This window comes from Eleutherodactylus coqui, chromosome 1 (genome assembly GCF_035609145.1).
Source record: "Eleutherodactylus coqui strain aEleCoq1 chromosome 1, aEleCoq1.hap1, whole genome shotgun sequence".
NCBI classification, from domain to species: Eukaryota; Metazoa; Chordata; class Amphibia; order Anura; family Eleutherodactylidae; genus Eleutherodactylus; species Eleutherodactylus coqui.
Window position 1 is genome coordinate 536,005,120 of NC_089837.1, and position 60,948 is coordinate 536,066,067.

At 47.7% G+C, this 60,948-nt stretch overlaps 2 protein-coding genes across 2 annotated transcripts; one reads left to right on the forward strand and one right to left on the reverse strand.

The window, feature by feature from the left end:
* Positions 1-9,136: 9,136 nt before the first annotated feature.
* On the forward strand, positions 9,137-10,272 carry LOC136607588 (uncharacterized). The gene has a single exon (XM_066589049.1). It carries the CDS (start codon positions 9,145-9,147, stop codon positions 10,270-10,272), a length of 1,128 nt encoding a protein of 375 aa, XP_066445146.1. The 5' UTR covers positions 9,137-9,144.
* Positions 10,273-14,261: 3,989 nt separating this feature from the next.
* On the reverse strand, positions 14,262-60,567 carry LOC136591953 (hemopexin-like). Its single transcript, XM_066588561.1, has 10 exons — positions 60,475-60,567; positions 58,368-58,438; positions 39,990-40,067; positions 39,755-39,897; positions 37,132-37,285; positions 36,793-37,008; positions 32,852-32,968; positions 32,579-32,709; positions 25,767-25,920; positions 14,262-16,244 (listed from the first exon to the last, which is right to left on the reverse strand). The coding sequence occupies exons 1-10, from the start codon at positions 60,540-60,542 to the stop codon at positions 16,027-16,029; spliced, it is 1,350 nt and encodes a 449-aa protein (XP_066444658.1). The 5' UTR covers positions 60,543-60,567; the 3' UTR covers positions 14,262-16,026.
* Between the last annotated feature and the right edge of the window lie 381 nt (positions 60,568-60,948).

A 60,948-nucleotide genomic window follows, 5' to 3' on the forward strand; every position in this document is an offset into this window, starting at 1 on the left:
AGGTGTAGTCTATATAGACAGGTGAGATGTGACATATAGGAAGACCAATGTGTTATACTTGTATAGGTGTAGTCTATATAGACAGGTGAGATGTGAGTTATAGGAAGACCAATGTGATATACTTGTATAGGTGTAGTCTATATAGACAGGTGAGATGTGAGTTATAGGAAGACCAATGTGATATACTTGTATAGGTGTAGTCTATATAGACAGGTGAGATGTGAGTTATAGGAAGACCAATGTGTTATAATTGTATAGGTGTAGTCTATATGGACAGGTGAGATGTGAGTTATAGGAAGACCAATGTGATATACTTGTATAGGTGTAGTCTATATAGACAGGTGAGATGTGAGTTACAGGAAGACCAATGTGATATACTTATATAGGTGTAGTTTATATAGACAGGTGAGATGTGACATATAGGAAGACCAATGTGATATACTTGTATAGGTGTAGTCTATATAGACAGGTGAGATGTGACTTATAGGAAGACCAATGTGATATACTTGTATAGGTGTAGTCTATATAGACAGGTGAGATGTGACTTATAGGAAGACCAATGTGTTATACTTGTATAGGTGTAGTCTATATAGACAGGTGAGATGTGAGTTATAGGAAGACCAATGTGTTATACTTGTATAGGTGTAGTCTATATAGACAGGTGAGATGTGACTTATAGGAAGACCAATGTGATATACTTGTATAGGTGTAGTCTATATAGACAGGTGAGATGTGAGTTACAGGAAGACCAATGTGATATACTTATATAGGTGTAGTTTATATAGACAGGTGAGATGTGACATATAGGAAGACCAATGTGATATACCTATATAGGTGTAGTCTATATAGACAGGTGAGATGTGACTTATAGGAAGACCAATGTGATATACTTGTATAGGTGTAGTCTATATAGACAGGTGAGATGTGACTTATAGGAAGACCAATGTGTTATACTTGTATAGGTGTAGTCTATATAGACAGGTGAGATGTGAGTTATAGGAAGACCAATGTGTTATACTTGTATAGGTGTAGTCTATATAGACAGGTGAGATGTGACTTATAGGAAGACCAATGTGATATACTTGTATAGGTGTAGTCTATATAGACAGGTGAGATGTGAGTTATAGGAAGACCAATGTGTTATACTTGTATAGGTGTAGTCTATATAGACAGGTGAGATGTGAGTTATAGGAAGACCAATGTGTTATACGTGTATAGGTGTAGTCTATATGGACAGGTGAGATGAGACTTATAGGAAGACCAATGTGATATACTTGTATAGGTGTAGTCTATATGGACAGGTGAGATGAGACTTATAGGAAGACCAATGTGTTATACTTGTATAGGTGTAGTCTATATAGACAGGTGAGATGTGAGTTATAGGAAGACCAATGTGATATACTTGTATAGGTGTAGTCTATATAGACAGGTGAGATGTGAGTTATGGGAAGACCAATGTGATATACGTGTATAGGTGTAGTCTATAAAGACAGGTGAGATGTGACTTATAGGAAGACCAATGTGATATACTTGTATAGGTGTAGTCTATATAGACAGGTGAGATGTGAGTTATAGGAAGACCAATGTGATATACTTGTATAGGTGTAGTCTATATAGACAGGTGAGATGTGACATATAGGAAGACCAATGTGTTATACTTGTATAGGTGTAGTCTATATAGACAGGTGAGATGTGAGTTATAGGAAGACCAATGCGATATACTTGTATAGGTGTAGTCTATTTAGACAGGTGAGATGTGAGTTATAGGAAGACCAATGTGATATACTTGTATAGGTGTAGTCTATATAGACAGGTGAGATGTGACATATAGGAATACCAATGTGTTATACTTGTATAGGTGTAGTCTATATAGACAGGTGAGATGTGACATATAGGAAGACCAATGTGATATACTTGTATAGGTGTAGTCTATTTAGACAGGTGAGATGTGAGTTATAGGAAGACCAATGTGATATACTTGTATAGGTGTAGTCTATATAGACAGGTGAGATGTGACATATAGGAAGACCAATGTGTTATACTTGTATAGGTGTAGTCTATATAGACAGGTGAGATGTGAGTTATAGGAAGACCAATGTGATATACTTGTATAGGTGTAGTCTATATAGACAGGTGAGATGTGAGTTATAGGAAGACCAATGTGATATACTTGTATAGGTGTAGTCTATATAGACAGGTGAGATGTGAGTTATAGGAAGACCAATGTGTTATAATTGTATAGGTGTAGTCTATATGGACAGGTGAGATGTGAGTTATAGGAAGACCAATGTGATATACTTGTATAGGTGTAGTCTATATAGACAGGTGAGATGTGAGTTATAGGAAGACCAATGTGTTATACGTGTATAGGTGTAGTCTATATGGACAGGTGAGATGTGAGTTATAGGAAGACCAATGTGATATACTTGTATAGGTGTAGTCTATATAGACAGGTGAGATGTGAGTTACAGGAAGACCAATGTGATATACTTATATAGGTGTAGTTTATATAGACAGGTGAGATGTGACATATAGGAAGACCAATGTGATATACCTATATAGGTGTAGTCTATATAGACAGGTGAGATGTGACTTATAGGAAGACCAATGTGATATACTTGTATAGGTGTAGTCTATATAGACAGGTGAGATGTGACTTATAGGAAGACCAATGTGTTATACTTGTATAGGTGTAGTCTATATAGACAGGTGAGATGTGAGTTATAGGAAGACCAATGTGTTATACTTGTATAGGTGTAGTCTATATAGACAGGTGAGATGTGACTTATAGGAAGACCAATGTGATATACTTGTATAGGTGTAGTCTATATAGACAGGTGAGATGTGAGTTATAGGAAGACCAATGTGTTATACTTGTATAGGTGTAGTCTATATAGACAGGTGAGATGTGAGTTATAGGAAGACCAATGTGTTATACGTGTATAGGTGTAGTCTATATAGACAGGTGAGATGTGAGTTATAGGAAGACCAATGTGTTATACGTGTATAGGTGTAGTCTATATGGACAGGTGAGATGAGACTTATAGGAAGACCAATGTGATATACTTGTATAGGTGTAGTCTATATGGACAGGTGAGATGAGACTTATAGGAAGACCAATGTGTTATACTTGTATAGGTGTAGTCTATATAGACAGGTGAGATGTGAGTTATAGGAAGACCAATGTGATATACTTGTATAGGTGTAGTCTATATAGACAGGTGAGATGTGAGTTATGGGAAGACCAATGTGATATACGTGTATAGGTGTAGTCTATAAAGACAGGTGAGATGTGACTTATAGGAAGACCAATGTGATATACTTGTATAGGTGTAGTCTATATAGACAGGTGAGATGTGAGTTATAGGAAGACCAATGTGATATACTTGTATAGGTGTAGTCTATATAGACAGGTGAGATGTGACATATAGGAAGACCAATGTGTTATACTTGTATAGGTGTAGTCTATATAGACAGGTGAGATGTGAGTTATAGGAAGACCAATGCGATATACTTGTATAGGTGTAGTCTATTTAGACAGGTGAGATGTGAGTTATAGGAAGACCAATGTGATATACTTGTATAGGTGTAGTCTATATAGACAGGTGAGATGTGACATATAGGAATACCAATGTGTTATACTTGTATAGGTGTAGTCTATATAGACAGGTGAGATGTGACATATAGGAAGACCAATGTGATATACTTGTATAGGTGTAGTCTATTTAGACAGGTGAGATGTGAGTTATAGGAAGACCAATGTGATATACTTGTATAGGTGTAGTCTATATAGACAGGTGAGATGTGACATATAGGAAGACCAATGTGTTATACTTGTATAGGTGTAGTCTATATAGACAGGTGAGATGTGAGTTATAGGAAGACCAATGTGATATACTTGTATAGGTGTAGTCTATATAGACAGGTGAGATGTGAGTTATAGGAAGACCAATGTGATATACTTGTATAGGTGTAGTCTATATAGACAGGTGAGATGTGAGTTATAGGAAGACCAATGTGTTATAATTGTATAGGTGTAGTCTATATGGACAGGTGAGATGTGAGTTATAGGAAGACCAATGTGATATACTTGTATAGGTGTAGTCTATATAGACAGGTGAGATGTGAGTTATAGGAAGACCAATGTGTTATACGTGTATAGGTGTAGTCTATATGGACAGGTGAGATGTGAGTTATAGGAAGACCAATGTGTTATACTTGTATAGGTGTAGTCTATATAGACAGGTGAGATGTGAGTTATAGGAAGACCAATGTGTTATACTTGTATAGGTGTAGTCTATATAGACAGGTGAGATGTGAGTTATAGGAAGACCAATGTGTTATACGTGTATAGGTGTAGTCTATATGGACAGGTGAGATGTGAGTTATAGGAAGACCAATGTGATATACTTGTATAGGTGTAGTCTATATAGACAGGTGAGATGTGAGTTACAGGAAGACCAATGTGATATACTTATATAGGTGTAGTTTATATAGACAGGTGAGATGTGACATATAGGAAGACCAATGTGATATACCTATATAGGTGTAGTCTATATAGACAGGTGAGATGTGACTTATAGGAAGACCAATGTGATATACTTGTATAGGTGTAGTCTATATAGACAGGTGAGATGTGACTTATAGGAAGACCAATGTGTTATACTTGTATAGGTGTAGTCTATATAGACAGGTGAGATGTGAGTTATAGGAAGACCAATGTGTTATACTTGTATAGGTGTAGTCTATATAGACAGGTGAGATGTGACTTATAGGAAGACCAATGTGATATACTTGTATAGGTGTAGTCTATATAGACAGGTGAGATGTGAGTTATAGGAAGACCAATGTGTTATACTTGTATAGGTGTAGTCTATATAGACAGGTGAGATGTGAGTTATAGGAAGACCAATGTGTTATACGTGTATAGGTGTAGTCTATATGGACAGGTGAGATGAGACTTATAGGAAGACCAATGTGATATACTTGTATAGGTGTAGTCTATATGGACAGGTGAGATGAGACTTATTGGAAGACCAATGTGTTATACTTGTATAGGTGTAGTCTATATAGACAGGTGAGATGTGAGTTATAGGAAGACCAATGTGATATACTTGTATAGGTGTAGTCTATATAGACAGGTGAGATGTGAGTTATGGGAAGACCAATGTGATATACGTGTATAGGTGTAGTCTATAAAGACAGGTGAGATGTGACTTATAGGAAGACCAATGTGATATACTTGTATAGGTGTAGTCTATATAGACAGGTGAGATGTGAGTTATAGGAAGACCAATGTGATATACTTGTATAGGTGTAGTCTATATAGACAGGTGAGATGTGAGTTATGGGAAGACCAATGTGATATACTTGTATAGGTGTAGTCTATATAGACAGGTGAGATGTGAGTTATAGGAAGACCAATGTGATATACTTGTATAGGTGTAGTCTATATAGACAGGTGAGATGTGTGTTATAGGAAGACCAATGTGATATACTTGTATAGGTGTAGTCTATATGGACAGGTGAGATGTGACTTATAGGAAGACCAATGTGTTATACTTGTATAGGTGTAGTCTGTATAGACAGGTGAGATGTGTGTTCTATATGAACGAGAACAAACCAGTGTGTAGAACTTGTACAACTGTAGCCCATGCACACAGGTGAGGTGCATAGTCTGGTTATATAGGTGTAGTCCACAGAGACAGGTGAGATGTGACTTATAGGAAGACCAATGTGATATACTTGTATAGGTGTAGTCTATATAGACAAGTGAGCTGTGACTTATAGGAAGACCAATGTGTTATACTTGTATAGGTGTAGTGTATATAGACAGGTGAGATGTGACTTATAGGAAGACCAATATGTTATACTTGTATAGGTGTAGTCTATATGGACAGGTGAGATGTGACTTATAGGAAGACCAATGTGATATACTTGTATAGGTGTAGTCTATGTAGACCGGTGAGATGTGACTTATAGGAAGACCAATGTGATATAATTGTATAGGTGTAGTCTATATAGACAGGTGAGATGTGAGTTATGGGAAGAGCAATGTGATATACTTGTATAGGTGTAGTCTATATGGACAGGTGAGATGTGACTTATAGGAAGACCAATGTGATATACGTGTATAGGTGTAGTCTATATAGACAGGTGAGATGTGTGTTCTATATGAACGAGAACAAACCAGTGTGTACAACTTGTACAACTGTAGCCCATGCACACAGGTGAGGTGCATAGTCTGGTTATATAGGTGTAGTCCACAGAGACAGGTGAGATGTGACTTATAGGAAGACCAATGTGTTATACTTGTATAGGTGTAGTCTATATAGACAGGTGAGATATGACTTATAGGAAGACCAATGTGTTATAATTGTATAGGTGTAGTCTATATAGACAGGTGAGCTGTGAGTTATAGGAAGACCAATGTGTTATAATTGTATAGGTGTAGTCTATATGGACAGGTGAGATGTGAGTTATAGGAAGACCAATGTGATATACTTGTATAGGTGTAGTCTAAATAGACAGGTGAGATGTGAGTTATAGGAAGACCAATGTGATATACGTGTATAGGTGTAGTCTATTTAGACAGGTGAGATGTGACTTATAGGAAGACCAATGCGATATATTTGTGTAGGTGTAGTCTATATAGACAGGTGAGATGTGTGTTCTATATGAACGAGAACAAACCAGTGTGTAGAACTTGTACAGGTGTAGCCCATACACACAGGTGAGGTGCATAGTCTGGTTATATAGGTGTAGTCCACAGAGACAGGTGAGATGTGGATGTAGTCTGTGGACAGGTGAGGTGTATATATAGCATGGTGGTATAGGTCTTGTCCTTGTACACATTGTTGCTGAGATGTGGATAACCTCTTGTAGGTCGGTGGGGTGTATAGTATGGTTATACAGGTGTAGTCTATATAGACGGAGGAGGTGGATGAGGTCTGTGGACAGGTACGGTATATACAGCATGGTTATATAGGTCTTGTCCTTTATACACATTTTAGCTGAGATGTGGATAACCTCTTGTAGGTCGGTGGGGTGCATAGTATTGTTATATACTATAGGTTTAGTCCATACTGACAGGTGAGAGGTGGATGAGATTGGTAGACAGGTGAAGTACATAGCATGCTTATATAGATCTAGACCATAAAGACAGGTGAAATGTACACAAATGAGGCATATACCATGACTATACATGGCCAGCCTATACAGGCAGAATATATGTATAATATGGTTATAGATGAGGTCTGTGGGCAGGTGAGGTGACTAGTATGGTTATACAGGTGTAGTCTATGCAGACAGGTGAGCTGTGATGAGGTCTGTGGACAAGGGAGGGGCACTGTGAGGTTAGTGCGAGCCGCGGTGAGGTTAGTGCGAGCCGCTGTGAGGTTAGTGTGAGCTGAGTGATGAGGGGCCCCTGGGCCCCTGATACGTCTCGTCTAGGTAATACTTGTACGCTCTGTGAGTTGACACGCCTGAAGCATCTTTTCTTATAGCTCTGTGTCCCTCTATTAGGCCCGTCTCACATGACCGGGCTTGAATTGCGGGATCCACGATGGTCACCCGCACGGATGATCCGCGGTATTCTGCCCACATTCCAACAATAGTACCGTCACATCTCCGCTCACGTCAGCCGGCAGCCATTGCGATTTCCAGTTGTGGAAAATAAAATCACCGCATGTTCTATTTTAGTGTGGCCACAATTGAAGTCCATGGGAGCCGTCCGATCCGCGGCCCAGCCGCAATTGACCTTTTGGATAGGTCGTAGGTACCCGCGTCATCGCCTAGAGATGGCGGGGGAAAAAGAAAGATCTGCACAGCGCGTGTCCGACAGCGAGCCACCACCGCCATCCGCAAAGCGGGATATACTACATATGCGTGGTCGGGGCTCCTGCATGCGGAATCCGAGCCATCCGTGTGAGAGCGGGCGCATTCCTCCTGGGAGTTTCTGACTGCATCCTACATTGTTGCCATTCCTCCTGTGAATCTGGCGATTGGCTACATGGTCTGCAGTGGTCTGCTGTGATTGGACGGTGCAGGGACACACCCCCAACTGGTGACAGATTTCAATGTAATCCTATATATTCAGAAGGACGACACAAAGCAGAGAACGGATAGTCACTCCATGGGGAGTACCAGTATGTACTAAGTCAGCCCGTCCAGAGGGGCAGCAAGTCCTCTTTAACCCCTTCACCCCCCCAGTTAACTATTTAAATGCTGCTGTCCATACTGATAACGTCTTTTAAATGGCCTGATCAGTATTTCGGGGTCCCAAATCACCGCGTGATGAAATCACAAGGCGCTGTTTGGTTGCCATGGCAGTCGGGGGCCTATCGAAGGCTTCCAGGGCTGTCATGGCTAATGGACTAGCAAGCCATGCCTGTAATACGCCTCGATAGACTGCGGTATAATGAAGACTGCGGTACCACATTATAATCTATGAGCAATCGATGGATCGCAAGTTCAATGTAAAAATGAGCAAAAAAAGTTATTATTTATTAGAAAAAATGAAATGAATGAAAGTTTAAGAATCCCGCTTCACGTATTTATTATAAAAGAAAACAACCCGCCCAAATATATTTTTCATTGCTGTGTCCATAAGTCTGTTTTCACAAACTGCCGCGTTATTTATCCCGGACGGGGAATTTAGTCAGAAAAAAATGCACAATTCCAGAACTGCAATTTTTTGGGTCACATTTGATTACATTTTTTAAAAAGCGATGAAAAGCCATCTGTCCTCCAAAATGGGAGCGGTAGAAACTACGGGACGTCACGCAAAAAACATGCAGCCCCCGCACAGCTGTAAGTTTGGTATTGTCGTGACCCGTAGAATAAGGCCATCCTGTCATTGCTGCCGTAGAAACAAGACCCCCCCCCCCCAAGATGGTGGAACCTTGTACATTATGTGGTAGATCACATGGTACTGCTGAAAACTACAAGTCCTCAGACAGCGATGACGATGGGTAAATGAGAGGAGAAACCAAAAAAAGGACCACAGCATTAATTATGTATCTCATGGGGAAACCACCAGATGAGTCTGTAGCCGTAGTGTAGTGTGATACATATGTCATGGGTGCTGTGGTCTCATCTGTGTTTCTTTCTCTTTGAAGGCTAACCAGATCATAGGACGACATCATGGCTCTATTCACCAAGGCGTGGGAATCGGTGGGATTTCTGCAAACGATCAACTCCGTGGTTTTGGGACTTGTCGCTCAGATCAATGACTCCGCAACGACAGAAGAAATCGAATTCGTCAAGAAGACCTTGGAGTCTACTGACCGTCAATTGGCCGTTGGAAAGGGCTTGATGAGAGATTGTGATGTCACCAGATGTGAAGATGACATCATCATTGTGTACCAGCAGCTGGCTGCTGTTGTCCGGGCCGGAAAGTCATACAAAGCCAAAGAGAAGGAGGTGTTCATCCAATACGTGTACGACTACAAGATTGATAGACAGCTGAATGCTCTGTACAACCGGCTCCTCGGCATCTCTGTCATGGCAGACCATATCACTCTCCTACAGCAGGTCATCAGAGACCACCACCCACGCCGCTGGGAGATGATCGCTTTCTGCCAGCAGGCCAACTTTGTACTGGCCACTGGCTTGCTTTGCCTTTTTGTCCATGGATCTCTAACAGGAAGAGACACCCAACTCATGATGAGCCGCTGGACAGACAAAATGTCTGCTCTGTATAAGAGAATGGAGGACACCTCTCGAGACTGTGCTGCATACTTCAAGGAGCAAGCCCAGGAGGATGTGGAGAAGTATCTGCCCCGCAATGAGTCACTAACGGATGAGGAAAAAGCAATGGGCATATTAAAGGTGCTGGAGAAGAATTATGACTGGCTGCGCTGGGCGGTGATGGTCTCTCACTCTGCGCCGGGGAAGGAAAGAGACGTCTTAGTGAACGGGAGCTACATCTCCGTTAGGGGGGATTGTGGTACTCAGGTGGTGCTGAGTTATAGTGAGAACCCCGTGTCCCTGGACAAGGGAAAGATTAACCAACTGATAGGAGAGCTGGAGTGGAAAATCCCAAACCCACCGCCCGATGTCTATGCCAACATTGAGGCCGATCCCGGATATGCCAAGAGATACCTTGCCCAGCGTATGCTCCAAAAGTTGTCAGAAGGCCTCAGCAAGGGAGTCACCATACACACCGTGCCAGGCAAACTGGAGATGAGCGGCAATTTCCCCCCGGCCTCCTGTGTCTTGTACGAGTATAAGCATCGCATGGCAGCCGGCACAGTCTGCATCTTTGGCTGAAGCATTTTTCAACATGTCACCGAAACTAAACGGCCCCTCCTTACTGCCCCCTGCCCTTTATTAGATCCATCGGCCATCCCACGATTGGCACTTCCCTTTATGGGAATGACCGTAGAGTGCGGCATAAAATCACACGGCATAAAAGTTTTCTGCGGATCAGTCTCAGTGTGAATCTACATTAGATGGAAGATCCAGCGATCGGAGCGACTTCCAGCGAGGCCGGTCATCGGTGTTGGATGAGTCTGTTTTTATTAGGAATTGATCCAGTGTATAATAGACATGCCCCACTCCTCCGCAAAGAGAACACACCAGAGCTACTGAGGAAGGGGCGCAACGGCCCCGAAACGCGTCTATTACCCTGTTTCCCTGAAAATAAGACATAGCACGATTTTCCAGAATTTTTGAGGATGCAAAATGACTTTTCAGGCCTTTTAGGATGCTTGAAATATAAGCCCTTCTCCAAAATTAAGCCCTGCTAACAGTTAATTAAAAAAGTCAATTTAAATAGTGTCCAGGCAGCTCTACATGTAAAAAAGGTAAACCTTTTTGAACACTGTCTTATTTTTGGGGAAACACGGTATTACATACTGGATTAATTCTTAATAAAATCAGAGGCATCGAGCTCAGAAATACGTCTCATGCCTCTTTAAGAAAAGGGACTGCGCCTGCAGCCACATTTTCCCTACATTTATTCCATGCATCTGTACGTCCTCCTGGGAGGATGTGACATTTCGTGGTCCGTCCGAACCTCTCCGACTCGTCAAGAATCAATCAATCTCATTATATAGAAGGGAGAAGAAAATAAAACAAAGTTCCCAAACCACAGCATCGGTTTTTAGACACGCTCCGCTCCCTCTTTTTTTCTTCTCATCTTTCATCAGTGCTAGACTAGCCGGGGTCTCACTGCCAACCGCGGGGGGTTACTCATGTAACGGTGTAGAGAGTATACAGAGAATGGCGCGATTGAGGAAAACATCCAGCGGAAGGGGATCCTGCGGACGGAAACAACTCATCACTGAAAGGGGTCGGAGGAGGATGTCAGGAATCGTTCTGACCAACAGGCTGCCAATCAGCTGAATACAACGCAGGAGCTCCAACTAACGTGTCCGAACGCACAACTCACCGTTCCTCCGCACGGATGGTATAACAGCGGGCGACCAGTTCCAGCGCCATTGTGTGTAAGAGACACAGAAAGACTCCAGCGGGCAAAAGAGCGCAAAACTTGTATCACTGAGCAGCGGAAGAACATCCCCTGGTCAGATGGAGCCAGATTTATGTGCTGATGGAAGGTCAGAATTTGGCACAAGCAGCATGAATCGCTGACCCCTTCCTGTCAGCTGGTCAGAACATGTCAGCACCGCCATCTAATCTGCAGAGACTACAAGAAGCTTCCTGTCCGCAGGGGCCGAGATTCATGCAGAACCGTTTCATCACTGAGTGGGATCTACACCGCTGTGGGTCCTACACTACTAGATGGGGGGTAATAACGGGGCCGTCGGTGTAGACATCTTATGGTAGTAGATGAATAATTGTACCGTCCAACTTCATTCTGATCTTTCCAATAAACCGACATCATTTACCGTCTCCTCTGATTTTCCTTTATTAGTTTCAAGATCCGAAAGGAACGGATGGATTCCTTGTGGCCACAACGGCGCGGAGACCAGTAAACGTGTAATGGTACTAGCCTGCAGGGCACGTGGAAGCCATCCGCACCAACTGGCCAGACCACCATGTCCCTTTCTGGGAATGACCCCGCAGTGCGGCATAAAATCAGGTGACCAGTTTCAGAGAAGATCCTGTTTTCCGGACTAACGACACATGCGTTGTCCGGCTCTAGCCACATAACCTCCCGCGAATACATAAGAATGCGAGTAAAGGACACATTAACTGCTTCTGCAGCACTAAGAAAGGCGCAGGGAATCAGCTGTGTCTCCTGCTGGTGATAGGTAAACTGTACACACAGCTCATGTCTGCCGGGTGTGGCAGGGCTCAAACCCACAACCTCCCAGCAGCGGGTGTTCCAGTCAGCAGCTCTCTCCGCTAGGCTATTGAGGATGTTGACAGTTCCCTTGCTGAAATCTAGCCTTGTTCTGTATTTCTCAGTTACCTACTGTCTGCCTCCTGGTCCTGACCCCGCCCCTGTTCCTGATTGCACTTCCCATATAAGCCTAGCCCTACCACTCCTTCAGTGTGTGATTGTTGTGTTCCACCACCTTGATCAGGCCTCTTTTCCTCCAGCTCCTCTACAAGCATACTGGTACCTCCTGCTGCTGACCTTTGGCTTCCATTGACTATGCTTCCTTTTCATCTATTTGTACTGCACACATGACTTCCCGATAACAACTCCCGGCTATTCTGACTACTCTCCAGTGACCTGCTCGGCTACTACACCTGCAGCTGCAATCCAGCATCAGTAAGACGCAACAAGGTGTCTCTTGCAGGTGATAGGTAACCCATATAGATAGGTATTGTCTGCCTGGTGTATCCTGCAGGTGATAGGTTACTTGTACATACAGCTCATGTCTGCCTGGTACCCCCTGCTGGTGATAGGTAACCTGTACATACAGCTCATGTCTGCCTGGTGCCCCCTGCTGGTGATAGGTAACCTGTACATACAGCACATGTCTGCCAACTAGTGATGTTGGTTTAAAGGGTCGGACAGTTGCAATCTATTCATGGCCATCTACAGGTTAGACCATCCATGGTTGCTGCACCTAATCCTTACAGGTCACCTGTTTCTGGCCAGCGTGCTCGTGTTGAGCGGATGTTTGCAGGAAGCAGACAGCTCTGTTCCCACTATAGTGGCTGGTTTGGTATTACAGGCCAGGTAGCTATTGAAGTAAATAGGAAGTTTGCCTGCAATACCAAAGCTGGCCACTGCAATGGGAACAGAGCTGTCTGCTGAGCACAGCAGCATGGTGAACAGCTGACTATCACTGCTCCTGGGTGCTGGGGCACCAGCAGTCTACTCTTGTCTGTCTTGTAGATCAGCCCACCAGTAATTTGCAACCATAAAGTGCAAATGCCCCATGTTTCTTCATACGATGCTGGCCACACATGGGACACTTTTGGCTCTGCAGGCCACAGGGGTCATTCACACCGCACTCAGAGGTCTGGGATGAGACCATAGGCTTCTACTAGTAATACGGAGACAAACGAGGCTTCGGATTGAGTAGGATTTTGTTAGTTTCCAGCATTCGCACCAGACAGATTTGCGCAGTCGTCCACATTATACAGTCAGGCAGAAATGCAAGAAAAAAGAAAGAAACCTTCTGAAACTGAGAGCCTCGTGGTCTCCGTGGATGAAGGACAGCCTGCAGCTCCAGCTGAATGCTGCTGCCTGTGGGATGTAGACCGGTGGGGAGGATCCTCTGCTCTGCGCCCGTCGCCCACCAGCTGTTATTACATGGGCAATATAATCGGCGGTCATCAGTGGTGATTGGTCTAATGGCCAGTGGCATCCCTTCTACGAGGCCACGTGAGCCTGCTGCCTGCAGATGCGAGGGGTCAGGGGTCACAGCATCTGATGATAGAGCGAGTGCTGGGAGGGGTTACTGCCCAGCCCAAAGTCCAGCATGGGGGTCACTTATTACTTGGGACATTATGGGTGTTGCTATTACTACTGGGCCACTAACGGGGGTGCTATTACTACTAGGATCATTAAAGGGGTTGCTGGCTGGCTGGAAGTCCAGTAAAAGGGTCGCTTTTATTACTGGGGCCACCATCACTACAGAGGCCATTGAGGGAGTCACTATTACTATTGGAGCCACTATTATTCTGTCACTTCAGACAAGTCTTAATGGTTTAAATATTGTGTATGATCACTCCAAGTACCTGTAAAATGAGTCTTTTTGCCCAGGGGTTCACCCTACGCCTCAGACAGCATAAAGGCTTGGGGTGCTCCTGATAATGGGACCCCTTTAGGTGCACTCCGGTGGTCTCAGTCTTCTATATATTACTAGTCAGGAGACACTTTATTTTGACAGTATATGAGTTTATTGTATTATGGTTCAGCACAAAGTGACCGGGTAAGAGTGAGCAATAACGTATGGTAGAAGCAGACGATTATATAAATTTAGTACATTGAATGGGAGGGCAGCATTGGCATCGCTCTTGAAAGGTGGTCTGGGTGTGGATCTAGCAGTCTAGGAAGCAGGATGCGATGCTACTGGGGCTCAGGGCCATCTTGGAGGACAGCGGTAGCATCGCTCTTGGTAGATGGTCTGGGTGTTGATCTAGCAGTCTAGGAAGTGGAACACTATGCTCTCAGGGCTTGGGGCCACCTTGGAGGATGGGGGTGGCATCACTCTTGGTGGATGGTCTGGGTGTGGATCTAGCCATCTAGGAAGTGGGACGCGGTGCTCCCAGGACTTCAGGCCACCTTGGAGGACGGCAGTGGCATCACTCTTGGTAGATGGTCTGGGTGTGGATCTAGCAGTCTAGGAAGTGGGAAACGATGGGCTCGGGGCCACCTTGGAGGATGGCAGTGACATCACTCTTGGTAGATGGTCTGGATGTGGATCTAGCAGTCTAGGAAGTGGGACGCGATGCTCCCAGGGCTCGGGGCCACCTTCGAGGACGGCGGTAGCATCGCTCTTGGTAGATGTTCTGGGTGTGGATTTAGCAGTCTAGAAAGTGGGATGCAATGCTCTCGGGGCCACCTTGGAGGGTGGTGGTGGCATCACTCTTGGTAGATGGTCTACTTGTGGCTCTAGCCATCTAGGAAGTGGGATGTAACGCTCCGGGGACTTGAGGCCACCTTGGAGGACTACGATGGCATCACTCTTGGCAGATGGTCTGGGTGTGGATCTAGCAGTCTAGAAAGTGGGATGCGATGCTCTCGGGGCCACCTTGGAGGGTGGTGTTGGTATCGCTCTTGGTAGGTGGTCTGGGTGTGGATCTAGCAGTCTAGGAAGCAGGATGCGATGCTACTGGGGCTCAGGGCCATCTTGGAGGACAGCAGTGGCATCGCTCTTGGTAGATCTGGGTGTTGATCTAGCAGTCTAAGTAGTGGGACGTGATGCTCTCAGGGCTCGGGGGCCATGTTGGAGAATGGCGGTGGCATCACTCTTGGCAGATGGTCTGGGTGTGGATCTAGCAGTCTAGGAAGTGCAACACTATGCTCTCGGGGCCACCTTGGAGGACGAGGGTGACATCACTCTTGGTAGATGGTCTGGGTGTGGATCTAGCCATCTAGGAAGTGGAACATGATGCCTCCGGGAGTTGAGGCCACCTTGAAGGACGGCAGTGGCATCACTCTCGGTAGATGGTCTGGGTGTGGATCTAGCAGTCCAGGATGCGGGATGCAATGCTCCTGGGGCCATCTTGGAGGACAGTGGTGGCATCGCTCTGGGTAGATGGTCTGGGTGTGGATCTAGCAGTCTAGGCAGTGGGACGCGATGGGCTCGGGGGCCACCTTGAAGGACGGCAGTGGCATCGCTCTTGGTAGATGGTCTGGATTTAGCAGTCTAGGAAGTAGGACGTGATGCTCCCGGGGCTCGGAGCCACCTTGGAGGGTAGTGTTGGCATCGCTCTTGGTAGATGGTCTGGGTGTGGATCTAGCAATCTAGTAAGTGGGACGTGATGCTACCGGGGCTCTGAGCTACCTTGGAGGGTGGTGTTAGCATCATTCTTGGTAGATGGTCTGGGTGTGGATCTAGCAATCTAGTAAGTGGGATGCGATGCTCTCGGGGCTCAGGGCCACCTTGGAGGATGGCGGTGGCATCACTCTTGGTAGATGGTCTGGGTGTGGATCTAGCAGTCTAGGAAGTGGGACGCGATGCTCCCGGGACTTGGGGCCACCTTGGAGGACAGCAGTTCCTCTACATTCTTGTAGTGGTAGAAGGATGGACCGTAGAAGAGATACAGCCCTTCACTGTTACACATAGCGGCATCCAGTTCGGCGTGGATGATGGTCTGGTCTTCTCCACTGCATTTCCGAGTGTTGAGATCCACCAGGGTGAGCTTGTTCCCTGTATAAAAGTGAAGGCTGGTCAGTGGATGCACACACAGGGGCGGATGGACTAATCCTGTCTACTTGTTAGACTTACACTAGTCTGAAAATATTATCACAGTGGCTCCTTCTGGATGATAAATCTGGAGATCTTTCAGAGTCCTTTGTAGAATTTTACACCACATATCAGTTATTTAACATCAGTGTTTGCACCAAGATGTTGTCACTATTTTTGGTGCTGTGTCACATTTCGGCCACGCTCTTCTTGCAAAGCCACACACAATTTCCAAACCACACCCCCTTTCTGGGTGCCCTGAAAAAGTGTCTGAAAGTGTCTAAAACAGGGCCAGATTTACAAGTGTGCCTATGGAGCACTGGCTCCAGGCCCCACATTCCCCTATGTTCAGGGGGGGCCCTGGCTGCCTCCTCTTCAGCTGGCTGAGGGGGCCCCAATCATTGGTCCTCACCGATTCGACAGATTCATTGACATCCAGTTAGGCCCAATGGTGGTTTAAAAAACACCTAGTACCTGCCGTAACCCTGGAAAACATATCAGAAGGGCAGTCCAGGGTGGCATTAAACCAGAAGGGAAGTGGCAGAGTAAAAGTGGCAGCTTTGTCTAATTATGGGGGCAGAAAATATTGGCATTATTATCTAAATGGCATAAAAGGCAGCATTATTAAATACGGGGCATAAGAGGGGAATTATTTATAAAGCGGGGCAAAAAAGTAGGCATTATTAGCTATGGGGTCAGTTGACCTACACGGGTAGAAAAGAAGGCATTTTTAAAGTACGGAGGCTGAAAGGGCAGCATTATTACTGATAAGTGCAGTAAAGAGGGCACATTTACTGCGTGGGGTCTAATTACTATTTGGGGCATGTGGATTGTGTAGAGGTGTGGAAAACGTAGAGAGGAGTCATTGTGATGGTCTGGGCATGGATAGAGAAGAAAAAGATAACGACACCAGTCAAAGAGGGCGCCACCTGTGATCGGTGGAAGCAACTGCACTGTAACCACTATCATTATGTACAGCTAATAACTGACTATTATGGGGACACTGGCAAGCACTATTACTGTGAGGGGGGGGGGGGGGTACAATTAGTGCGGCCTAAAAATTTGGTGTGGCATCCTATGTGCCAGAGGATTAATTCAATAGTAAGAGTTACCATTGGGAGGGGCAGACCATGGGGGGGGGGGGGGGAGATCATAATGGACTGCCCTGTACTGTGGGCAGCCTTAATCTAGCCCTGGTCTAAAACACATCATAGACGTGGTGCTGAGCATCTAAGACATTTGGTGTAATGTAACGACTGCTAGAATCCGGATGCCTTCTTGCATCTATAGGGTCCAAAATCCACTTTGTGTTGGACTATAAGCTACATATCAGCCAATGAGAACAATTTGCTTGATGCACTGATCCGGAGTTGCATCATGTCTTATACTGCAGTCACATCCAGAGCTTCCTTCAGGCTTCTGCTGAATGATACCAGTTCCATCCGCTCAGTGGTCTCCGAGTCTTGGATACTCTGTGGACCGCTCCTCTTCAGGCTTCTCTATTCTCTGCGTCGTCTTTCAATTGTCTGGTGTTTTCTTTTGTGACCATTCCAAGAAGCATGTCTTTGTCCAGCAAATCCACCCTCATCACGTGACCAAAGTAAGTCAGTCTCTGTCCGGTCATCTTGCCTTGCCTGCAGTTAGGCCCAGTGGTGGTTTTAAAAACACCTATATACTCGCTTCCTACACAGACACAGACTTGTATAAATGGCAGAGGTGGGTAGCGTTGTCAAAAAGGAAGCTAAAGGTCGATATCAGTATGTCTTTAGTTGAAATAGCAGAGCAGTAGGCAGGAGTGAAGCTCAATCAGGGCTTTTATAGTAATTCCTAATCAGAAGCAGGACGGGGCCAGGACCGGGAACCAGACCATGAGTACAGGATGATGGCTAAGCTCAGCAGGGGAACTGTCCAGATGGCTGGATGGCTAAGCGGAGAGAGCAGCCAATTTGAGAGCACAAGGTCTTGAGTTTGAGCCCTGATAGTAGTCCCCCTTTGAGGATGGCCTCCAGACATCCCAGATGCCAGTTTCCCTGGGTGTTTCCAGTGGAACTCTCTGGCAAGCCTTGGAGCATGTATATTTAGGTCCAGCTCCAGGAGTTCTCCTCTGGCCTGTATTCCTGCCACCGCACAAGATACTGAAGTCTTCCTCTATATTTTCTGGAATCCAAGATTTTTTCTATGACAAACTCGTTGTGACCCTGAGCCTTCACAGGACGAGGACACAGTTGTTGTCTTCCCATGAAGGTATTTTCCCAAAATGGTTTTAGCAGAGATACATGGAAGACGGGTGGATCCTCTAACTGCCTGGGAGCTTCAATCAGAATGCCACCTGGCTGACCCTTGTGAGACAGGAAGGGCCAAATTAATTTTTATCCAAGTTTAGGAGAGGATATGTGGGCCTTCAAGTTTTTCGTGGACAGCAACATGTTTTCTCAAATCCGAAAGGTAGGACTGCTTGGTGGTGTCAGTCAGACGCTTTCTTATAGACACCCTGAGCTTCCCAAAAGGCCTGCTTCAATTCCACCAACGCCGACAGTCTGTGATTGACAGTTGGGACAGAAGTGCTGATAGGAAGACCAGGAATAAAGGCGAGATGTATACTGTAGTTGAATGGGCATAGAACAGGCTCTGAGCGGTTCAATTATGTTGGGCATTATTATAAGTGAATTCCACAGTTGATAAATAATTCACCCAGTCATCCTGAAGATGGGAAAGGAAACAGCGGTCTGGCCATTAGATTGAGGACAAAAGGCAGAGGAGAGACTCGCGCCAGTTCCTAGGGGCGTGCAGAAGTGTTTCCAGAACTTTGACATGAGCTGCACCCCTCTGTCAGAGGCCACATCATAAGAAATGCCATGTAGTCGGAAAACTTCCCGGAACATCAACTCTGTGGTGTGCTCAGCAAAGGGAATTCTTTTCATATGGACGAAGCGAGCCATCTTCGTAAGTCAGTCCACAACAACAAGAATGGTAGTCATTCCTTTCAAGGGCAGGCAGATCCACAAAGAAGTCCATACACATAGATCCCCATGGCCTGGATGGGACTGGAAAAAGTCATAGGAAACCCAAAGGATGAGCCTGTGGCGTCTTGTTCTGAGCACATGCCTCGCAAGAGGTGACATACCTCTTCACATCCCTCCTGCAGGCAGGCCACAAGAAGGAATGAAGCAGAAGTTCCAAAGTTGTTTTTTACCCCCCCAGATGACCAGCAAGCTTGGAATCATGGAACAGTTTAAGGACTTTGAGTCGATCAGCCTTGGGGTCATATAGTTGGTCTTTTCGCATTCTATAGTCCATTCTTAAAAACAAGCTCCACATCCTTAGAGGGATGACTTCGGAAAGGGTCATTTTCATATCCTTCTTTAAACTAAGCTAGTAGGTGTTCTGAGTGAACAATGCTCAAAAGAATTACTGGGGACAGAATAAAGCAGTGTTAGACCCCCTTTAGGTTCCGAAAAAATCCTGGACAAGGTGACCGCCTTGCCATTTCTGGAACCGGGTCTGTAGGAAACAACAAAGTTGAGCCTGAAGAAAAACAGGGTCAATCGTGCTTGGCTTGGATAACCTCTTGGATGTAGGGAGAAATTCTAAGTTCTTATCGTCATCTTTCCAGGATGTGTCTCCATCCAGTGAAAGCCACCTGATGGCCAGAAGTTCCTTGCTTCCGATGTCCTAGTTCTTCTCTGTGGGTGACAAGGTATACGACAGAAATGCACAAGGATTTAGTTGCATCTTATCTCCGACTTGTTCTGACAGAATACCCCTGCTATGGAGTCGAGGGGGGTCCAGCTTCACAACAAAAGGCAATTCTAGTCTTGGGTGGATCAGCACTGGTACAGAAGTGAAAAGGGTCTTTAGTTTCCCCAAAGTGATCTGTGCCTCCGGGAACCAAGAAAACACTTGTTCTTTTGTTTGTGAGGGCATTGATAGGAGAGATGACCTTCAAGAAATCCTTAATAAATCTGTAGAAATTCGCAAAAGCAATAAGGCGCTGTACATCCATTACATTTCTTGGAATGTGCCAATCAGTGATGGCTTTACACTTGCTGGGGTCCATACTCAAGCCGTCTAGAGAGATAATTTTTGTGTTAAGGTTGTACATCTGGGACCTGTGGTTCTACAGGTTTCCTTGTGCACACCTTCAGAGGTAGGGGCTAATTGATCTGGCTAGGTGTTATATTCTCCACCAGTCAGTCCCCCCTTGTCTGCGGGGGAGATTGTGAGAGATTGCTGGTGATTTTAGTTCTTCACTGTTAATCCCACTCAGAGCTGGTGTGTACATGCTTGTCTGTAGTGTCCCTGTCCTTCCCTGAGGACGGTCTGGACATCTGTTGTCCCTCCCCTCCCTGCATTCTGGGGTACATGCATTGTGTAGTGTGTGGTATGGTGACCACATGTGTAGGTGCCCTCCCTATCCCTGGGCAGGTGCGGCCCCCAGACGTCTGATGTCCTATGTGTGTGTCAGATGGCTGACTCTCCATTCCCCTGGTGTGAGGACACTTGGACTGGCTATGGTTGACCATCTGTATGCCTGTGAGCTCTGGTTGGGTTCCTGTTATATGTTGAACAGCGACGTATGTTATGTCTGTGCAGGTGGCCAGACATGTGTTTGATGTGCAGTACTGTTCTGTGTTCAATGTGTATGAACATTGTCAAGTGGGGTGTGTTTATTGCATATCTCCAGGCTCCTAATCAGGGATAGCCAGGTCCCAGATGAAGACAGTGAGGCCAACTTTATCAGGACGGGCACCCCGCTTTTAGGTAGGGATGCCCCACTTTCCCTGGTAAGTAAGGGACAGGATTCCTTCTATCTGACCTGGAGAGGTGCAATTGGGCCTTGCTTTTACTATATGTGAGTGTTGCAGTTTTAAAAGGACACAATCCTGCATCCGCACGGATTGGTCCAACAGGTCTCGGAATATGTTGTTAATGAAGTGCTGGAAGGTAGCGAGAGCATTGCAGAAGCCGAACAGCATTTTAGATATTCCAAATGACCATACCTTGTTCTAAATGCAGTCTTCCACTAATCCCCTGGGCAAATCCGTAAAGGGTTATAAGCCTCTCGTAAATCTAGTTTGGTGAAGATTTTATTTAACTCCCTGTAATCGATACATGCTCGTAGGGTTGAGTCACTCTTTTCCATGAAGAATATGGGCTCCCCAGCCAGGGATAAAGGAGGTTGGGCAAACCCCTTTTTTCAAATTTTAGATGAAAGGATAAGACAGCGCCTTGGGATGAATTCACTAAACATTCAGATCCAATAGAGGCAATACCGGGAGAAACCAGGTCCAAACCATATGGAATCCAATCAATGGAGAGCTGCAGCAATGGAAAAATGATAAACCCTCCACCAACACGTGATGGAGGTCTGCATCACATTTTAGATGGGATTCTAAGTAGTAAGGATAGGATTTCCAACTAATATCCCTAAACCGGTTGAACCCTTTTGGGTATGTTAGTTGGAAATCCTATTCTTACTATTAGAATCCCATCTTTGATTGGATCAGTTGGGATTTTTCTACCCTAATGATAACGCTTGCTATCTATTTGAGCAAGACCTTGGAATTGAGTAGCCAAGTCCTGGCTTGTTGTTTCTGACAATCCTCTGTGGATGGACGTGTGCCAGTCACACTGTTAATCTACATAGAGAGTTCTGTCCACATTTCTATAATTCTGCTTACTAAAGCGGATCATGGACTCATGATCCATCTGGCAGACTCTAGACCCATGTGGGCCTGATCTCTCCACTAAGCTCAACAAGTTGGATGTAGTCTTACAAATAAGCCAGTTACAAACTCTATATACTGTGGTTATTTAGTACCCAAGTATTACAAGAGCTTGTGTGTATGTTTGTTACATGTTGGTCTCTCGTTACTAACCCTAGCAGAATATGGGCGCCCCAGCCAGGGACAAAGAAGGTCGCACGAACCCCTTTTTTCAAATTTCCATTCAGGTATTCTCGGAGTACCTTCAGCTCTGGTTCTGAAAGGTTGTAGATCCGCCCGAATGGATGGATCCACTGGGCAGCCATAGGGCCGATGGGGTGCTGGCTGGTCAGCTTTTTTCTTGCTGCAGACTTCCCTCAGATGGTAACTTCTCACTGTGCTGTTGAGGGTGAGAGTCCCCTGGAACTTATTTGGGCAGTTTGATCTTGAGATACAGCGCGGCAGCACAAGTGCATAGAGATACACAGTTTAAACACTCTTTCTTGACTTCACCAACTCCCGTGAGAGTTGGAGGACTTGGCGTCTGCACAGTGTAGAACCGGTGACGCATGCAATTGCACACTTACCTTTTCAGATGCCACAAACGGACCAGATGGATGGAGGGCTCACCCCGGGCTTCACTGTATTATATGTATGCCATATTTGCATGCGTCTTGTATTTTAATGAGTATTTATGGATGCATTTGTTTTAGATTGATTGTTGGTATTTGGGTGTGGCTATGACTGGATTGGTGGTGTAAACACTTGAAAAGGAACTTGATGCTGCCAGACCTTTTCTTTGATTTGGTCTTTGGACATGGTCCTTGTCTTAGTGGCTGTTGCATAGCTAAGGAGTCCTACCCCAGAGGGGCTCTCGATGTGCTGCTGGTGAAACTTGATTATCTTGATTTTGAGATACAAGCAGTAAAGTATGCCAAATTATGCATAGAAGGTGACCTGGGCACTAGAGGAGAACAGTGGGTGAAAACAGGAAAAGTCTTCAGGGAAGAAATCACCTCTAAGAACAGAAGTAAAGAAGAAGGTGCAGGAAGGGCAGGAGCAGCTGAAGAGGTGCCAAAGAGAGTTGGAAGACACTGAAGCAGACGGTGAGGATGATACTAGCAGCATGTTATATGTACTGAAGCAGACGGTGAGGATGATACTAGCAGTATGTTATATGTACTGAAGCAGACGGTGAGGATGATACTAGCAGTATGTTATATGTACTGAAGCAGACGGTGTGGATGATACTAGTATGTTATATGTACTGAAGCAGACGGTGTGGATGATACTAGTATGTTATATGTACTGAAGCAGACGGTGTGGATGATACTAGTATGTTATATGTACTGAAGCAGACGGTGAGGATGATACTAGCAGTATGTTATATGTACTGAAGCAGACGGTGTGGATGATACTAGCAGTATGTTATATGTACTGAAGCAGACGGTGTGGATGATACTAGCAGTATGTTATATGTACTGAAGCAGACGGTGTGGATGATAGTAGCAGTATGTTATATGTACTGAAGCAGACGGTGTGGATGATACTAGCAGTATGTTATATGTACTGAAGCAGACGGTGAGGATGATACTAGCAGTATGTTATATGTACTGAAGCAGACGGTGAGGATGATACTAGCAGTATGTTATATGTACTGAAGCAGACGGTGAGGATGATACTAGCAGTATGTTATATGTACTGAAGCAGACGGTGAGGATGATACTAGCAGTATGTTATATGTACTGAAGCAGACGGTGTGGATGATACTAGCAGTATGTTATATGTACTGAAGCAGACGGTGTGGATGATACTAGCAGTATGTTATATGTACTGAAGCAGACGGTGTGGATGATACTAGCAGTATGTTATATGTACTGAAGCAGACGGTGAGGATGATACTAGCAGTATGTTATATGTACTGAAGCAGACGGTGTGGATGATACTAGCAGTATGTTATATGTACTGAAGCAGACGGTGAGGATGATACTAGCAGTATGTTATATGTACTGAAGCAGACGGTGTGGATGATACTAGCAGTATGTTATATGTACTGAAGCAGACGGTGTGGATGATACTAGCAGTATGTTATATGTACTGAAGCAGACGGTGTGGATGATACTAGCAGTATGTTATATGCACTGAAGCAGACGGTGTGGATGATACTAGCAGTATGTTATATGTACTGAAGCAGACGGTGAGGATGATACTAGCAGTATGTTATATGTACTGAAGCAGACGGTGAGGATGATACTAGCAGTATGTTATATGTACTGAAGCAGACGGTGTGGATGATACTAGCAGTATGTTATATGTACTGAAGCAGACGGTGTGGATGATACTAGCAGTATGTTATATGTACTGAAGCAGACGGTGAGGATGATACTAGCAGTATGTTATATGTACTGAAGCAGACGGTGAGGATGATACTAGCAGTATGTTATATGTACTGAAGCAGACGGTGTGGATGATACTAGCAGTATGTTATATGTACTGAAGCAGACGGTGAGGATGATACTAGCAGTATGTTATATGTACTGAAGCAGACGGTGAGGATGATACTAGTATGTTATATGTACTGAAGCAGACGGTGTGCATGATACTAGCAGTATGTTATATGTACTGAAGCAGACGGTGAGGATGATACTAGCAGTATGTTATATGTACTGAAGCAGACGGTGTGGATGATACTAGCAGTATGTTATATGTACTGAAGCAGACGGTGAGGATGATACTAGCAGTATGTTATATGTACTGAAGCAGACGGTGAGGATGATACTAGCAGTATGTTATATGTACTGAAGCAGACGGTGAGGATGATACTAGCAGTATGTTATATGTACTGAAGCAGACGGTGAGGATGATACTAGCAGTATGTTATATGTACTGAAGCAGACGGTGTGGATGATACTAGCAGTATGTTATATGTACTGAAGCAGACGGTGAGGATGATACTAGCAGTATGTTATATGTACTGAAGCAGACGGTGAGGATACTGAAGCTGAGAAAGACACTAAAAAAGCAGAGACTGGAAAAGAGACCTCAAAAGCTGCAGGTGAAAAGAACAAAGTGACAGAAGTGTCAGAGAGTAATAAGAGTCAGTAGAGGCAGAATCTACACAAGAACATGAAGAGATTCAAGAGCATGAGAAAGAGGTGCAGCAAGAGATGCACAGTGAGAGGTGGCAGCTGGGCACGTGCCAGGTATAGAACAGGAGGAACTAGCAAAAATAAGAGAGAGATCCCTGAGCCTGGAGTATTGACCTTGGAAGGGCAAAAACTGAGATTAGGCCTACAGCCTTTATCCCGGTGGAATATGTGGCAAGGTAATTCAAAGAAAGGCCTGCAGAGGGCGTTACAGCAGGTGTTCTGTATATTAAATAGCAGGGACAGCTGTGTGGGTATGGCTGGAGGACTTAAAACCCTCATACATTCAGTCCCTGCCAAAAGCCAGGCTGCCAGTAGCTGGGTCAGGAACTGGGAGCCTGAAGTCCGGCTTGGACCAGACTGGGCCCGTCACGTGTCTGACAGGGAAGGATGCCCCCTAGATACCTAAATCTGGGGATAGAGATGGGGACCCTGCTAGTTGTGAATGCTAAAATGATGTGATGTTCCAGTGTGTTGAAGCTGAAAACCTTTTGTTGTGTGGGAAATAAAGTAGGTGAAAGAGTTTGAAGTATCCTGAGTATTAATGAGAGTGGTGCCAGCCATCCTGGAAGAGAAGATGGCGGTCCCGTATTGAGTTACCCTCAGGTCACTACAATATATATCCACACACTTACCTCTGATGAGATACAAATTACTGGAGTGCGGGCAGGTAAAGGCTGCATCTACCGCCGTCACCGTGGGCAACTCCCATTCTTCCTGTATTGCCTTGGGATATCCTGCAACTGGGATGAACAGCTCGTCTGACGTATAAGAAGTGACCTGCGAACCCTAAGAGAGAGAGAAGTCATTCCTGTTCTCTAAATGCTCTTTCACAGATGGGGGCAAACCCTAAAATCAATTTTTATTAAGTTACTTTAAATAATGGGCTACATAAGACAAATAACATATAGGACTGACAGATACAAAATGAGGTCAGATCCCCAGAGCGATAAAGGGCCAACTGTATCTTGCTGTCAAACATCAGAATAGGGTCAACTGTGGTTCAAGTCTGCTTCTGAGTGCAATGGTCAGGGATTAATCCTACTATAGAGCACATCAACCATTAAACCTGCTTAACATATCAAGAATATCCCTAACCAAGGGAGGGAGAGTGCAAGCTTAGAGATCAAGGATAGGGTACATGATCATAGTCACCATAGCTGGACGGGCCACATTGCGTGAATGCCCGATCACCGTCTCCCAAAGCAATTACTGCACTCTCAACTCAAGAAGGACAAACGGAGACTTGGTGGACAGCAAAAGAGCTTTAAAGATGGGCTTCAAGCTAACCTTAAAAACTGTGGCACAGACATCGCAAACTGGGAAGCCCTGGCCCCCAACACTCAATTTGAGGGTCGACTGTTACCAATAGTGCTGTGGATTTTGAAGAGGCATGAATGGAGGGCGAAGGAGAGAAACATATCAAAAGGGAAAGAACGTCAAACCAATCCTTGTTGGGACTGTCTTCCATTGGAAACCGATGTCCCCACTGCGAAAGAACCTGCGGATCAAGGATAGGTCTCTATGGTCACCTACGTACCCACCACTACGCCGCCATACTTGGAAGGCAATCATGCTCGGCCATGAATGATAGCCTATGATGATGATATGAGCTCTGAATATTCACCCAGTTAGAGAAACAAGTCAACATTACTCCCAGTTCTTCCACCTTACTGGTCTATAACAGCAATCCCACCATGGAAGAAATATTTATTCTGCTTCCGTAACGGCATCTATTTTGCGTTCCTACAAGTAACATGAGCCTCCACCCAAAGATTGTATCTGGAGAAGGGCTAAAAATATTGTCTGCGCTAGTGGCTCTCATAACGTGGCACCAAGCAGAGATCATAAACTACACCTAAGAGAGCCTGTGGGAGAACCCAACCGGTATAATAGGCATAAAGGCTTCAATTAGGAGCTACAAGGATGACTAGTCAGCTCCACAAAAGCTCCAGCGGGCCAGATAAGAACCAGGTCAGAAATTGCCCCTTAGATGAAGAAAAACTAATGTGAATGTAGGAGACCAAAATACAGCCAAAAATAGTCCTTATAAGGACTGGAGGCGATCCTCTATAAGGCTAGAAATAGTCCTTCATGAAGAGTGTCGAACAATCAGAACAACTAACTGATAGAGAAGATAATGGAGCAAGCGGCAGCCCTGATGGTGAGCTGACAGGTTGTATCTGGTGAAGCTCTGAGAGCCGCCCGACTATATAGCTCCAGATAGACACACCCATACAGGACTTCGTCTATGTATCTAAGCCATAGGGGAATGTACCCGGGCCAGACCTCCAATGCTTTGGAAAAGACATATTTTTCCTGCCACCAGTCCAGGTACACATTGGCATATGAGGGGGCACAGGGGCTCCCACAGCCGTACCCCTCAGCTGCTGGAAGTATTGTCCAGTAAAAAGAAATAAAAGTTGTGGCTCAAGATATACTGCAAAAGCTCCAACACAAGGCGGTCATGTCGAGCAGCCTGTGGACGCCTTTGATTGATGTAGAATGTTACTGCCTCTCCACCACCACTATGTGGGAGGAGCTATATAACGCTTCACGGTCCAGGCTAGCCGGTATGATGGGGGTCTCCATATTGATGCCATCCATACGATGACCCTACAAATCACTGGACGCTGCATATTTAGCTCTAGAAATTACTAGTCTTAAGTGACTTTGCACCTTGTCACCATGGAACGACCTGACATCTCCTGGGTGGAGCTACACAGGGGGTCATCGCAATGGGCGTGACTTATCACACCCTCTGACCTCATTATAGTATGCAAAGGCAAATTATCAGCAGTGCGGCTTGACAACTGCAAATAGTGAGGCAATGCTGCAGAGCTCAGAGAGGGTAGAGAACCAGCTGTCCATGAAGCTAAGGGCAGGAGTCAATTGTCAGAACTTTACCCAGAGTGGGTCAAAACAAAGTTTCATCACTGTAGCATAGAGGAATACATTTTGGATTTCTTTCACTGCACCTTATCTTCATGTATTGGTTGTTACATTACTGGCGACTTCCCTAGCTGGTGTGACGCGAATGGGGGCGGAGTCATGTTCCCACCGTCACCGTCCAGTTTTGCCATAAAACTGTCACTGGAGAGTGACTTTCTGGCCTCTTGCCCCAGCAAACCATTGGCCTACTTCCTCTACATTGATGACATCATGATCATCTGGACCAACACCGAACAAGAATTAATAAAATTCCATGAGAGATTCAATGCATTCCACCCACCATAAACCTGACATTAAACTACTCGCATACAGAAATCAACTTTTTGGACACCACCATAAAAATTTCAAACAACTCAATACAGACATCCCTGTACCGAAAACCGATTGATCGGCCCACATACCTCAGATTGGACAGTTTCCATCCTAAACACATCAAAAAGTCCATTGTCTACAGCCAGGCCATCAGATACAACCGGATCTGCTCCAAGCCAACAGACAGAGAGGAACATTTGTACCATCTTAAAAGAACATTTATAAATCAGGGCTACCATCCCACCTCAACTGATGACCAAATCACCAGAGCCACCAGGATACCCAGAAATCACCAGAGCCACCAGGATACCCAGGAATCAACTACTCCAATACAAGGAGAAGGAAAGAAACCATCGTGTGCCTCTAGTAGTGACCTACAATCCACAACTAGAGGTACTGAGGAAAACTGCAAGAAAACTCCACCATACCCTGCACAAGGATGACCGTCTGAAAACCATATTCCCGGACCCTCCGCTTCTGTGTTACAGGAACCTCCAAGTCTGAGGAACTTTATAATTAGGACTGCATTACCCTCCGACACACAAAAAGGAACTTATCCCTGTAATGTAAGGAGCTGTAAGACCTGCTCACATGTACTGACTGCGAACAGGATACGGATCCCCAACACACAGCAGGACTATAAGATCCGGGGGACATTCACATGTTCCTCATCCAATGTTGTGTACCTGATCCGGGGCAGTAAATGTCCTGTTGGGGGTCTTTATGTTGGAGAAACAGGACAGAAACTCAAAGCCAGGATGAGATCTCATCGCCACACGATTGAACACAGAAGAGGAGAATTCCCTGTGGCCGAGCACTTCTCTAACCACGGACATGACATAGGAGATATGAGAGTTTTGATATTGAAGGGGGGTTTCAAGTCACAAAACCACAGAAGAATTTGGGAATATAAATTGATAACAACCTTTGACACGCTGAATACGGGGTTAAATTATCCCCCAGGATTTATGGGTGAATGGGAAGTGTGAGACATTATACAGATAAGACCCCCATCAACAGTAATTCAGGGACCATAAACTTTCACTCCCTTATCAGTGTTTAGCTAAAAATGTTTGTGTATCTCTTGTAGCAATTCAAGCCTGCTGACCCCCCCCCCCCCCCCCCCCCCAGTAATTTAGGGACCATAAAACTTTCACTCCGCTATCAGTGCCTAGACAAAAAAAGTCTGTTTTCTGGTTTGCAGAATTCCTTTTAAGTGCGAACCAATCCCATCCATATCTGTGCCGCGTCATAAGTATGTGTGTATGTGTATATATATATATATATATATATATATCCATGTCTGTGCCTTGTCATAAGTATGTGTGTTATAAGTGTGTATAAATATCCCTGCCTCTTCAGACCCAATCCATGAGCCTGAAGAAGACCCCTGCGTCGGTTCGGAAGCTCGCCATTATTACATCATGTATGTTTGTTAGCCATTATAAGGTCTCACATCTACAGGATTACGGGGTTTCTCTTGCTGAGGACAATCACATTGTGGTTTCTACTAGCGGTATGTTGTAATGAAGGACTCCAATGTCATAAGTAACAGAGAAAGCACTGCGTCAGCACAGCTGCCCCGTCTACAATCAGATACCGCTCCCAATACAGATACCTTTGATAATAAAGCAGGGATTACTATTCAAGGCGTACTTTGGGGTTATAGACACACCCACCAGGATGACGCTTGGCGCTTCACCCTAATTTGCTTCATGCCAGCTTGGGGAATGCCACTATTGTTGGACGTCACGCTGATTTGCATCACTCCAGCTAGGGGAGTCGCCATTAATGTAATGATATCAAGGCGGCGTGATAAGAGAGTCATGTCAGAGCGCACTACGGGGGGACGTCATGCTTAGCATGATGACGGTGGGAACATGACTCCGCCCCCATTCGCGTCACACCAGCTAGGGAAGTCCCCAGTAATGTAACAACCAATACATGAAGATAAGGTGCAGTGAAAGAAATCCAAAATGTATTCCTCTATGCTACAGTGATGAAACTTTGTTTCGACCCACTCTGGGTAAAGTTCTGACAATTGACTCCTGCCCTTAGCTTCATGGACAGCTGGTTCTCTACCCTCTCTGAGCTCTGCAGCATTGCCTCACTATTTGCAGTTGTCAAGCCTCGCTGCTGATAATTTGCCTTTGCATACTATAATGAGGTCAGAGGGTGTGATAAGTCACGCCCATTGCGATGACCCCCTGTGTAGCTCCACCCAGGAGATGTCAGGTCGTTCCATAGTGACAAGGTGCAAAGTCACTTAAGACTAGTAATTTCTAGAGCTAAATATGCAGCGTCCAGTGATTTGTAGGGTCATCGTATGGAGACCCCTATCATACCGGCTAGCCTGGACCGTGAAGCGTTATATAGCTCCTCCCACATAGTGGTGGTGGAGAGGCAGTAACATTCTACATCAATCAAAGGCGTCCACAGGCTGCTCGACATGACCGCCTTGTGTTGGAGCTTTTGCAGTATATCTTGAGCCACAACTTTTATTTCTTTTTACTGGACAATACTTCCAGCAGCTGAGGGGTACGGCTGTGGGAGCCCCTGTGCCCCCTCATATGCCAATGTGTACCTGGACTGGGGGCAGGAAAAATATGTCTTTTCCAAAGCATTGGAGGTCTGGCCCGGGTACATTCCCCTATGGCTTAGATACATAGACGATGTCCTGTATGGGTGTGTCTATCTGGAGCTATATAGTCGGGCGGCTCTCAGAGCTTCACCAGATACAACCTGTCAGCTCACCATCAGGGCTGCCGCTTGCTCCATTATCTTCTCTATCAGTTAGTTGTTCTGATTGTTCGACACTCTTCATGAAGGACTATTTCTAGCCTTATAGAGGATCGCCTCCAGTCCTTATAAGGACTATTTTTGGCTGTATTTTGGTCTCCTACATTCACATTAGTTTTTCTTCATCTAAGGGGCAATTTCTGACCTGGTTCTTATCTGGCCCGCTGGAGCTTTTGTGGAGCTGACTAGTCATCCTTGTAGCTCCTAATTGAAGCCTTTATGCCTATTATACCGGTTGGGTTCTCCCGCAGGCTCTCTTAGGTGTAGTTTATGATCTATGCTTGGTGCCACATTATGAGAGCCACTAGCGCAGACAATATTTTTAGCCCTTCTCCAGATACAATCTTTGGGTGGAGGCTCATGTTACTTGTAGGAACGCAAAATAGACGCCGTTACGGAAGCAGAATAAATATTTCTTCCATGGTGGGATTGCTGTTATAGACCAGTAAGGTGGAAGAACTGGGAGTAATGTTGACTTGTTTCTCTAACTGGGTGAATATTCAGAGCTCATATCATCATCATAGGCTATCATTCATGGCTGAGCATGATTGCCTTCCAAGTATGGCGGCGTAGTGGTGGGTACGTAGGTGACCATAGAGACCCATCCTTGATCCGCAGGTTCTTTCGCAGTGGGGACATCGGTTTCCAAGTGGAAGACAGTCCCAACAAGGATTGGTTTGACGTTCTTTCCCTTTTGATATGTTTCTCTCCTTCGCCCTCCATTCATGCCTCTTCAAAATCCACAGCACTATTGGTAACAGCCGACCCTCAAATTGAGCGTTGGGGGCCAGGGCTTCCCAGTTTGCGATGTCTGTGCCACAGTTTTTAAGGTTAGCTTGAAGCCCATCTTTAAAGCTCTTTTGCTGTCCACCAAGTTTCCGTTTGTCCTTCTTGAGTTGAGAGTGCAGTAATTGCTTTGGGAGACGGTGATCGGGCATTCACGCAATGTGGCCCGTCCAGCTATGGTGACTGTGATCATGTACCCTATCCTTGATCTCTAAGCTTGCACTCTCCCTCCCTTGGTTAGGGATATTCTTGATATATTAGGCAGGTTTAATGGTTGATGTGCTCTATAGTAGGATTAATCCCTGACCATTGCACTCAGAAGCAGACTTGAACCACAGTTGACCCTATTCTGATGTTTGACAGCAAGATACAGTTGGCCCTTTATCGCTCTGGGGATCTGACCTCATTTTGTATCTGTCAGTCCTACATGTTATTTGTCTTATGTAGCCCATTATTTAAAGTAACTTAATAAAAATTGATTTTAGGGTTTGCCCCCATCTGTGAAAGGGCTCATTGTGATTTAATTTGGGACCCCTCTGTCTCGGGGATCTGTTAACTAAATGTAGTCACTGGGTGACCAACAGCAGTGCCAACCAACCTGAATAAAGTACATCCGGTTCTTATAGGCGAAAGCAGCATCCACAACTCCATACAGATTTACCCAGTTAGTACTGAGACGCCAGGGGTGCCAGCCATCCTTCCTGCTGTCCAACCGAAAGTAGACACCCCCTGGAATGAAGAAGGGTATAACAGGTTAGTGAAGCTCGTGACCCATAAAGGGCCAATGTCCCTCACCTACTCCCCACTCAGAGTATCCATGTGGATCACTACACAAGCCCAGTCCTCCCATCCCAAAGGTCCAAGGAGTCACCTCGGAAGGCGTAGGTGCGAGAATTGTCATCAGAGCTGAAAGCCTCGAAAGATCTGTTGCTGCAGCGATCCATGATGGACATTAGGGTTGCGTTCTGCCGGACGCCATGTGCATGTCCTGGGAGGAGGAATAAAACATTAGGTCCCGAGACTGGTGCCATATGGGTCAGTTTACAGTAAAGTGTGACAGCCACGTGCGTAACATATCTATGATGAAGGCCGGCACTGCATGGATCTGATGTCCCAGAAGGCCAAATCCTGCATCTGAGTTGAGGTTATTCATACCTCCAAACTTTTGAACAATAAAAAGAGGGACAGTTGGAGGGGCGCACGTTGCGCTCTGTGGAAAATATTTGTGACTGGACACGCCCTTTTTACACAAAGCCACTCCCTCTATATCTCATAATACTGTTCAATGAATCTCAATCCCTCTCAATAATAATAATGTCCCTCATAAGCCACATTTAATTATGTTGCATTGCCCCTCATGGTCCCTTTTATCCATAATGCCCCCTCATGACCGCATTCATCCATAATGTCCCTTATGGCCCAGTTTATCCATAATGCCCTTTATGGCCCGAATTTTTCCATAATGCCCTTTATGGCCCCATTTATCCATAATTCCCCTTATGGCCCAGTTTATCCATAATGCGCCTCATGGCCCCATTTATCCATAATGCCCCCTAATGGCCGCATTTATCCATAATGCCCCCTTATGGCCCAGTTTAACCATATTACCCCTCATGGCCCCTTTTATCCATAATGCCCCTCATGGCCTCATTTATCTACAATGCCCCTTATGGTCCCTGGTTATCCAAAATGCCCCTCATGGCCTCATTTATCTATAATGCCCCCTCATGGGCCCATTTATCCATAATGCCCTCATGGACACATTTATCCATAATGCCCCCTTATGGCCCAGTTTATCCATAATGCGCCTCATGGCCCCGTTTATCCATTATACCTCTCATGGCCCCCTTTATCCAAATTGCCCCTCATGGTCTCTTTTATCCATCATGCCCCCTTATGGCCTCATTTATCCATCATGCCCCCTTATGGCCCCATTTATCCATAGTGCCCCCTCATGGCCTCATTTATCCATAATGCCCCTTATGGTCCCTTTTATCCATAATGCCCCCTCATGACCGCATTCATCCATAATGTCCCTTATGGCCCAGTTTATCCATAATGCCCCTCATGGCTTCATTTATCCATAATGCCCCTTATGGCCCCGTTTATCCATATTACCCCTCATGGCCCCGTTTATCCATAATGCCCCCTAATGGCCCCATTTATCCATAATGCCCCTCATGGCCCCGTTTATCCATCATGCCCCCTCATGGCCCCATTTATCTATAATGCCCCTCATGGCCCCATTTATCCATAATGCCCCTCATGGCCCCGTTTATCCATAATGCCCCCTAATGGCCCCATTTATCCATAATGCCCCTCATGGCCCCGTTTATACATCATGCCCCCTCATGGCCCCATTTATCTATAATGCCCCTCATGGCCCCATTTATCCATAATGCCCCTCAAGGCCCCATTTATCTATAATGCCCCTCATGGCCCCATTTATCTATAATGCCCCTCATGGCCCCATTTATCCATAATGCCCCTCATGGCCCCATTTGTCCATAATGCCCCCTCATGTCCCTGTTTATCCATAATGCCCCTTAAGGCCCCATTTATCCATAATGCCCGCTCATGTCCCTGTTTATCCATAATGCCCCTCATGGCCCCATTTATCCATAATGCCCCTCATGTCCCCGTTTATCCATCATGCCCCCTCATGACTTCATTTATCCATAATGCCCCTCATGGCCCCATTTATCCATAATGCCCCTCAAGGCCCCATTTATCCATAATGCCCTTCATGGCCCCATTTATCCATAATGCCCCCTCATGTCCCTGTTTATCTATAATGCCCCTCATGGCCCCATTTATCCATAATGCCCCCTCATGTCCCTGTTTATCTATAATGCCCCTCATGGCCCCATTTATCTATAATGCCCCTCATGTCCCTGTTTATCCATAATGCCCCTCAAGGCCCCATTTATCCATAATGCCCCTCATGGCCCCATTTATCCATAATGCCCCTCATGTCCCTGTTTATCCATAATGCCTCTCATGGCCCCATTTATCCATAATGCGCCTCATGGCCCCATTTATCTATAATGCCCCTCATGTCCCTGTTTATCCATAATGCCCCTCAAGGCCCCATTTATCCATAATGCCCCTCATGGCCCCATTTATCCATAATGCCCCTCATGTCCCTGTTTATCCATAATGCCTCTCGTGGCCGCATTTATCCATAATGCCCCTCATGGCCCCATTTATCTATAATGCCCCTCATGTCCCTATTTATCCATAATGCCCCTCATGGCCCCATTTATCCATAATACCCCTCATGGCCCCATTTATCCATAATGCCCCTCAAGGCCCCATTTATCCATAATGCCCCTCATGGCCCCATTTATCCATAATGCCCCTCAAGGCCCCATTTATCCATAATGCCCCTCAAGGCCCCATTTATCCATAATACCCCTCATGTCCCTGTTTATCCATAATGCCCCTCAAGGCCCCATTTATCCATAATGCCCCTCAAGGCCCCATTTATCCATAATGCCCCTCATGGCCCCATTTATCCATAATGCCCCTCATGTCCCTGTTTATCCATAATGCCCCTCAAGGCCCCATTTATCCATAATGCCCCTCAAGGCCCCATTTATCCATAATGCCCCTCATGGTCCCATTTATCCATAATGCCCCTCAAGGCCCCATTTATCCATAATGCCCCTCATGGCCCCATTTATCCATAATGCCCCTCATGGCCCCATTTATCCATAATGCCCCTCATGTCCCTGTTTATCCATAATGCCCCTCAAGGCCCCATTTATTCATAATGCCCCTCATGGCCCCATTTATCCATAATGCCCCTCAAGGCCCCATTTATCCATAATGCCCCTCATGGTCCCATTTATCCATAATGCCCCTCAAGGCCCCATTTATCCATAATGCCCCTCATGGCCCCATTTATCCATAATGCCCCTCATGGCCCCATTTATCCATAATGCCCCTCATGTCCCTGTTTATCCATAATGCCCCTCAAGGCCCCATTTATTCATAATGCCCCTCATGGTCCCATTTATCCATAATGCCCCTCAAGGCCCCATTTATCCATAATGCCCCTCATGACCTCATTTATCCATAATGCCCCTCATGGCCCCATTTATCCATAATGCCCCTCATGGTCCCATTTAATGTAAAAAATGCCCTTTAGTAGCTAAGAAATTCTAAAACTGCCATACTTTCCTACATTGCTCCTGCTGCTCCTGGCCTCTACAGTCTGCACTGCTTGTCTCCACCCTGGTGATTGGCTGTAGTGATCACATGACAACGTGTTTGTCATGTGATCTGTCCACCCAGAAGCACACTGAGTAACCAGCGTCGTGGACTGCAGAGGCCAGGAGTGGAGGAAGGGATGTAATGAGGTTAGCTGTTTTTTATTTTTATTGCAGCGGCGGATTCCTAATGGAAACCGTTTGGATGGACGTGGAGCCCCCTGGAACCTCACGCCCAGGGCAGCTGCACCTATTATAATCCACCTTCAGGTGGGTGTGTGGGGAGGGAGGGGGGAGTGGGACATGCCTCCGGCTGACTGGGACTGTGGAACAGCATCCCAAATATGGGACTGACCTACGGAATCCGGGACCTTCGGGAGACATGGTCTTTACTTCAGTATCTCATTGGCCATGCAGTGCAGGGTGCTGCAGTACCTCCCTAACCTGCAGAGGTCGCTGTGATCTGCTGTTTGTAACGACCGCGGGTCGGGAGGAGTGCGGCTTCTCTTTGTGCAGAGGGCTGAGTTGGAGTATGGAGGCCATCCTGCACACCTCTGGGAAGCAGGGAGTACCTCCATCCCTGAACCCAGATACTCACCTCTCCCAGGACACCTGATGAAGTAATCCCTGGAGTCCAGCGGCCACGGGGACAGAACCTGCCCAGTCACTGGATTAAATTGTGTAAAGTTGATGCCGTTGAAGCAGTAATATCTCTCCTTCCACCTGGCGGCTGCGGTGCAGGTCCCGAGGCCGGCCCACCGACGCTGCTGCACCGCAGGCTTCTCATCATGGCGGTAGATATACACAGTGTCACCTGGAAGAGAGAGGACAGATACGGCTCAGCGGTGCACCACGCAGTCACGGCCCCTTCTTACAGAGTATTGTCTCGGGCGCCCAGGGAGACATCCGGAGCCCAGAACACCCAGCAGATTCTCACCTTTAAAGAAAATGGCGCTGTCGGTTCTGCATTCGCCCCGGTGACACTCCACCGCAGCGTCCGGCTTGTCTGGAATCCCAGGAAACGCTTCGCTAATAAGACGTGGAAAACCAGTCACCAGCTTTCCTTCATAGTAGCTCCAGACTTGTGCGCCCTGCAAAACATCAAGATGGCGGCCGGTAACGGCATGAATTCGTACAAGATATATGTCTGTGTACACTGAAGGCCTCGTTATTAGAGACCTCGTCTACTAGAGTGTTGGCTCTCAAAACCACCACATCCATGGATGTCAGAGGACCCGGGTGCATCAAGAAAACCAGACCCCACCATTACTGCACCAGCTGACAGGAAGAGGTCAGCGATTCATGCTGCTTGCACCAAATTCTGACCTCCCATCCGCATGGTCTGAATCCATCTGCCCAGGAGATGTTTCTCGGCTTCTCAGTGATACAAGTTTTGCGCTCTTTTGCCCGCTGGAGTCTTTCTGTTTCTCTTAGACACAATGGCGCTGGAACTGGTGGTCTGCTGTTATACCATCCGTGCGGAGGAACGGCGAGTTGTGCGTTCGGACACGTTACTTGGAGCCCCAGCGTTGTATTCAGCTGACTGTGCAGCCTGTTGGTCAGAACGATTCCTCACATCCTCCTCCGACCCCTTTCAGTGATGGGTTGTTCCCGTCCACAGGACGTTACATGAGAATACCCCCGTGGTTGGCAGTGAGACCTCGGCTAGTCTAGCACCAATGACCGGCCTCGTTGGAAGTCACTCCGATTGCTCGATCTTTTCAATAAAGGGCAGGGTGCTCTAATAAAGGACTGGAGCTTTAGTAAAAGTCTGGTGGCTCTAACAAAGGGACGTGGGACTATAATAAAAGGCTGGGGGCTCACATAAAGGTCCGGGGCTTTAAAAAAGGGAGCCTAGGACTCCACTAGAGCCTCCAAACCTTTACTTGAATAAAGTCCCAGGCCTTTTATAAAGGGCTGGGGGATGTAATAAAGGGCTGGGGGATGTAATAAAGGGCTGGAAGCTGTGATAAAGCGGCCATATAGTGTATGTCTCTATATACCCCTGTATATACAGTAATACGCTGCTGTGTATATAGACACTGATGATGGTGTGCTGTATAAACAGTGACTAGTAATTATTAAGGAATTATAGCACCATTGTTTCGGGTGACGCAATGCGTCACACAGCTTTGTCACATGGACGTCACACACTCGCCTGTGCTACATGCACATCACATACAATACACACAACCCTGCTACATTGTAGTGGCCCAGAGTTAGTAGGGCCCCTTCATAATCTTATATGTCTGTCTCATACCAATTGTCTTGTTTGCAGGACTGAGAGGGTTAAAGTCTGGTATGTCTAGTCCTGTCTGGAAAATGTAACGGTTTGTGTATCAGCTGTGGTCATGTGATCATGCTGTGTATATGTGTTTGCAGGAATGCAGAGTCAGTCAGGTCGGTCTAGCCGAAGTGAGTCGGTCATGTGTGGAGTAATGGAGGAAGCCGAGCGACTTCTTTGCGCTCAGCCTGGGCCTAGTCTACCCAGGAGACCTCGGTGGTTCCACTGAGCAGAGAGAGAACGACGCGCCACTTCACCGCTGGCTGAGGAAACGAGAGTGACTGTGGAGCGGTAGAGCGATAGCGGCCGGAGCAGATCACACAAAGAGCTGGGACTGTGGAGGATCCGAATACCTCGATGCCAGGACTAGTTGTTTGGATCAATAGTTTGCAGTAAAGGGACGGGGCCGACTGTTCCCGGTTCTTGTTCAGCAGGTGGCCCTGTCTGTGGACTACTTTATTTAATCTGGGAGATCCGCCGCAGAGGACAGAACGGTGGCGTCACGAGTGACCACTGCACTTAAGGTAACCCACAGTTACTATCTCTGCGATCTCCTCCAGCAGTAATGTGATCAGGTCCCGAGCTACACCCAAGGAAGAAGATGGTAGAGCCCCGTGATAAGGCCTTTCTCTATCCCACTGTTTCCTTGGCTGTAAGCCCGCTCCTCGAACGCTACACATGTGCCTGTCACAGACAAACACAGCTCTGCTACATGCACCTGTCACATACAGCACACAAAGGTCTGCTACATACACCTGTCACAGACACATACGGCTCTGCTACATGTAGATCACAGACTCCACACACACACACAGCTCTGCTACATGCACTTGTCACATACAAAGCTGTACTACATACATTCTTTGTCAGCCTCTAATGTTTTAGTATCTGTGATGACATCACTGTCATGTAATCATCAGAGGCGGAGCTAAGAGTTGGTGACTGATCACATGACTGTGACATCATCACAGGTCCTGTCAGCAAATGGCTGCTGTCCAGCTCTGCAGGTTTTTAATAAAATGAAGCAGTAGTGATGATGTCAGTGTCCTGTGATCAGGGTCAGAGGTCAGAGACCAGGTGACTAATGACATGACTGTGACATCATCACAGGCCTTGCTAGCACATGGCTGCTGTCAGGCTTTGCATGTTTTCTGCTTTAGGACCTGCGGTGATGTCATGTGATCAGGGGCGGAGCATGTAACACACTCACTCAAGGGCAAATTGTCATTAGCACTTTAAAATAACTGCAGACACTATACACAGGTTGCCCCCGCACCTTGAACAGGTAGATCCTCTGATGTTCCAGAGGGTTCTTCTCGTTGTGGTTCCTGAATGCGGCATCTATCGGTCCGGTCAGTCCGGGCCAGGTCTCATTTATACGTTGCGTCGGTCCCTGGTATCCCATCCACACAAAACCTCCTATAATATGAAATATAATAACATTCAGATCCAGGCAGGAAACATACGACATCCACGACTCAGTCAGCCTACGGTCAGTTCACAAGACTTACCTCTGAAGTAATGCATGACTCCTTTATCGTCTAACGTGATGGCGTCAAATCCTCCATCCGTGCAGCGATCCGGCATTCCTGAGAAGACACCATGAACGCTGAGAGAAAGGTGGCGATAACTAACAGCGGCTCCATAAAAACCATACATATCAGTTATCTGAGGGTACAGTGATGTCATCAGCAGGGGGCGGGGCGGTGACTACCACTCAGTCATGTTGTACAAGCTGGTTGTATTATAAGGTGGGTGGATCTTATGTCATTACATCAGTGATGTCATCATCAGGGGGCGGGGCGGTGACTACCACTCAGTCATGTTGTACAAGCTGGTTGTATTATAAGGTGGGTGGATCTTATGTCATATCAGTGATGTCATCAGCAGGGGGCGGGCTGTGACTACCACTCAGTCATGTTGTACAAGCTGGTTGTATTATAAGGTGTCGGATCTGATGACATTACACATCGACCAATCATTGCTCAGTGCGTAGAGGTGGAGTGGGCCAGGCATGGTTCATAAATGATCTACCTGTTGACAACAGATGACTGCTGTTTGATTTGTATGCAAATCACAAAGAAATTATCATTGGTAGTTCAGATCAGTGTTTCCCAACTCCAGTCAGGATTTCCTCAGTATTCCGCAGCTGATGTAATTATTGTCAGTGCCTCACACATTGGGACTGGTGCTCTTCCTATAGGAAATCCTGAAAACATGACCTGTTGGGGCTCCATGAGGACTGGAGTGGTTACTAGCTCCTCCCTGCAATGGGCTTTAATGTTACTGGCTCCTCCTTGCAGTGGGCTTTAATGTTACTGGCTCCTCCCTGTAGTCGGCTTTAATGTTACTGGCTCCTCCCTGCAGTCAGCTCTGATGTTACTGGCTCCTCTGTGTACTCGGCTCTGATGTCACCAGCTCCTCTCTGCAGTCGGCTCTGATGTTGCTGGCCCCTCCCTGTAGTCATCTCTGATGTCACTGGCTCCTCTCTGCAGTCGGCTCTGATGTCACCAGCTCCTCTCTGCAGTCGGCTCTGATGTTGCTGGCCCCTCCCTGTAGTCGGTTTTGATGTCACCAGCTCCTCTCTGCAGTCGGCTCTGATGTTGCTGGCCCCTCCCTGTAGTCGGCTCTGTTACTGGCTCCTCCCTGTAGTCGCTCTAATGTTACTGGCTCCTCCCTGCAGTCGGCACTGAGGTTACTGGCTCCTCCCTGTAGTCGGCTCTAATGTTACTGGCTCCTCCCTGCAGTCGGGAATGAGGTTACTGGCTCCTCCCTGCAGTCGGGAATGAGGTTACTGGCTCCTCCCTGCAGTCGGCTCTGATGTTACTGTCTCCTCCCTGCAGTCGGCTCTGTTACTGGCTCCTCCCTGTAGTCGGCTCTGATGTTACTGGCTCCTCTCTGCAGTCAGCTCTGATGTTACTGGCTCCTCTCTGCAGTCGGCTCTGATGTTACTGGCTCCTCCCTGCAGTCGGCTCTGATGTTACTGGCTCCTCCCTGCAGTCGGCTCTGATGTTACTGGCTCCTCTGTGTACTCGGCTCTGATGTCACCAGCTCCTCTCTGCAGTCGGCTCTGATGTTGCTGGCCCCTCCCTGTAGTCATCTCTGATGTCACTGGCTCCTCCCTGTAGTCGGCTCTGTTACTGGCTCCTCCCTGTAGTCGGCTCTAATGTTACTGGCTCCTCCCTGCAGTCGGCTCTGATGTTACTGGCTCCTCCCTGCAGTCGGCTCTGATGTTACTGGCTCCTCCCTGCAGTCGGCTCTGATGTTACTGGCTCCTCTCTGCAGTCGGCTCTGATGTTGCTGGCCCCTCCCTGTAGTCATCTCTGATGTCACTGGCTCCTCCCTGTAGTCGGCTCTGTTACTGGCTCCTCCCTGTAGTCGGCTCTAATGTTCCTGGCTTCTCCCTGCAGTCGGCTCTGATGTTCCTGGCTTCTCCCTGCAGTCGGCTCTGATATTACTGGCTCCTCCCTGTAGTCGGCTGTGATGTTACTGGCTCCTCCCTGTAGTCGGCTCTGATGTTACTGGCTCCTCTCTGTAGTTGGGTCTGATGTCACTAGCTCCTCTCTGTAGTTGGGTCTGATGTCATGGGCACCTCCCTGTAGTCATCTCTGATGTCACTGGCTCCTCCCTGTAGTCGGTTCTGTTACTGGCTCCTCCCTGTAGTCATCTCTGTTACTGGCTCCTCCCTATAGTCGGCTCTGATGTTGCTGGCTCCTCCCTTTAGTCGGCTCTGATGTTACTGGCTCATCTCTGTAGTTGGGTCTGATGTCACTGGCTCCTCTCTGTAGTTGGGTCTGATGTCACTGGCTCCCCTCTGTAGTCAGCTCTGATGTTACTGGCTCATCTCTGTAGTTGGGTCTGATGTCACTGGCTCCCCTCTGTAGTTGGGTCTGATGTCACTGGCTCCCCTCTGTAGTTGTGTCTGATGTCACTGGCCCCTCACTTTAGTCGACTTTGATGTTACTGACTCCTCTGTGTACTCGGCTCTGATGTTACTGGCCCCTCCCTGTAGTCGCCTCTGATGTCACTGGCTCCTCTCTGTAGTTAGGTCTGATGTCACTGGCTTCTCCCTGTAGTCATCTCTGATGTCACTGGCTTCTCCCTGTAGTCGGCTCTGTTACTGGCTCCTCCCTGTAGTCAGCTCTGATGTTACTGGCTCCTCCCTGTAGTCGGCTCTGATGTTACTGGCTCCCCTCTGTAGTTGGGTCTGATGTCACTGGCCCCTCCCTGTAGTCGCCGCTGACATCACTGGCTCCTCCCTATAGTCGGCTTTGATGTTACTGGCTCCTCTGTGTACTCGGCTCTGATGTTACTGGCTCCTCCCTGTAGTCGGCTCTGATGTCAATGGCTCCTCTCTGTAGTTGGGTCTGATGTCGCTGGCTCCCCTCTGTAGTTGGGTCTGATGTCACTGGCCCCTCCCTGTAGTCGCCGCTGACATCACTGGCTCCTCCCTATAGTCGGCTTTGATGTTACTGGCTCCTGCCTGTACTTAGCTCTGATGTTACTGGCTCCTGCCTGTAGTCGGCTCTTACGTCACTGCTTCCTCCCTCTAGTCGGCTGTAATGTTACTGGCTCCTCCCACTAGTTGGCTCTGATGTTACTGGCTCCTCCCTGTTGTTGGCTCTGATGTCATTGGCTCCTGCCTGTAGTCGGGTCTCTGACACCACAGCTTCCTCCTGCTGACGGATGAAATAGTGATGTCATGTGGAATGTCCGCAATGCGCATCCGTGTCACAGAGCTGTCTCCTTACCTCGTCTGATATCCGGCTCAGGGTTCCCACACACTTGCATTATTTTTAACACTTCGTTTTTTTTAACGCAAATGTCAACCAGACTTTCTAATGTTAAAAATGCATCGCACAAAAATCGCATCCACAAACTTGTGATACATTGTTACATTAGTAGCCCCGAGTAGTATAATCCTACTTAGTGGTAATGGTGGCCGCCGAAAATTAATAGTGACCCCCAGTGGCAATAGTTGCTCCCAGTAGTATAACAGTCCCTAGTGGTAATGGTGGCCCCCAAATAATAATAGTTGCCCCCAGTAGTATAATGGTCCCTGGTGGTAATAGAGGCCTCCAATGGTAATGGTGGCCCCCGGTAATATAATGGTCCCTAGTGTTAGTAGTGGTATTAGTGAACCCAGTATTATAATGGCCCCCCATGGTTATAGTGGCTCTTAGTAGTATTATGGCCCCAGTGGTAAAAGTGATTCGCAGTAGTATAATGGCCGCCAGTGGTAATAGTGGCTCCTAGTAGTATAATGTCCCCCATTGGTAATAGTGGCCCACAGTACTAATAGTGGCTCATAGTAATATAGTAAAAGGGTCCTTATTATTAATAGTGATCCCCTCTAATAGTAATGACCCCCAGTAATATAATGGTCCCTATTGGTGATAGTGGCCCCTAGTTGTAATAGTGGGTCTCAGTAGTATAATGGTCTCTAGTGATATTAGTGTCCCCCAGCAGCAATAGTAGCCCTCCATAGTATAATGGTCCTCAGTGGTAATAGTTTACCCCAGTCATAATAGTGGCCCCCAGTAGTATAATGGTCTCCAGTGGTAATAGTGGTCACTGTAGTACAATGGCTTCTAGTGATAATATTGGCCCCCAGAAGTATAATGGCCTCTAGTGGTAATACTGGCCCCCAGTATTATAATGGTCCCCAGTGGTAATAGTGGTCACTGTAATACAATGGCCTCTAGTGGTAATACTGGCCCCAGTAGTATAATGGTACATATTGGTAATAGTGGCCCCAAGTTGTCATAGTGGGTCTCAGTAGTATAATGGTCCCTAGTGATATTAGTGTCCCCCAGCAGCAATAGTAGCCCTCCATAGTATAATGGTCCTCAGTTGTAATAGTTTACCCCATATTATTATTGGCCCCCAGTGGTAATAGTGCCCCTCAGTATTTTAATGGTCCCTAGTGGTAATAGAGGCCCCCAGTGGTATTATGGTCCCTAGTGGTAATAGTGGTCACTGCAGAACAATGGCCTCTAGTGGTAATAGTGACCTTCAATAGTATAATGGTCCACAGTAGTAATAGTGGTCACTGTGGTAAAATGGCCTCTAGTGGTAATAGTGGCCCCCAGTAGTATAGTGGTCCCAATGGTAATAGTGGTCACTGTAGTACAATGGCCTCTAGTGGTAATAGTGACCCTCAATAGTATAATGGTCCCCAGTGGTAATAGTGGTCACTGTAGTACAATGGCTTCTAGTGGTAATGGTGGCCCTCAATAGTATAATGGTCCCCAGTAAAAATAGTGGTCACTGTAGTATAATGTTCCCCAGTGGTAATAGTGGTCACTGTAGTCCAATGGCCTCTAGGGGTAATAGTGGCCCCCCGTAGTATAATGGCCTCTAGTGGTAATAGTGGCTCCCAGTAGCATAATGGTCCCCAGTGGTAATAGTGGTCACTGTAGTACAATGGCCTCTAGTGTTCATAGTGGCCCCCAGTAGTATAGTGGTCCCAATGGTAATAGTGGTCACTGTAGTACAATGGCTTCTAGTGGTAATGGTGGCCCTCAATAGTATAATGGTCCCCAGTAAAAATAGTGGTCACTGTAGTATAATGTTCCCCAGTGGTAATAGTGGTCACTGTAGTCCAATGGCCTCTAGGGGTAATAGTGGCCCCCAGTAGTATAATGGCCTCTAGTGATAATAGTGGCCCACAGTAATATAATGGTCCCCAGTAGTAATAGTGGTCACTGTAGTACAATGGCCTCTAGTGGTAATGCTGGCACCCAGTAGTATAATGGTCCCCAGTGATAATAGTGGTCACTGTAGTACAATGGCCTCTAGTGGTAATGCTGGCCCCCAGTAGTATAATGGTCCCCAGTGGTAATAGTGGTCACTGCAGAACAATGGCCTCTAGTGGTAATACTGGCCCCCAGTAGCATAATGGTCCCCAGTGGTAATAGTGGTCACTGTAGTACAATGGCTTCTAGTGGTAATGGTGGCCCTCAATAGTATAATGTTTCCCAGTGGTAATAGTGGTCACTGTAGTCCAATAACCTCTAGTGGTAATAGTGGCCCCCAGTAGTATAATGGCCTCTAGTGATAATAGTGGCCAACAGTAGTATAATGGTCCTCAGTAGTAATATTGGTCACTGTAGTACAATGGCCTCTAGTGAGTGGTTATAGTTGCCCCCAGTATTATAATGGCTTCCAGTGGTAATAGTGGTCATTGTACTATAAAGGTCCCCAGTGGTATAATGGTCATCAGTGGTAATTGTGGTCATTGTACTATAATGGTCCCCAGTGGTAATAGTGGCCCCCAGTAGTATAATGATCATCAGTGGTAATAGTGGCCCCCAGTAGTATAATGGTTCCCAGTGGTAAAAGTGGCCCCCAGTAGTATATTGGTCCCCAGTGGTAATAGTGGTCACTGTAGTACAATGGCCTCTAGTGGTAATATTGGCCCCCAGCAGTACAATGACCTCTAGTGGTAATACTGGCCCCAGTAGTATAATGTTACCTATTGGTAATAGTGGCCCCAAGTTGTAATAGCGGGTCTCAGTAGTATAATGGTCCCTAGTGATATTAGTGTCCCCCAGCAGGTAATGATGGTCCCCCGTGGTAATAGTGGCCCACAGTAGTATAATGGTCCCCAGTGGTTAAAGGGTCCCCCAGTAGTATAATGATCCCCAGTGGTAATAGTGGCCCCCTGTGGTAATAGTGGCCCCCTGTGGTAACAGTGGCCCCCAGTGGTATAATGGTCCCCTGCGGTAACAGTGGCCCCCAGTGGTATAATGGTCCCCTGTGGTAACAGTGGCCCCCAGTGGTATAATGGTCCCCTGTGGTAACAGTGGCCCCCAGTGGTATAATGGTCCCCTGTGGTTACAGTGGCCCCAGTGGTATAATGGTCCCCTGTGGTTACAGTGGCCCCCAGTGGTATAATGGTCCCCTGTGGTAACAGTGGCCCCCAGTGGTATAATGGTCCCCTGTGGTAACAGTGGCCCCCAGTGGTATAATGGTCCCCTGTGGTAACAGTGGCCCCCAGTGGTATAATGGTCCCCTGTGGTAATAGTGGCCCCCAGTGGTATAATGGCCCCCAGTGGTATAATGGTCCCCTGTGGTAATAGTGGCCCCCAGTGGTATAATGGTCCCCTGTCGTAATAGTGGCCCCCAGTGGTATAACGGTCCCCTGTGGTAATAGTGGCCCCCAGTGGTATAACGGTCCCCTGTGGTAATAGTGGCCCCCAGTGGTATAACGGTCCCCTGTGGTAATAGTGGCCCCCAGTGGTATAACGGTCCCCTGTGGTAATAGTGGCCCCCAGTGGTATAACGGTCCCCTGTGGTAATAGTGGCCCCCAGTTGTATAATGGACAAATTGAGAATAACTGAGGCCTGATTGTTGTAGAAGAGGTTGTTGCAGGCGGGGGTCTTCCACGGCACACGCTGATCATCACAAGGGCCCCTCCGCTCATCCGTCTGTAGTGCGTCCTGCAGCTCTGCAGCTCGTAAAGAATGCGGCTCGCTCTAATGTACATTTACAAGAGGAACATTTTTTGACTCCCTGCCGCCGGCCGGCCTCCTAGGCAGAGGACACCACATCACTGCTGCTTGTATCCCCCTTCTGTGGCCCCGTCTTAATGCCGTCCCCTTCAGTGGCCCCTGTTTAGCATTAGTGTCCCCTTGTGAATCTCTGCTCCAGAACTCTGGTTACAGGCAGTGGAAGCTGCTCATCAGCTGCCGTCTGCATAACCCGACGGCTCCCCAGTGTTGTGGTCCTCCAAGCGCAGGAGACAGGGGAGCCGTCGGGTCATGCAGAGAGCAGAGCAGCATTAGCCAGCACTACAGTGCGAGTCATGAGCTGCTTTCTCTACTTGCAGCCAGAGTTTTGGAGCGGAGTCCAGGTAGAGCGGCATCATGGCTGCCTTCACCAGCGCTCTGCAGCCCATGGAGTAGTGCGGGGAGGCTGCTCACCTGTCCACAGAGTCTAGCAGCTCCCCACTTCTTTCTACAGCGCTCCCTGGTGGGCCTAATCATCAGTTAGAGCAGAAAAGCGCTGTGTGTGGTCATTATGGAAGCAGTCAGAGGGGTCTGGTGCTGCCGGACCCTCCTGACATTGAGCATATTTGTACAGCACATGAGTGCGTTTTTTCAACCAGTGTGTGATTGCATGAACAAATCTGTGGCACGTCCTACTTGGTGCACATAAGGCTTCCGCCTGTGTGAATGAGCGCTTAGTCCTAAAGATAGGGTGAATGGAAGCAGCACCCAGGAAAAGCGGAAGCAGAATCCTTAGAAAACTAGATGGGTGTCTTACGGCGCGGTGCGAGCGAGAGACAGCGCCAAAGTGAGGGGGATGGAGTGCAAAACCGACTCCGTGCCACGCCGAAACTGTGGACCTTTGATGGCCACGAATGTTCCTGACAGTGTAGAGATCCAGCACCCGGCATCTGAGGTCAGTCCGACACCCCGATCCTCGACACCTCGCGGGCTCAGCCAAGATCAAGCCAGCGTCGTCTCAGTTCAGGACTCACGGGTGGCCCCAGAACTTTAAAGGGTGTGACAACACAGGGGTTACATATCACGCCAAACGGTCGCTTCCTTCTTTCCTTTCGCTTTATTCACATAACCTTAACCAACACAAACGGCTGGGTCTCCAGATAAAGAATAAATGATTGAAAACGACAAAAGGCTCTTATAGCTTTAACCCTTTACAGTCCGTGGGCAAAGCAGGTAAATCCTCAGCTGAGGAGACCATATAAGTCCATAGGTTCTGCACAGACCTGTGGGTATCCAGAGCGCAGCTGGTCGTCAGTCTTTAGTGCCTTCAGTCTCTAGTCCAAGGCAGGCGTATCCCCAGGGGTCCTGCTGGAAGCTTGCAGCGCCTCGTCCACAGCGCCTCTCTGCTCACACTGGAAGTCACCGAGTAACTGCAGCCTGTATCTCCCAGGCACACACACCTCTCCTAGGTGCTGAGGTGAGGGGCGTCTCCCTGTCCACCTCTGGCCTTCTCAGCCTGACACTGGGCCTGGCAGCGCCAGCTCCACTGAGCTGTCACACTGGGCCTGGCAGCGCCAGCTCCACTGAGCTGTCACACTGGGCCTGGCAGCCCTGCACTCTCTCTCTGGCTCTCTCAGCCAGACACTGACTCTCTTGCAGCAGGGTACAACCCTTTTTTATAGCACTGACCACACCTGTGGGTGTTTTCCCTCTTGTTTCAGGCATCAGACTGATTGTGTGTTGCCCCCTACAGGCCATCTTCTGTAGCACATCCCTACATATCTCTCCCCCTTGATGAAGGCCGTAGGCCGCATCACATTTTTCTTCTTCTGGCCCTCCAGGGTCTAAACTCCAGCCTCGGGGGTCTCTCTCTGTTTTTACCTGTCTGACGGGTTCCTCTTGTGGCTCCTGCTCCTGCCTGGCCTTGCTACGGATTACAGTCTCCACTTCATTTTTCAGGTTTATAATTATCCTCTTTTCCTCACTTTGTAACAATTCCATCTCTTTTCTTAGTACGGTGTTGTCATCGGTTAGCACCAATCGCATTCTTTGAAGTTCCTTTCCCTCTGACTGACTTTTGCTTGGCAGCATGCAGTTCACTGATGAGTTGGTCCTCGGAGCCCGCATCCCTGTGATCGGCTTCTACTATTTGGACAAACTGTTTCCTCACCTTCTGGGTTTGCCTTTTTACGTCATTATTCTTCTGCCGCCACTTGTGAGACCTTCTGACCTTCAGTAGTCTCCCTTTGTAAACATAATTTGGCATTCTTCACTACTTGTAACTCTTTCAGATTCTTTAACAAGATCCCCTTTTTTCTTTTCTGTCTGAACTGGGTTTTAGTCCTCTCTGGTCTCTGAGCCCTTCTTTCAGCCGCTTGACTATTTGATTTCCAGCCTTTCATCTTCATGCACGTCTCTGAGAACTGCTGAAGCTCTGCTCTTTCTTCTGACACCCCTATCAGGGTGCGTGTCAGGGTTAGTACCTCTGTTTCTTTCTCATTAGCCCTTTCTTCTGCATGCTCAAGTTCAGGTTAAGGCAGTAGCAAAGGGAACAAGGGACCCTTAGAGCGGATGCCGGGCATGACACGGGGGGGGGGGGGGGGGGGCAGGTCACCTAGTAAGGGGGGAGGTTAGAAAGGGTTAACAAAGATTTAGGGGAGTGTAGAGAATTTTCTGGAATAAGGGTGGAATGGCAGGGATTGGTAGGAAAAGTAGGAGGCAGGGGGATATATAAGGTAAGGGGAGGGGGAGGCAGTGCCATCTTAGAGCTAGAAAGCGAGAGTAGAAGAAGTGTGACACTTACCATGTCTGTGATAGAGCTCAGGGCAGCGGCCAGTATCCACGGTCAGGACTGGCTGCAAGAGCAGGTGGCCGGGATGTTAGGTACGAGCAGCGGCGGTGTGGTGGTTCCGGCAGTACAGGAGAGGAGGTCGCGGCGGGCCAGACCTCCGTCGCGACTGCGGGAGGATGAGGTCACCCCTCCAACTCGCCGGAGGCTGCGGTGCCCCTCCGGGGACCCTCGGGGCTGCGGTTCTCTCCCTAAGCATCAGGGCAGGGAGCAGGAGGAATCCTGTCAGGCGGCCGGCGTCAACGGTGAGCAGGGGCCCCCGCTCCGGTCGGGGGGTGGGGCCTGCAGCATCTGACATCTCCAGTCAGCAGGACAGAACGGAGGTCTCCCCTGGTGATGTACCGGCTGTGGGAGCCTCTGGGAAGCAGCGGGAGAGCAGTGGAACGGCCTCTGGGGCCGGTGTCAGCAATGTGAGGAGTGGGAGGAGGAGCCTCCCTACAGTGGCCCCGTGTGGTGATGTACCGGCCAGGGGCCGGACCAGGCAGACCAAGAATGGGCAACAACCTCTGCCTTCGGACAGTCAGCGACAGAGTGTGGAGGACGCTAGCGGGAGCAGCGCACACAGAGTACGGTCAGCGGTGGTTGTTCCGGGTCAGGAGCAAAGAGCAGGGACCAGTCGGAGTGTGGCGGTCGAGCTGGCGGTACAGCGGCTGGAGGAAGGAGAAGTCGAAGATTCGGGGAGCGACGACGAGGCGATGACGTCCGTGGATCCGGCTGGTGGGGACACAGCGGCCATGCAGCCTGGTGAGCATAGAGTCATGTCTTATATGTCAAATGCTTTACGTGATTGTATTGCTGTGGATGAAAGGAGGGGTGCGAGTGTTGCTGTAGTGGGTGGTGAATTTGGGGGTGAATTGCGGGAGTTGTTAGGGACGGTGCGGGAGTTGTTGCAGCGTTGTGATAGGGACAGCGGTGCGGGTTTATTAAACCCGACTCCGGTGGCGGCTTGGGTTCCGGTAAGGAGTGGAGGTGCTTTGGGTGTAGGGGACGGCCCGGGTACGTCAGTAGGTCACCGGGTTGGGGGGTAACGGTGGCAGTGCGGACGGGGAAGCAGTTAGGTTAGACGACAGGGCGAAAGGGGAAGTTTATGTCTGCTTTGAGGGTCCGCTGGTGGCCCATTTGAAGAAAGAGGTGCGTGAAAAGATCTGGAAAAACGAGTACATCGAGATCTTTTCATTGCTACCTCTGGAAAAATGTAATCTAGAGAAAGGAAAGCGAACGGAGTCAAAAAAAGAGGAGGAGGAGAAAAAACGCTGGAGGCTGATTCCACAAACGTTTGCAAACTGGTTGCAGGCGTTTGCTATTTTGGCCGGGGTCATTGGAGAGAAGGCGCCCGAAAATTGTTCGGCGCTCTCCTGCTATATGGACTCTATCGGAGAGGCATACAGGACGTACGGGGGTCAGGCGTGGTTGCGCTATGACGAACAATTTTGTCAGCGCAAAGCAGTACGCCCCAATATCCGGTGGGATATTGGCTTGTGGCTCAGGGTGATGGCCCCAACGCGGTAGGGCAGTCCTTTCCTGGGAGCGCCGGTCCGTCCGGCGCAAGCAGTGGAGGAAGCCTTGCCGCGAGTGGCGGGATGTCAGGAGTGCGAAAGGCGGGTTTCTGCTGGCAATATAATGAGGGCCAGTGTAAATTTGGAGCAAGTTGTCATTTTAAACACAATTGCTCCGTGTGTAGCGGGTCATCCCATGGGGCCTCTAAATGTAAAAGGTAAGACTGCAGGGACAGATGGGGAAAAGGGAGGACGCCGGTGAAGGTTCACGAGATGGCCCCCTTTCTAAATAGGTATCCGGATGGAGAAAAGGGCCGGTTGTTGTTTTAGGGTTTTTCTGAAGGTTTTAAAATCCCAGCGCCTTCGCATCGGGTGCCCTGCGTGTCAAAAAATGTGCGTTCAGCGTCACAATTTCCGTCGGTTGTTAGAGATAAGTTAGAGAAGGAGGTGCTGTTGGGACGCATGGTGAGGCCGTTTTAGTCCCCTCCGATTCCCAATTTAGTCATCTCTCCATTGGGGGTGGTTCCTAAGAAGGAACCAGGGAAATTTCGATTGATTCATCATCTGTCTTTTCCAAAAGGTGAGTCAGTGAATGACGGGATAGCTCCTGAACTGTTCGGTAGTTTACACGTCTTTTGACGCAGCCACAAGATGGGTGCAGAAATGCGGTAGAGGGGCGTTGCTGGCAAAGACAGATGTTGAATCAGCGTTCCGGTTGCTCCCGGTTCATCCCGATAGCGTTCGTTTATTGGGGTGTGTTTGGGAGGGGACGTTTTTTGTTGACCAATGCCTGCCAATGGGGTGCTCGATCTCTCACGCCCTCTTTGAGGCATTCAGTTCATTCCTGGAGGGGGGTGGTTAAGGACGTGTCCGGTTTGCAATCTATTTTGCATTACTTGGATGATTTTTTGTGTGTTGGCCCGGCAGGTTCGGGTGTGTGCAGTGCCCTGTTGTCTACGGTGCAGTGGGTGGCTAAAAAATGTGGTGTTCCATTGGCGCCTGAAAAGACTGAGGGTCCGGTTACTTGTCTGAATTTTCTTGGTATCACAATTGATACTGAGAGGATGGAATGTCGCCTGCCGGAGGATACGTTGAATTCACTGCGGTTAGATTTGGAGACGGTGTCTCGGTCTAAGAAGGTTGCCTTTAAAACTTTACAGCCTTTGCTCGGGAAGTTAAACTTCGCCAGTCGGATCATGCCGATGGGGCGAGTGTTTTGCAGAAAAATGGCGGGAGTGAAGGCAGGTCATCACTTCGTGCGGATCTCGGCAGAGATCCGTGCAGACTTGGCGGTTTGGTCTTCCTTTTTGGTCAAGTACAATGGGAGGTCGTTGTTCATAGACCAAGCCGTGGATAATTTTGATTGTGAGCTATTTATGGATGCGGCAGGGGCTTTCGGGTTTGGGGCATTTTTTCGGGGGCAATGGTGTGCTGGTCAATGGCCAAGGGAATGGCGGCGATACGGGGCAGTAAAAAAACTTAGTGTTACTGGAGCTGTTTCCAATTGTGGTAGCGGTGTCGGTTTGGGGGGAATGGTTCAGGAACAAGAAGGTCCGTTTCCACTGTGACAACATGGGAGTGGTACAAGTGATTAACAGCGTGTCGGCCCGTTCGCCGCCAGTGGTTGATTTGTTGCGTCAGTTTTACTTTGCTTGTCGTTGAACGCGTGGGTGGTCGCGGTCCATGTTCCGGGGTGGACAACAATATAGCGATTCCCTTTCTCGTTTTCAGTGGGATCGTTTTTGGGAGTTGGCGCCGGAGGCAGAACGGGAGGGTCTGCGCTGTCCACCGAAGCTATGGACTGTGGTTGACGTGCGGCGGAGCAGCTGATTGCCGGGTCGTTGACGCAGGTCACATGGACAGCTTATCGTACAGCTTGGGAGGATTGGCAGCGTTGGTTGAGGGTTTTGGGGGAAGAGTTGTCTGAAGACGAACAGGTTAATGCACTATTGGCTTGGTTGAGGAACGTAGCTCTTATGCCGTGGTCTGTGGCGAGAGTCAATCGATTTATGGTAGGGTTGGCATTCGGTTTCAAGTTTAGAGGGCTGCGGGATTTGACTAAAGTCTTTTTGGTGCGGCAGGCATTGAAAGGGTTCCAGAGGGGTAGGCAGGAGAAGGATAGGAGGCGTCCCATTACTTTTGAGTTGTTGTAAAGGATGGGGGCGGAATTAGGAAGTTTTTGTTTCGATGTTTATGAAATGCGGTTATTTCGCTGTGCATTTTCTTTTGCATTTTTTGGGGCATTCAGGTTGAGTGAATTGGTGTCCCCCAGCAAGGTGGTAAAAAGGGGTCTAGATGTGGGAGACGTAGATTTGGTAGACAGAGTGTTGCATATTTGGCTGCGATGGTCAAAAACTGATCAAGCAGGAAAAGGTAAAGTGTGTTTGGCGCAGGTGCTGGGTGCATTGATGTGTCCAGTACGTTGCTTTAAGGAATATGTGGAGTTGCGGCAAGGGGTTGGGGGACCACTTGTGTCACAGAGATGGGGCCTTCAGTTTAATGCGGTGTTAAAAGGAATCGTGGCGGCTTTGGGCTTAGTTGGAGGAGGATATTCGTCACATTCCTTTCGTATAGGGGCCGCAACGGAGGCGACACGGTTGGGTTTATTTGGAGAAGTTGTGAAGAGGATTGGGAGATGGGAGTCGAGAAGATTTCAATTATATGTTCGTCCGGAATTGGTGTAAGTGGCAGTGAATGTGAGGGTCATGTATATAAAAAAATTTTTTTGTTGTACAGTTGGACGGCTGATTTGTGGAATGATTTGTGGTTTTATTCCATTACAGGTCTCAGAGATCCAGCGTTGGTCTGGCTGATGGGCCATTCTTACGTTTATTGGGCTGCAGAGAGGGCAAAGGTTCGTCCTATGGGGAGGCAGTTGGGGTTTAGGAAAGAAGCAGTCGTAGTGCGTTGGCTAGGAGAGAGGGGAATGAAATGGGGCCAGGTGCTGCGGCAGGTGGACTCGTATGCCAGAATGGACAGGAGTCCAGATATTTTGGTACTGCACGTGGGAGGGAACGATTTAGGGAGTCGTCCGGCGCGAGAATTGCGCCGTGACATTCAGTACGATTTTTTGCGTTTACGTTGCCTGTTCCCTCAGATGACAGCGGTGTGGTCGGAGATTATCCCAAGAAAGAGTTGAAGGGGTGCCCGTTCCTTAGTAGGAATCAATAGGGCAAGGGTGAAGCTCAATAGGCATGTTTCAGCTTTTGTGGCGAGGAACGCAGGAGTCAGTGTTAGACATATCGATTTGGAGAAAGGGGAAGGTAACTATTGGGCTGGAGATGGTGTTCACCTTAATGATATCGGGATCGATATCTGGGTAGTTGGGATTCAAGAAGGTATAGAGAGGGCATTGGGTTTGTTGGGGACGGCGCAGGCTTAGGGGTAAGCTGTGCTTGCATTGGCGGGTGGGGGGGGGTCCTTGGAGTCGGTGGAAATTGTGTGTGGGAGGGAAAAGTGCTCACCTGCTTAGACTCCCTCCTTAGTATATTGTATGCTATCTGGTGCGGTTACTTGGTTGGTGGAGGGGGCAGTAGACTCCCTCCGGCTTAAGTAATGGGAGTGTTAGCCACCCAATGGGTGGTTAATGTTGCCCTTGAGCCTGGTTGTCCGGCTGTGGGGCTAAGTATTTTTTCAGAGTTGTATAGTTGCACCAGATTTTGTGGCTCCAAGGACCCTCCCCCGTAACTTGTTTTCTGAGTAATAATTTCAATGTTATTTATTGATTGTAATAAACTGGCTGCTGTGGCCAATTTATCCAAAGAAAGTTGCTGTGTCGTTATTGGGGAGGGGGCTACAGCATAGGTGGGTCTGCCCTTCCCAGGTCAAGTGACATGTCTTGCAGATCTGGCTTTCTCTTCAGTCAGCCTCTGTTCACACAGCTTCTGTTTCTTCTCCAGTTTGGCCATAAGCTCCTGTTGCTGACCAAGCTTCACAGAAGCATCTTCTACCTCTTGCTGAAGACTTACTTTAACCTTCTCAGGCGGCTGTCTTCTCTTCACACTGCTGCCTTGTAGTTTCTAATTCTCCTTGTATTTCTCTTTTCTGCTCTTTCACAGAATCCAAACACAAAGCACTCTTCTCCATTCTATCTTCCAGATCCACCACCTCCGCCTGAAGTGTTGCAATCTGCTCTGATAGGTTTCTCTTAGCTTCTGCATCCTTCTCTGCCTGCTTGAGGAGCACATCTTTCTCACCTTGCATAGTCTTCAGGTGTGCACTGAGACCAAGCCTCTGCTGCGTCTCTTCTTGCAGTAACTTCTGGAACTCTTCACTCTGAGCTTCCAGCTTCAGCTGCAGCCTGCTCACCTGCTCAGACAACGCTGTCTGCACACTGTCACCTTCAGTTATTTTTATTTGTAGCTCTTGAAGCTGCATCTCCACTGTATTTTTCTTGCATTCATATGCGCACTTGTCATCCAACAACCCCTTCACCTTTTGGGTCAGCTCAAGACACTCACTTTTCAATGTTTCTTTCACTTTTTCCATTTGCTTCAACAGCTTGGACAGTTTCCCCACAACTGCAGCATGACTCCGTTCCAGCTCCTGGATTTGGGCTCCATGTATTTCAGCTCTCTCATCCAAGCTCATCTGTAGCTGGGACACCAGTCTCTCATGCAGCGCTTCCTGGTTTTCTTTTTCACCCAGAAAGACTTTCAAGATCTCTGCTTGCTTCTCTGCCGTACTGCAAGCAGCTTTCTGTATTCCCAGCTCTTCCTTGAGCTGACTTACTTGGCACTCCAAGTCACCATTCTTCTTTGCTGACTGTGTCTTTAACTTCTTACAACCTTGTTCACACTTCTGGGTTTGTTCTCCCAACAAAACCCTGTGATCAGTTTCAGTCTCCATTAGCATCGCCATCTGCTTTATTAGGAGTTGCCTTTCCTCCAGCTGCACTTGCATCGTCTCTCTTGCAACAACTGCTTCAGCAATTCCTCCATACTGATAGAGGTTGTCTGCCTTTTCACTGGCGTCTTTCAGCTGGGAGCTTCACCGCTTGTGCCCGCATCCTCCACCATATGTGACAACACGGGGGTTACATATCACGCCAAACGGTCGCTTCCTTCTTTCCTTTCGCTTTATTCACATAACCTTAACCAATACAAACGGCTGGGTCTCCAGATAAATAATAAATGATTGAAAACAACAAAAGACTCTTATAGCTTTAACCCTTTACAGTCCATGGGCAAAGCAGGTAAATCCTCAGCTGAGGAGACCATATAAGTCCATAGGTTCTGCACAGACCTGTGGGTATCCAGAGCGCAGCTGGTCGTCAGTCTTTAGTGCCTTCAGTCTCTAGTCCAAGGGCAGGCGTATCCCCAGGGGTCCTGCTGGAAGCTTGCAGCGCCTTGTCCACAGCGCCTCTCTGCTCACACTGGAAGTCACCGAGTAACTGCAGCCTGTATCTCCCAGGCACACACACCTCTCCTAGGTGTTGAGGTGAGGGGCGTCTCCCTGTCCACCTCTGGCCTTCTCAGCCTGACACTGGGCCTAGCAGCCCCAGCTCCACTGAGCTGTCACACTGGGCCTGGCAGCCCTGCACTCTCTCTGGCTCTCTGAGCCAGACACTGACTCTTCCTGCAAGGGGAACAACCCTGTTTTATAGCACTGACCACACCTGTGGGTGTTTTCCCTCTTGTTTCAGGCATCAGACTGATTGTCTGTTGCCCCCTACAGGCCATCTTCTGTAGCACATCCCTACAAGGGGTATTCCGGGTCTTTTTATCTGATTTGTGGGATAGGTCATGAGTAGTTGATAGATGGGGGTCGCACATCAGGATCTGTCCCGCAGTCATCAGTGATCAGAGGAAGAAATCGGAGTGTCGGCTTCAGTGCCATTGAAATGTGCCCCATATCTCAGGAGGTGACCCGCTGACCACAGTCCGACCACTGATGATGATGATGACACTGACAGGTCATCCTTACACAGATCGCAGTCAAAAGACCATCCAGCACTTTATCTCATACCGGGGTCCCATAGTGAAATAACAACTTGAATAGGAAGACATGGATGTGCTACATGATGGTATGGTGTGCGGCCCCCGGGGGCCCCATGGATGTACTACATGACGGTATTGTGCACAGCCTCTGGGGGCCCCCCTAGATGTGCTATACGATGGCATGGTATACGGCCCCTCAATGCGCTACAGAATGGCATTGCATACGGACCCCTGGGGGCCCCGGAACTTGGATTTTGATTTTCTGTTGTGGCTTCTGTAATAGAGAGCAAAAGCCAAGTGTAAAGCTGAAGAGCACCGTGTGAGGAGCAGAAGTCTCTCTAAGGGCCACAGGACCACCATGATCATGTGACGGCATCAGCCTACCTTGAGTGCAGAGACTGTTCGGTGAGCTCGGAGGAGTCTGTCGGTGGTGCCGAGTCTAGAGGAGAGATCAACCAAGCTGCGCATTCTCATATTTTAGTTAACTGTCGACTTGTGCAGCGGCGCCCCCTAGCTCCAGCCCACGGAGACCCTAAACAGAAAGAAACCCATCTGTCCGTGGACACCAAGCTGCCCTCCCCTATCTGCAAAAGAGTCCAGACCCCACTGATTCCTCTTATCAGTGATGTCATCAGCAGATGGTGGGGCTGTGACTACCTCTCATTATATTAGTGATGTCATCAGCAGGGGGTGGGGCTATGACTACCTCTCATTATATTAGTGATGCCACCAGCAGGGGGTGGGGCGGTGACTACCTCTCATATCAGTGATGTCATCAGCAGGGGGTGGGGCTATGACTACCTCTCATTATATTAGTGATGCCACCAGCAGGGGGTGGGGCTATGACTACCTCTCATTATATTAGTGATGCCACCAGCAGGGGGTGGGGCGGTGACTACCTCTCATATCAGTGATGTCATCAGCAGAGGGTGGGGCTATGACAACCTCTCATTATATTAGTGATGTCACCAGCAGGGGGTGGTGCGGTGACTACCTCTCATTATATCAGTGATGTCATCAGTAGGGGGCAGGGCTGCAACTACCTCATGTCAATGATGTCATCAGCATGCGGCAGGGCTGGGAGTACATCTCATGATATCAGTGATGTAATTACTACTGAGGCAGGTATAATACATCGGCAGCGGCGCTCACCTGGCGGGTTGTAGGCGGGGTCAGGGTCAGAGAACAGGTTGGTACCGGTATCATTGGGTCTCCCTTTCATCCTGTAATAGAGGACATGGAAAGTGATCGTCTACCTGCCCCGTGTGCCCCCACCCCCCTCACTAGGCTGCCCTCTGCTGCTGAAGAGCAAGCATTACATGGGAAATGCCAACAGTCAGAAAGGAGGATTAACCTCCTGCAGCGCCCCCCTCAGACCGCCACATCCTGGAAGGTTGGTGAGAGGAGCGGAGCATGCTGGGAAGAGCCAACAGCCTTACAACAGGGACAAAGAAGATGAGAAAAGTTGATGCTCAGGATTAGATACACGCAGACTGTATCACACAGGATAGAATTAGATACACGGCTCAGCAGACAGTATCACACAGGATGGGATTAGATACACGGCTCAGCAGACAGTATCACACAGGATAGGATTAGATACACAGCTCAGCAGACAGTATCACACAGGATAGAATTAGATACACGGCTCAGCAGACGGTATCACACAGCATAGGATTAGATACACGGCTCAGCAGACAGTATCACACAGCATAGGATTAGACACATGGCTCAGCAGACAGTATCACACAGGATAGGATTAGATACACGGCTCAGCAGACAGTATCACACAGGATGGGATTAGATACACGGCTCAGCAGACAGTATCACACAGGATAGGATTAGATACACAGCTCAGCAGACAGTATCACACAGGATAGAATTAGATACACGGCTCAGCAGACAGTATCACACAGGAGAGGATTAGATACACGGCTCAGCAGACAGCATCACACAGGATAGGATTAGATACACGGAGCAGCAGACAGTATCACACAGCATAGGATTAGATACACATCTTAGCAGGCAGTATCACACATGATGGGATTAGATACACGGCTCAGCACACAGTATCACACAGGATGGGATTAGATACACGGCTCAGCAGACAGTATCACACAGGATAGGATTAGATACACGGCTCAGCAAACAGTATCACACAGGATGGGATTAGATACACGGCTCAGCAGACGGTATAACACAGGATAGGATTAGATACACGGCTCAGCAGACAGTATCACACAGGATAGGATTAGATACACGGAGCAGCAGACAGTATCACACAGGATAGGATTAGATACACAGCTCAGCAGACAGTATCACACAGGATAGGATTAGATACACCGCTCAGAAGACAGTATCACACAGGATAGGATTAGATACACGGCTCAGAAGACAGTATCACACAGGACAGGATTAGATACACGGCTCAGCAGACAGTATCACACAGGATGGGATTAGATACACAGCTCAGCAGACAGTATCACACAGGATAGGATTAGATACACGGCTCAGCAGGCAGTATGATACAGAATAGGATTAGATACACGGCTCAGAAGACAGTATCACACAGGATAGGATTAGATACACGGCTCAGCAGACAGTATCACACAGGATAGGATTAGATACACGGCTCAGCAGACAGTATGATACAGGATAGGATTAGATACATGGCTCAGCAGACAGTATCACACAGGAGAGGATTAGATACACGGCTCAGAAGACAGTATCACACAGGATAGGATTAGATACACAGCTCAGCAGACAGTATCACACAGGATAGGATTAGATACACGGCGCAGCAGACAGTATCACACAGAATAGGATTAGATACACGGCTCAGCAGACAGTATCACACATGATGGGATTAGATACACGGCTCAGCAGACAGTATCACACAGCATAGGATTAGATACACGGCTCAGCAAATAGTATCACATAGGATAGGATTAGATACACGGCTCAGCAGACAGTATCACACATGATGGGATTAGATACACGGCTCAGCAGACAGTATCACACAGTTTAGGATTAGACACACAGCTCCGCACAGTATCACACAGGAGAGGATTAGATACACGGCTCTGCACAGTATCACACAGGAGAGGATTAGATACATGGCTCAGCAGACAGTATTACACAGGAGAGGATTAGATACACGGCTCAGCAGACAGTATCACACAGGATAGGATTAGATACACGGCTCTGCAGACGGTATCACACATTAGATACACCATAGGTGGCCGCTGGTGGTACTCACAGTGGGTAGGAGAGGAGCGGGGGCAGGAGGCCGAGGAGGATGCCGGGTACGATGGTGCAGAGCTTCATGCTGGGCTGCGGTTCTGGCCGCTCGCTCCGCTGACCCGCTATATATACGCCATCTGATTACACAACCTCTTGCTGGCAGCAGGTGTGACGCCCTCGGAGCCAAGTTACCTGCCAGCTTCCTGGTGCACCCTAAGCCTTGGCATACAGTATCTCCAAAAGGAAAGCGGAGCCGGCAGCTCTCTACAAAGGATACGCTTTTCTTCATTAAATAAACTCTGCATTACATATCCCACATAAAGAGAGGAGGGTGGAGGAGGCTGGCGGAGGCTGGAGGAGGCTGGCGGTGGCTGGTGGAGGCTGGCGGAGGGTGGAGGAGGCTGGCGGAGGGTGGAGGAGGCTGGCGGAGGCTGGAGGAGGGTGGCGGAGGCTGGAGGAGGCTGGAGGAGGGTGGCGGAGGCTGGAGGAG

Bases quoted from the DNA above. Each gene is read 5' to 3' on its own strand.
- LOC136607588 (XM_066589049.1), top strand. From the start codon at position 9,145: ATGGCTCTATTCACCAAGGCGTGGGAATCGGTGGGATTTCTGCAAACG.
- LOC136591953 (XM_066588561.1), bottom strand. From the start codon at position 60,542: ATGAAGCTCTGCACCATCGTACCCGGCATCCTCCTCGGCCTCCTGCCC. The intron at 39,898-39,989 runs GTAAGTCTTGTG...TTCATATTATAG, and splicing joins AGTCATGCATTACTTCAGAG to GAGGTTTTGTGTGGATGGGA. The intron at 32,969-36,792 runs GTGAGTATCTGG...TCCTCCTCCCAG, and splicing joins CATCAGGTGTCCTGGGAGAG to GACATGCACATGGCGTCCGG.